The sequence below is a fragment of the Psammomys obesus genome, unplaced genomic scaffold (genome assembly GCF_907164565.1).
Source record: "Psammomys obesus unplaced genomic scaffold, mPsaObe1.curated_primary_1811, whole genome shotgun sequence".
Classification (NCBI taxonomy): domain Eukaryota; kingdom Metazoa; phylum Chordata; class Mammalia; order Rodentia; family Muridae; genus Psammomys; species Psammomys obesus.
The window spans coordinates 15615206-15687294 of record NW_026596039.1 but is presented as its reverse complement, the minus strand read 5'-3'; the positions used below and the strand labels follow the sequence as shown (position 1 = coordinate 15687294).

General features: G+C 43.7%; 1 protein-coding gene across 1 annotated transcript; it reads left to right on the top strand.

Annotated features, from left to right (window-relative positions):
* Positions 1–23015: 23015 nt before the first annotated feature.
* Positions 23016–43268, top strand: Tnfaip8l3 (TNF alpha induced protein 8 like 3). Its single transcript, XM_055622072.1, has 3 exons — positions 23016–23193; positions 40667–40735; positions 41281–43268. The coding sequence occupies exons 1-3, from the start codon at positions 23016–23018 to the stop codon at positions 41841–41843; spliced, it is 810 nt and encodes a 269-aa protein (XP_055478047.1). The 3' UTR covers positions 41844–43268.
* Positions 43269–72089: the final 28821 nt, after the last annotated feature.

Genomic DNA, 72089 nt, shown 5'->3' with positions numbered 1-72089 from the left:
GGGTTTCTGATACAACTTGGCTGATTATTGTGTGAACAACAGCTAGATGATTTACTGCTGGTGTTTTTACTTAGACATTTTTGGCTGTCAAAACTGGGAGGTTCCCCCGGAGTCTAGTAGCTAGAGACCAAAGATGCTTCCAAAATAGTCTACAGTGTACAGGACAGCCCCACAAGAAGAAGCTGTCTGTTCACAAAGCTATCATGCTATGGTTAAGAAACTTTGACTAAACATTTTATATATTCAGGCAACAGAGCCCCAAATATTCAGAATAAATTCAAGCTCCTGTTTAGCATAATAAGCATGCTTAACATTTTGCTTTATCTGCTAGTACCCGCCCCCTCCCAAAAAAATCAGGATAAAAAAATGCCAACCAGTGGCTTTGCTGTTCAGAAGTATTGAGCCTTGGCCATTTGGGGAGGGAAACCAGCTCACAAAGACGAGCCACGGATAAAGGATTTGGTTTGGCAGGACTTCAGGAACAGTATATGGTAGCGGAATAAATTCCTTTTGAATGAAGGCCAAGGCTTTCTGGTTTCCTAGTAACATCTTCCCATATTTGAATTTTCAGCATCTTGACACCTATTTTACAGCAAAGCGACAAAATAAATTTTAGGAAAAGACATTAGCAGAGTTCTTTGGAGAGGGAAAGAAACCTCGAGAAGATCTAGTCCGACACCTGTCCATCCTCCCGGTGTAGGGTGCCATACTCCACCATCATCTGATGCAGAGAGGCAGGCCACCATCACCAGAGTGCCAGCACATTTCCCCAAATACCGCTGACTTCATTTTCTGTTGGTCTGCTATTCCTAGGCACGGAGCCTGTCCCGAAGTGTGGTTAATATACCTGATGAGACCCCACTGGAGAAAACTAAGTTTTGTTTTTCCTTTGCCAACAAGTATCAGCTGGACAGATCTTGGTTAGGGGTGGGACTTCCTCCTCTCAGGGCTGGAACGCTGCAAGCCTTGTGCATGCTGCCACAGTCTCTGAGTTCATATGTGCGTTGGTCCTGCTGTGTCTGAAAGCCAGTTTCCTTGGAGTCATCCATCACCTCTGGCTCTTAGAATCTTTCCACTTCCTCTTCCACACAGAGCCCCAAGCTATGAGGGGAGGGCTAGGATGAGTATATCCCATTTAGGGCAGAGTGTTCCAAAGTCACTGCACATTGTGGGTCTAGGCTTGAATTCCAAGATATTGAAGCAAGAAGAACTTTCTCTGATGGTGGCTGAGTGTGGCACTGATCTATGGCTAGAGCAGCTTGCCACCGGCAATCATTTTATTGCTGTGTTCCTTTAAAAAAACAGTAGTATTTAGTTTTCTCTGTGGTGCATGGGCTATCCACTCTCAGGTTCTTGGCCACCCTGGCAGTTCCATGTCGTGGAGTGGGTCTTAAATCTAGTAGGAGGGGCTTGTCACTGTTGTGCCAGCATATCCTGCAGGCAGGTCACAGCTGTAGATCATATGGTCTGTAGCTGGGTTGGTAGTTGCCTCTCTCCTCTGGTAGCCTGCACAGTACCTTTTCCAGTACCATGAACGCTAGTCAGTAGGGCCAAAGGCTGAAGTTAGGCACCAGCTCAACTTCTCCATGTTCACCTAGATAGATAAATGCTGTCTTCAGCAACAGGTCCTGGCCATCAGTTTGTGGAGAGCAACCAAAAGCTTTGGCAGTAGCCTGAGATGTTTGAGGGTTTCCACAGAACCCCTCTGGCTAACAATCCAACAAGATGTAATCCCTTCCCGTCCCTGAAAGTTTCAGTTGGCAGGGTAAGCTGTCTAGTTGGAGCATTATCTCCCCATAATTTGGTGATTCCATTTAGACTTTTCATATCTGTATATATTTTAGGGATATTCTAGAGTAGCAGGCTTTCACATGGTCCTTCAAACAGCCCTTAAAGTTAGCTATTCATCCTTACATTCTCTCCCTCCATCCCTCTCCCCATTTAGCCCTCCACTCCAGTTTTCCGCTCATCTCTCCAGAACAACATATTCTATTTTCCCTTCCTTGGGAGATCCTCTCCTACCCTCTAGTCCATGGCTTCTTTGTAAAAAAAATCCTGGGTGTCCAAAGGTGTGTGGACTTATGTCTGAATCTTCAATTTGATTCCATTGATCAACGTGTCTGTTTTTATGCCAGTACCACACTGTTTTTATTACTATAGCTTTCTAGTAAAAGTTGAAATCAGGGATGGTGATACCTTCATCAGTTAGTTTATTGTTCAGGATTGTTTTAGCTATTCTTTTCTTCTGTTTCCATATGAAGCTTAAAATAGTCCTTTCCATTTCTGTGAAGAATTGTGTTGGAATTTTGATGAGGATTGCATTGGATCTGTAAATTGCTTTTGGTAGGATGGCCATTTTAACTAAATTAATCCTACCAAGCCATGAGCACAGAAGATCTTTTCCTCTCCTGCTATCTTCTTCAATTTCTCTCTGGTGTTTTAAAGTTTTTAATTATATAGGTGTGGTATCTTGTATATTTATTTTAATTCAATTCTAGAAAGTCTTTAATTTCTTTCTTAATTTCTACCTTGACCCATTGCTCATTCAGTAGTGAGCTGTTAAGTTTCTATGATTTTGTAAGCTTTCTGTTGTTGCTGAAACCCAGCTTTAATCTGTGAGGACACTGACAAAATAACAACAGGACGTTATTTCAATTTTCTTATATCTGTAGAGATTTGGTCTGTATTCAAATATGTGGTCAATTTTGGAGAAAGTTTCATTAGCTGCTGAAAGGAGAGTATATTTTGTGTGTGGGTGAAATATTTGGTAGATATTATTTGATTTACGACATTATTTAACTCCAGCATTTCTGTTCAGTTTTTTGTTTTGTTTAGTTTTGTTGTTTGTTTTCATGGATCACCCATCTATTGGCAAGGGTGGGGTGTTGAAGACACCACAATCATTGTATAAGGGTCAATGTAAGATTTTTGCTCTAGCAGTGTTTCTTTTATGAACTTGGGTGCCCTTGTATTTAATGCAGATATGTTAAGAATTGCAATATCCTTTTGGTAGATTTTTCCTTTGGTAATATGTAGTGTCCTTCTCTATCTCTTCTGGTTATTTTGGTTTGAAGTCTATTTTGTCAGGCATTAATGTGGCTTTGCCTGCTCATTTCTTGGATCCATTTACTTAGAATATCTTTCTTCATCTTTTCATCCTTAAGTACCATTTATCCTTGGTGGTAAAGTATGTCTTTTGTTTGATGTATCAGAAGGATGGATTCTGTTTTCTAAAGTTCAGTGGGTGACACCAAGGAATGGAGATGGCCTAGGAGAAAAGTCTGGTTCTTGACTATAGTCTTAAAAAGTTTTGCAAGAAAACTAATAGTCTAAAAATATTGGGAGTCACTCCAACATGTCCATATCAAAATAGCACAGACTAAGTGTCATAAAGACCAGAAGCTTATTTTCTGGAGGGCAGATTTCAAAATTAGGAAGCTAGAAGCCAGTTTGCTATTCAGGCACTCCTTGTGAGAATGGGTTGGGAAGGGGCGCCAGCTATTGTTTCTTTGGTAAGTGCATTAATCCAGTCACAAGAGGCCCACTCTCTCCAGGCACCATGGTGGTCCCTGCCACTTGGGAAGCCAAGGTGGGAGAGTCACTTGAGTTTAGGCCAACCTGAGCCACACAGAAAGCTATTACCTCAAAAACATCTCCCCAAACAAACAAACAAAACCACCAAACACAAAAACCAAACTATTCTAATACTCAGGGGCTAAAACTTTACGTATGAATTGGAAGGAGCATCTACAGACATTTAACCATAACACTATGGCCATAGATATGTCAGCATTTACTGTGAAATGGTGTCAGTCCCAGAATGTTTCCAAAATATCTGGAGTCTTTAACCAAATAGACAAATCACCCATACATGTGAAATTTTCCCTTTCTTTCCATCTTAATCTCACAGCTAAAATTCTAGGCAGAGATTATAAAGCAGATATAAATAGAATGAGAGCATCATTATATGTAATTTGGAAAGTGTTTCGCTGGCATACATCTGCAAGCACTTCAGGAACACTTTCAAGCTGTGTTTACATGATATTAAACATCTGGATGAAAACTGAAAAAAATAATCAATTTGGATTGAAAACAAAACAGAAGTACAGATTTCAGTGTCCCGGCCCCTGGGATTCTGCATGCAGAGTTGGTCCTCACAGCCCAGTAATGAGATAATGATGCAGAAGAAAGGGCCACGGAAATGGCCAAGGGGCAAAGGGGGCTTCTGTGGGAAGACAGACTTTAAAAAAGAGAACTCTTTATGCAAGCAAAGAAGGGATACGATCAGAGACTAATGGAGAACATGAGCCATAAAAATCCAAACTTCTGGAGCCAGGAGGTTTAAAGCTTGAAAGCAATGACTTCAATTCAACTGAAAATCCAGTAAATCCTTGTTATCAGGGAAAGGCTCTTTCAGGAAACTCAAGCTTCCAAATAGTCAATAAATTCTAGATAGTTAAAAGTTTCACCGTTTATTTTCACTCTTGCATGTAGAAAGCTTTTCCAAACATGGAACTTACTTCCGGGCCTCTTTTGGAATTCTCTGGGATATATTTTACTGTGTTTGCTGCTTTAGCTCAGTGTAGCGTATACTTGGACTTGGTGGGCCCTGGTAATGGACTCAGGGTGCTAATATATTTCCATTACCATCTCTACTTGTTAAGAGTTTTCTTTTCATTCTCTCACTCCTTGGCTTTGTTCTTGTAACTTGTGTAAGGATAGGCTCTGTCAGAAACAGACCCGGAAATAAAGAGCTGATAAGATGTTTTCTTGAGAGCTGTTCCCAGTATGTCCCAGTGGGCTGTCGTGAGCCAGAGAAGGGGAAGGCAATCCTCTCTGATCTACTAATTGGAGGCTGTTTAGCTTGAGGGCATCTGGAGCTCATTGCTCTCAACTTCTGTGAGGCTGTAGAGCTGGACCTCACTGGAGGAGGAACTCAGGCTTTTTCTCCCATCCTGGCCACTGTTCATTAAGTGTTCTTCTTTCACTTCTACTTTCAGAGGCCCGAAGTTCCCTTCAGTAAGAAGAAAGCCACCAAGGTGGCAGGAAATGAGAGATAGGCCATGTGGGCATGGGAAGGAATTATTAAACACAGCTCTGGTACCCTACTGCACCCTCTTGTTCTCATGCCCAACAGAGTTTGGGGGTAAAGAAAGAAAACTAGGCAATGAGTAAGAGCTTAAGAGATTTAGCAGTAATATTTTCGAATAGCTTGGGACCTTTTTTTCCTGATTTCCCTCTGGTTCTTGGCTATCGTTGCAATAAGTTCTGCGAAGAAACTAATTGTCTAAAAATATTAGGAGTCACTCCAAGAAAAGCCAATCATATTAATTTTTTTAACAAAGTGAAAGTACACAAAATGGTAGCTTATGTTAGGCAAATTCCCCAGAAATTTATAGTGACTTCTTTCTGTTATTTCAGGTAATTGGTAATGGCCATATATCAAAGTACCAGGGTATAGGTTGGCTTCAATTTCCAAGAAAGACACCCAAATGAGAGTGGTGAATATGAGGCAGAGCATAGCTCACTGCCTTACGTTGGCACAGACGGCTCTTTGTTTGTAGAGCCAGAGGGGAAACTTCAGATCAGAGGATATGTAAGGATCCTGGGCACAAAGCATTCTGGGTTACAAACAAGATTATCTTCTCTACTCCTCCTCCCTACTCCTTTAGTGGAAGGAAACTTGATCAGAACTGACTCAGGATCATGTGGAGACTGTGGTCCTCAGGACAGGCATCTGAAGAGGTCAGGGCGAGCCGGGCAGCCCTTGGGTTACACCCAGCTCATGAAAAGGTAGGAGAAGAAGCCTAGGCTCTAGTTTAGTATCCCTGGGCCAGAACGAGGCTGGTGAGAATGTGCCAGCATAGAGGGTGATGTCACAGCCTGACTGTGTTTGTGCCTGTGGTCCCGGTCGCTCAAGAGGCTGAGGTGGGAGAACCACTCGAATCCAGTTAGAGTAACACACAAGAATCTATCTGTTAAAGTCACAGTCAAGAGTTATGAAAGGTTGGGTAGAGGAAGGAAAAAGTTAAATTAGGAGACTCAGGGGAGAATTGGAGTTAGAATTTGATAGGACTTTGGATGCCAATACAGAAATGATACAAAAAATAATTAAACAAATATTATGAGCAGGAGTCTGGGAACTCAAAACCTTTGGTCATATTGAGGACTTTAGGAAGACACTTTGCTCAGAGCTGAAGCTGAAAGCCTGTATCACACAGGCCCTGGCTTTCACACAAGAGGAGAGGAAGGCTGTGCTCTTGGGTTCCAAAAGCTACCCCCTTTTTTCTGCCAGTAGTTTCCCTTCTTGCTAACTCTCGCTGAAACATCACTTGTATGAAAGGAAAAAGCAGGTGTCATGTACACCGGTTTTCTTAATAGAACCTTAATATTTGATCACTACATTTAATCAAATTTAGCAAGAGGAATTAAAGTATGAATTACAGGAATGTGGAAGAGGAACTGAGTTCCTGACTTTTCAACAATGATGTGCCTGAGACACAATCCACATTGGGGAAAGTAACATGATTTGGAAGGCAAGAAGAACACAAGCCAACTGGAACTCTGGTGTCAGTAAGCTTTGCCGTGGGGGAGGGCTAGCATGCTTGACAAGGTCACTTTGACTCAGATATTATAACAATGCGTCGCACTTTGGAAAAGCTTTAATAAATCCAACGACGTATAAATGACTACATAACACAAATTTGGCAGAGATCTAAAACCCAGCGAAGATTGATACTAACAGCCAAAGGAGAAAATTGCTGAAGCACTGAAAACTTCCATTCCATGGATGATATATATATATTTGAAGAGAGAGACTTAGTTGAAGAAGGCATCAGTTCCCCTGGGGCTAGAGTTACAGGAGGTTGTGAGTCACCAGAAAATGAATGCTGGGAACCAAGTTCAGACGCTCTGTAAGAGCAGTACATGCTCTTAACTACTCAGCCACCTCTCCAGCCCCAGATAACATGTCTTAATGAAAATAAATGTGATATTCTTAGCTAAAGAAAGATTCCCACATTCACTGTAGTGTTTGAGGTGTGAAGATGTTCATATCAGCAGCCAGGAAGCCAGACCATAACAGGAAGAGTACCAAAGGTCCTGCTAATAGGTTATGGTGTTAACTTATGCCCTTTCTCAGAATTATCAAAGGTTTATGGCAACCAGACATCAGACGCAGGGCTTAGAAGATTCCTCCAGTAGAATTGTCCATGGCTTCAACCAGACAAATTGGCTTTGAAGGATCAGTGACAGGACAATGCCAGGGGAGACTTGGGAAAGAGAATGCTAGCTAGACTGAAGAGAAGAATGAACAGTTGGAAAACCCAGAAAAGAGAGGAGGGAGAGGAGAGGAAGAGACAAAGAAGTTGAAAAGAGGTTTGGTTAACTCCTGCTTCTGGAAACAGGGCGGCAGCTGAGGGGAAATGAGGGGAAAGAGAAGTTTTAGAGAAAGAATATGCGCTATCAGCAGGAAGTAAACAGTAATTCGAGCAGGTAGAAGCCCCACAGAGGAGAGGATAGCAAGATAGTGCTTCTTTAACTAGGTCAGTGACCCGGTTCTAGCACGACCTACCTACCTGCCCCTCACTCCAGGCAAGGCACTCTATAATTTCAGACATGTTTCTCCCTGTCTATAATGGTGAGGTTAGGCTGAATGACCTTGAGCACCCTTTTTCCTACCCCTTCCCCCATATTCAACATAGACATTATGAAATCGGAGACTTGCATAAATGAAGCCTTCCAGATCAGAACACGTATTTAGCTTTCCTAAGGATAAAATTTTTGAAGAGAATAGAAGGTTCCACTCAACACTTGGCAAGCGACATTTGTTCTGTATAATAATTAGCAAGTAAGCATTATTTGTCATATAATTATAATAAAATTAAAAAGGGAAAATTTAGGGCATTCGGTTTTCCTTTCCACAGTTCTGAGGGATGATTAACATAAACCATGGGAGAATGGTGTTGAAGGCGTATCCAGGGGAAGGAGCCAATTTCAGAAGAAGAGCTCTGGTCTAGAAAACCTCAGGAATTCTGGGTTCGGCTCTCACCTGCCACTCCAAGCACTTGGACATGCAGTTTCTCCTGTGCTTCGACTGGTATGAAAGCTGGAGACCAAATTCAGATGCTGTGCAAGAGCAGAACATGCCCTTAACTACTAAGCCATCTCTCCAACCCCAGATAATACATCTTAATGGAAATAAACGTGATATTCTTAGCTATAAGAGGACTTTCCCACTTTGGTACTAGCATTTGAAGTGTGAACCCTAAAGTAATTCCAAAGGACTCCTAAAGATCTGGAACTCTAGCTGCCACAATATCTCTGCTATGCAGGAACCATTATTCTTATGTCTAGGTCCTAATGAAGTCAACTTAGAAAACCATTTTTTCTATTTTCAAAGAAGGTGAAATGTGTCAGGGAACTGGCTACACAGGCCATGGAGGAGTGAAGTCAAACAGGGCTAGTGAGTGACCTGAACACCAGTTGCAGCAGGGTCACCTTGCCACTCTGGGTTGGAAGAAGATGCCCTTATAGCAGCCCAGATGCTGTGGTCACCTGATGGAACATGGAGTCACAGAGGAGACACAGCTGCCACCAGAAAGCTGAGACTCAGGGATGAAGGACTGGGAACAACGTCCTTGATACTCATTGCCCTGCCCTCCCCTCCCCCGGTCTTCTGATAGCTAAAACAGAACTAAGCAAACAAAAACAAAACCTACAAAAGCAGAATACTGTATAGGCGACAAGGGGAAATTTTCAGAAGATTTGCTTTTGGTTACTGTGAGAAACACCATGACTAAAAGCAACTTGGGAGGAAAGGCTTTCTTCATCTTGTAGTCAAGGCTGTAACTTCAGCAGGCCAGAGACCTGAAGCATGGACCATGGTGGGACACTACTGGATCTCTCCCAGGATCAAACCCAGCTGCTGTTCTTACACAGCCCTTACCCTCTTTCCCCCTTTCCCCCTTGCCCCCTTGCCTCCTTGCCCTCTTTTCCCTTTTCCCCCTTGCCCCCTTGCCCCCTTGCTCCCTTGCCCACTTGCCCAGGGATGGTACACCCACAGTGGACTTGTTCTTCCTACATCAATCAGCAATCAAGAACATTCTCACAGATGCCCATGGGCCAATCCGATGGAGGCAAATCTTCCTTGTTCTCCAGTGCAAGCTGACAACAATGAGAGTACAACTAGTAGAATTACAAATGGGTTTTTTTTCCTCCCCCCATTTTCTAGACCCACAGTGCACTGCATTGGAAAGAAGAGGTGGGAATCATAAAACCGAATTTTTGCTAGAAATAAAAAAATGTGAGAAGCGCCTCTCTTCTTCCAAGGCTGCTTTCCAGCCCCTTGTTCTGTTAGTTCAACACTGAACCACCCTGAAGCAAGAGCACCTTTGCAGCCATGATGGCTCTGGTGGAAGCTGCCTTTACGCCTTGAGACAAGTCACTAATGTTGAGGTTGTCTTGGACCTTCCTCGTCGTCTGGGTCAAGGCCACCTCAGCCCAGAGAAAAGCACTTGAGTCTGGAGTCAGAGCCTTACAGACCACCTTCCCCAGAGCCCCCTCCCTTCTGCTGCTGTCAAGAGCTTGGCAGACACTCCCTCTCCATCCCCCAGGAGGAGACAAGCAATGAGTCACGCCCGGGCTCAGATGAAAGGAGTACTATTTCCTTAGCAGAAATGGATTTACTTTACTTTCTGCTTCTTGACACCTTACAGACAGGTTCCTTTTCCCAGCAGATAGGCAAATGTCCATAAAAAGTGAACAATTTTGTTGGCTGAAGTTAAGAAAGGGCCAATGAAAATTAGACAGTCCTGTGTCTTAGGAGCTGCCTGGCTTCGAAGACGTAGTGGAAACCCCGAGGAAGGTGGTTTGTAAGGCTCCGGCTCCAGATTCAAGGCCAAGGAGTGATGCCATTCTTCTAAAAACACACAAAGGCACTACTGAAATCTAGTTCCCCTTTCAGTTCCCAGACTTTTAAAGGAAAAAAGAAACGACAGGATGGATTTGTAAAGAGAGGGTTCCACCTTGGATTTCACTGCCTTCATGGGATCATGGTCACAAGATACTGTGTTAAGGGCTTCCTTCTCTAACACTGGTTTTGCCATCCGGAGGCACGGGATAATGTGCATTCTATTAACATTTCTCTTTAAACGCATATGCCAGCAATCAGTTCCCTTTGTCTTGTCCTATGACAACAGATTGCATTCCATAGGAAACTAGAATGGAGACATTATTTAGTTTGGCTCTCTCTCTTCCATTGTTTAATCGAACATACACTATTCCACTCTGCATCTGTCTCATTATGCAGAAAGACGGGGCTGGGAACAGCTGACTGAATAGGCATTGCCATGTGAAGACTTTTCAAGGCACTTTGATCAGGTTCTCTTTGTCTGCGGCCATGAACACTTACCTCTGAGCTCAGATAAGCTGGTTTTCAGGAGAGGTCCGGTGACCGGATAGGCACACATGTTGGCAATATGGATCCCAGGACTTTTCTGTTGATTTCAGCACAAGAAGGTTTCTGTTTGATTTTTGCTGTTAGACACTGATTCTAGCCACATAACGTTCACAAAACACCTGTCCATGACACACATACAGACGAACGAGTGGGAGCAAAAACAGACCTACCACGTGCAAGGAAACAAAGTCTAAGGCACAAAAAAACAACTCACATTCTTGTTGTTGAATTTAAACTTGGCATTTAAAGAAGCTCTGTGTGTGTGTGTGTGTGTGTGTGTGTGTGTGTGCGCGCGCGCGCGCACGTGTGTGAGCGAGAAAAAGAGAGATCTGTGGTGCTGGAGACTGAAATCAGAATCTTAGACATTTAAACATGCTGGGCAAGCGTCTATCACTAAGCTGCACTCATCCTGACCGCCTTTTAGCCCAGGGCACCACTCTGTCATGGGAAGTCGCGGCCGTTTTCCTCTGTGAAGTGGCTAGAGATAACTTTAAACATTTTTTTTACTCGATTATTTTTTGTGGTAGGGTCTCACCCCACAGGACAGTCTGACCTGGAACTTACTATGCAGCCCAGGCTGACTTTGAACTTGTGGCTGAAAGCCCTGTCTTAGGCTGCCAGTGCTGGGATTATGGGCATGAGCCATCAGCTCCAGCTCAGCAAACATTTTAAGTGACCCAGCCATTTCTTTTCTGACCATTAACTTGCACCCAATTTTGCAACCCCTTCTGCTTTTTATTTAAAAATAAAAATAGGGTTTCATGTTTATCTATTTTTTTCCTAAATGAGACCCATTAGACCAAAGAATTCATGCTTTTCCTTTCTTACCAACCATTAACATCGTACCAGCATTGGGCAGTTCCTTCCACACTTACTACGGCTCCTCTTCCATGGCGGACTGTGAAGGAGACTGAGAATTCCCTTAAATCCGACTTTCATCACCAGAGCCAATGACTTCGGGCTTCTGGGAAACTTTCCCCTAGAACATAAACTAGAGCTTTAATGATGCTCTGTGAGCTTCTTACTAGACGAAGTGGCTACCAGCTAGATGAGAAGCCAGAGCTTGCCTGGCTCACTGGGCCGGGGCAGTAAGTAGCAGCTGTCTACTCCAGACAACTTTGATTTCAGACCCCCTCACTGGACCTGAGACCCAAATATTGCCTTTGTAAACTGGGGGTAACGAGAGGTTGGATCTCTACAGTCACCAAATTTCAGCTATGTTTCCACTATTCTAAACACAATCGCAAATGGCTCAGTCGTTGATTCATCCCTGGGGCTTAGTTCTGACAAAATGAAAGCCCAGAGGGCATTCTGGGAATCTGGCACCTTTAGGTGGGCCTTCTCTCCCTGACTTCTTCTCCCTCAAGTCAATAGTTTGCAGTTGCTGTGGAAAGTTTATACTGGAGAGAATCAGGCTTGAGGTTCCGTGAATTTTAAAGCCTGCAACAGAGGAATACAAAGCCTGCAAGAGAGGAATACAATAAAGTCCATGAATACTCAGAAATAACAGCAACAGCTTTTCTGCGCGATGCTTCTCCTTCCTGGCTTGGTCCCTGGATTAGGTAATAAATTACTTTTTTAAAAAAGAAGAAAGTGAAAGTGAATGTTGAGAAAGTTCAGTACTTTGCATTCAGTCCCATAAAGGTGTGTGTGTGTGTGTGTGTGTGTGTGTGTGTGTGTGTGTGTGTGTGTTCTTCCCAGCTTCCAGGCCAAAGGAGGACATCAGGTGTCCATCATTATCTTACTCCCTCAGATAGGATCTCTCACTGAACCTGGAGCTAGGCTGGCAGCTAATCCTCCTGTGACTGGCCTCCGTGGGGGGGGGGGGGGGAGGAGGACGGAGCATGCAGGGCTTTTTAAATTCAGCCCCCATGCTCGAACACCAAGCGTTCTTATTCACTACGCCATCTCCTCAGAAGAGAAAACGGTTTTAAAATCAATTCATGCCTCTTGAGCTGGAGGCAAAACTTGGCTCAGCAGCTTGATTGGCAGGGCGGGTCCAGCCTTCCAGGCCAGTTCGGGCTGGGCGCTCACCCAGCTCTCAGAACCAGCTCCACAAGCCACGCCCACACCAAGAAGGGCTGCGAAGCGAGTTATCACTACCTGACTAGCTGTTTACTTCCTCACTAGGCACCAGGCCCTCCCTCCGCTCGTTCATCGCGAGCGAACCGGCTCTACACTTTCCATAACATCCCCGCCAGACTATGAGCTCGCTCCCTTTGCTCGGCGAGGAAACGGACGCACAGAGATCTCACTCACGGTGTCCGAGCGGTGAAGTTGAACACTAAAACGCGAGCAGCCTCACGACCCTACAGCCTCACAATAACCGCTCTTTAAAGTGGGCAGAGGTACTTGTTCACTGAACAATCTTGCAAACTTTGCCACACCCAAGAGGACCCGCGCCACCTCGCCAGGCTCCCGGTGCAGGGCTCCGGGTGTGCAGGAACCCGGGCTTCTTGATGCCAGCCGGGAGCTGTGGGGCACTGGACAGTCCTCCTTTCCCTCCCTCGCGCCCTCCCTCCCCGCTCCAGCCCCCGCCACCCCCCCCCCTTCCCCCCCCCCCCGGGCTCTCCCCTCGCCTGCAGGCGTTGGCGGGCGGCGGGAGGGCCACGGGAGCGGGCTTGGCCTCTTCGGAGCCGCCCCCTGGCCCCCGCGTCTGGCCACACGCTCGCTGCCCACTCCGCGCCGCCCGGGGCTCCAGACTCTTTGCAGCCCACACGGCGCGTGCGGCGGGGCGGGCAGCCGAGCCGGGACGCCGGCCCCAGCGCCCCGCAGCGGATGCGCGGGCGGAAGCCCACAGCATGGATTCAGATTCTGGAGAGCAGAGCGAGGGCGAGCCCGTGACTGCTGCAGGTAGCGCGGGGCAACCCGGCCGGGGGCGGGGGGTGGGGGGCTCACAAGGAGGGGAGGCCAGCGAGGGACCCCGGCAGCCCGAGCCCTCCACGCCAGACTGGGGACCGGCTCCGGGGGCGTCCTCCCAGCCCCCTGCACTTGCGTGCGTCGGAGGGACGGGAGGGGCATCTGTCCGTGGACCGCACGGTGGCGGGGTCTCCAGCGGGCGGCCGTGGGGAGCGCTGCAGGGCGGGGGCGGGGGCGGGGTGGGGGAGGGCTGGAGAAATCTGCGCCTTGTAGCTGTCTATGGAAACCGGCGCAACCCTCCTGGAGTAACTTTGCGTGTGCGGCCGGGGCCATCACTCTGGGGCGGCGAGGCCACGTTTCAGAGTCAGTGGGAAAACAGCAGGGCTCGCGGCTCGGCGTGCGTCTGAGGTTCCTGAGACTGCTGGGCAGGCCGGTGGGGCCCGAGCGCTAGCCCATCCCTGCCGCGAGGCCAGCGAGGAGGGCCCCAGGCGAGGGGTCCCAAAGTGACGCGCAGAACCCGCTTTCCCCTTTAAGAGTCGGTAGTTATGGAAGCGATAGGATGGGCGGATGCTGACTTAGGGGAGCATGAATGTGCTTCTCCGCCTCTCCCCAGTCCTGAGCGACCGGAGTAAGCTGTCCACACCCGGGAGTCTGTTTTCCTCCAGGCTCAGCCCACCTCCACCAGCCGGTTTGGCCCCCCCAGGCTTTGGCCTGGGGTCCAGGCTCCAGGATCACTCACTTTCTATCTGCAGCCACAGTTTTGCCGCACAGACCATGACCGCACGCTGGGACTCTCCTAGCACAGACCTGCACACAGCCAGGTCCTCAGGCTTCCCAAGGGCCAGCAGTGGGACCAGCCAGGGGAAGGTCTCATAGAGCAGGTACGGGGGCGGGGGGTAGGAAACGCGTGTTCAAGAATCAGGGTAGGACAGTCCAGCTGGGCGGGCTTCGTTGTTTGTTTTCACTTTTTAAGATTTCCACTCTGCAGAGCGTGATATGGGTTGAAGGGCTTGCCCACATTCCCAGCCATGGGCCCTGGGGCTCCTCTTCCTAGCAGCCCTCACTCCTCAGAGGGTGGGTGGTTTCATGAGGTAAGGTCGGCACAAGATAGCTGCTCAAGGGACTCCTGCCTGGTGCAGCGCGTGTGGATGCCGTTCATGAACATTACCCTTCTGCGCGCCTTGTATTTCCGTGACTGTAAGGCACCGAGATCCTGCTTCACAGGTGGCTTTCGGATCTTCTTTAGTCATATAATCCGATAGGTGAACTTAATAGGTGGCTGTGTGTATCTAAGTATTTTTCCAGAGCTTGGGGTAGACGGACACCAGACACTGACTGTTAGAAATCTCAGTAACGTTGCCACAATCCACCTACTTATTCCTCTGTGGGTGGAAGCAAGGGACTGGAGGGAGAGGAGATTCCTTCAAAAGGAGGGGGGAGCAGGAGGAGCTCCAGGGTTCTTAGTGTTTAGAGAAAAGAGGAGAGAAAGAGTGCATACACATCCTGGGGTGCCCGCCCCCCAAGCCTGCAATGTCACTGCCTGTCTGAGTGACTGACAGTCCGTGTGAGAAGGCGTCTGCACAGCGAACTGCACGCATTATCAGTCAGGTCAGATGCGCCGTGGAGAGGAGGGCAGCCAGCTCTGGCAAGCTGTCTCCATTTGTTTGCACCTCACTGTTTCCTGCAGTCGTTCTTCTCTCCTGTGTGCTCACGACTTGAACATTTATTTTAATGTCATGAGCCATTATGCTAAATGGCATCTAGTCTCACTCATTATTTTCAGTCTGGAAGTGTTTCCCCTTTGTGACAAAGCTTCAGAATTCGAGCTGTTTCTCCATCTTCCTTTGCTTGCATCCTGTCAAATGGAAACTGCTGTTGCAGATTCAGATACAATTTAAGTGACAAACGTTGGTCCATAGAAGCTGACTTTTGTCCTTTCAAGAAACCGGCATTCTTCTGTGGCCCTGTACCTTCCCCCGGTGGGTGAGTCTGTAACTGAGAAAGATAAGAGTTGATGCCCTGTCCAGGCACACAGGTGTAGGGAGTGGAGCCGTAAGGACTGCCATCTCATCTGCACAAAGATGCACTTTATCAGGTTAAGAAAATAAACTCTAGAACGAGAAAGACCTTAGTGCCAGGGGCAAGTAACTTCACTCCCCAACCTTAGCTCCGCCAGGATCGAGTGCCCAACACCTGGAGAGTGTTCTCAATCACTTCAGTAAATGGAAGCTGTTGTTTATCACCTGATTGGCTTATCTCTAAGAATCCTACTACATAATGGATCCTAGTGTTTTGTAGACTAAAAGTTGCAAGGTGTGTATTTAAAAGTCAATGTATTTGCCATGGTTACACTGAGTAGCTGATGAGATTTTTGAACCATCTCCTTTTCAGCTAAGTATGAACACTAGGCTAACATCTCTTCTCATCTTCACTCCCCTTTGAGCTCATCAAGATGGGGACATTGCAACGTTCTGCTTTCACCATCCTCTGCTTGGCTCTGGCAGAGCTGCGGAAGGCACGGGACACCTCAGCCAGTCTACCTGCTGATGTAAAGATGGCAGCTTCAACATGTCATGCTACTCCAAACGGAAAGGAGGGGCAGCCTCCTCTCAGTGCACCTCTCACACCATAAACCTCTTAGTACCATCCAGGCGGCAGGAGGCACTCATGTTCCTATTGAGCTTGCCCATGATGGTTGCCTGTTGGCAAGGAGTGACACAGTTTTCCATAGACTACTTGCTTTTTTGTGGCTTTAAGAGACTCTCCCAATGGTCTTCCGTTTTCTGTGGCATAGATCTCTCATTGAGTAACAAACACCCTGGGCTGGGGAGGAGAGGTTTGGGATGAGATTTGTAGAAATCCTGTTTCGGTTCTTTCCCCCCTCCTAGGAGGCACGGCATGATGTTTCTATATCATTCTGCTAACTGCATCTCTCCTGCCTTTCTGTCATTTTGTGGTTCCTCCTGTGACTAGGAAGGCAGCAGAGTTTATGGAACACTGGATTCACTCCAGAGACCCAACCTGGCAGTCTTCCATTTAGCAAATCTATCATCCATCTCTTGGAAATCCTAGGGCTTGTTATATTAATTCTAAAATGAATGAGAATCATTCCTAAGGAGCAACAGGGGATTAACATTAGAGAAATCAATTTTTTCCTCTCTGGCTTAGAAGACCTTCTTGAACCATTAACTCCCTGGCCCAGGAAAGTCAGGCAGACTGTACCTGAGGACATGAAGCAGAAAAACATTTCATGTGATGGAGTCTGTGTGTGAGATGGCTGCTTCTAGAGAAAAGAGCTGGGGAAATGATAGGCCCTGACGGCCTCTCTTCGGATCCTAAGCTTGGTCCAGCTAATAAGGACGAGGTGATACAGTAACTTCTCAAGAGGAGACAGACACTCCAGAAGCTAGATGGTTTGGGCAGACAGACAGGTGAACAGGAAGGCAGCTGGGAATGCTGGGAGTTCTCAGAAAATAAAGTCAGCATGGAATAGGCTAACGATAAGAAGGTCTTAAAAACTTGGGAAAGGGGAATCCCCTGATTGTTGGGCAGACTTGACCAACAAAAAGCCCACCAGAAATCACATCTTGCAGAGATGTGCAGAAATGCAGAGATTATTGAGACTCAGAGGCTCAGCTTTTGGGGTGCCACCACAGCACTGGGGAGGCTGGTGCATGGATGCAGGACAGCGCAAGGGCGCAAATGGGATTGCAGAGACAGCGGCAGAAGCTGGTTACAGGCTGCGCCAGAGCAGTGGAAGAAGGAAGGGAGACATGGAGCGCACTGAATTGGAATGAAGGAACAGCCGAGTGAAAGTGCCCTGGAGGCAGAAAAATACGGGGGGCTGAGTCCCAGGCCCCACTAATGTGCTTCAGAACCATGTCTCTGCCAGCATGTGACAGGATGTTTTGTTTAAAGGATCATCTTTGGATCTAAGGTAATCTGGTAAGCTCTTCAGGTTTGTTTTGTGTGTTTTAGGGGCCTGTTGACTACTCTTTGCTGACAGACTGACGGTGAGTGAACTGGCCATCTAAAGGCAGGAATGGCCTGACCGTGCTGTACCGTTTGGCTATTTGTCAAGTTCCTTTTCTTGTTCCTGTTTTTGAAGCTTGAACTGGTTTCTGTCCTGCTCACACAATGAGCTGTTGCTGTTTGAGGTCAGGAGCTTGTCTTGTGTTTCTTCATATCCTCAGATTCCATGGATGAAGTTCTTATAGACATATGAGCATCTGGAGGAACTTTCTGGGAACTTTACACTGAAGGCCAGGCCCGGAGCAGAAGCCTTACCCTATAGAGTAGAACTGGCAGTTGTCTTATGCTTCGTTTACCATGTTTGGCAATTCCAGCACTATATTGGCCTCTTAGAAATGATGAGGAACTGTGAAGAGAGATAACAGAGTCTGTCTGTTCTCCAGGGTGGACATTGCATGGGGGAAGCATGTTAGAGATATTAATAGCTATGATGCCTGAAGATTCTAGACCTCCCTTTCCTGGGATTACATCCCTGTCTGTCTCTTTTGTATTCTTCCTTAGCACTGGCCACAACAGTCTCTATTTGATGATTGTTTCTATACTGTGCTATTCTAGCTGTGAGCTCCCTAAAGGTTAGGACTGGCCCTTTTTCATCTGTATCATCCACCTCATCCCACCCATGTTCCTTAACCCCAGCGGCAGGTTGCTGGGTGAGTAGGTAGCTAGAGGCATGTATGCATGCATAGAGCCATGTATGCAGGCATGGGTAGATATGTTGATTCTCTAGGATGCAGACCCGGAGGCAGAGGTTGGCAAGAGGAGGGTTGGTTTGATTTTGTTTGTGTGTTTGTGTGTTTGTTTGTTTGTTTGTTTGAATTTCTCTTAGGACCAATCTCTGTAGAAGAGGCCAGGGAAGAGGAGAGAGGCAGCTCATGTTAGGTGGAAGAAACACTTGCTCCAAACTGAATCTGAAACTGGGCAACCCTAGCAGTGTGTAGTATAGGATTTGGAACATGGGGCGACACTGTTTGTTCTCATGGGAAGTTTCTGAAATAGTGTATATGAATATGAGCAGATAAAACCATTTTCTGCATTATTTTTCTTTTTGAGAATATATAGCACTTGCTTTTTCATTTGACAGCCAAATGAAATTATAGCCACATTCTCCATTAGCGTTTTCTCTAATGATTCACTCTCCTCCGCAGTCACCACAGCTTCCACTTTAATCCACATTTAAAACGCTAACTCACTTTCTCTTTTTTTCTGAGACAGGGTTGTGTGTGTGTGTGTGTGTGTGTGTGTGTGTGTGTGTGTGTGTAGCCCTGGCTGTTTAAATCTCTAGAAAGATACCTATAAATAATTTTGTTTAGTTTTTCCAGTTATTTGGCCTTTCATTTATATAAAATGACTGTGTAGGTGGATGTTTGGGGTGTATTCTATGTAAGTATGTAGGGGGAAAAAGCTGAGGGTATATCTCAGTGGCAGAGTCCTTGCCTGGCATGGATAAATACCTGGGTTTGATTCCTAACAGCGTAAAGAAGAAAAAAGAGAAAGGGGAGTAGAGAAGGAAAAGAAAAAAAAGAGAGAATTTAAAGAATAAACTTCATTTAACAACCTCTCCCTGGACAAAAAAAAAATAAAAAAAATAAAAATAAAAAATTAAGATGAATCCTTTCCATCCCATATATGTTGAGGCATAATAGTATGCTATTTTTGTTTTACATCAGAAATGTTCTTTTTGGTTAAATGCTTAGTGGCTTTCTTAGACATCATTGCTTGGAAATAAATTTGAACATGATCATGGAAAATCTACCCATGTACAGACTATAAAACTGGAAAGCTTGGCAGCACAGAGAGTGCAGGACACACCCTAATAGAAACCAGGATTTTGTAATTCCGTTCTCTGGGAAGAAAAGGAGACACGTTGGTAGTGTCCAATATTGCTCAAACTAGAGAAACCACAGAGACAGCCACTGGAAGCTAGATTCTGTTTCAAAAGTAAAACATGCTTTCTGTGAATTGTTCTAGCCCCCAAAGAAAGGATTTTTATAATGACACACTGCGTCCGGGGAGACCTCAGGCTTACTTTATTTCACACGATAGAGGCGCCCACTTTTCATGTGAGACAGGAAGTGCTATTACTGGTGAGCCCGTGTGTGTGTGTGTGTGTGTGTGTGTGTATTCTGTGTTCCCAACTTGGGGCCTGCAGTGCAGCTTGAAGGTTATAAAACAGAGAGTAGAATGGAGGAAGGCCGTAGAGGGCTGCTCTTCAGAGGTTCTTCTCTGCTGCCTTTGAATCCTGCGTTACCGGTTTCTACTGGGTAAAATTAAGAAAGGTGGTGAGGAAAACTGGAATTAGGGATTCTAGGGTAAACGAAACAAGGACTGGAAGTGGTAAAACAATGAGGAGACAGTAAAAAAAATGGTTTTTGCCACCCAAAGCCCAGCCTTAGAATGGTACTTAATTTTTTTAAAGGCCTTATAATGTCTTTGGGATGTGGTTGCTTATGCTTGTGGCATTTAATCTTATATTAACTGTCCTTCTGGGCTAAATACTAGGAATCGCCTAATTTTTTAGGCAACGAAATAGGGGCACAGAACTGTGCAGCTTAGGAGTGGAGATGAAGCCAGCCTAAGTCCCAAACCTTTCCTCTTGTACAGGTAGACCATGCATTAGATGGACACGAGGTTGCTTTGCATAAAGAACCCTGACAACTGTCCCACCCCAATGAGGACATTGTTTCTCCACAGGCTTTGCTGTAAATTATAGACACACTCTGCATTAGTAGTCACAAGTGGGCAAGAATAAGTCCAAGTGGGCTACAGAGTCTACGGGTGAAGGCAGTCTCTACCGTTTGGTTTCTGTAGCTGTAACATAGTGCCCAAACGGTGTTATTTATAAAGAAAAGGAGCTTATTTAGGCTCATGGGTTCAACTTGAATATTGGAATGGAGCATAATCTATTCAAACCAAAGCACACAGGTAGAAAGAAAGAAGCCACACGAAGTCACCACTAGGGAGAAATGTCCCCGGAAGGACCCAGCAGCTGAGGACATCTTTAGAGTTATGAGGGCTATTGAGAGGGGAGCTAGACACTGTTAAGGGGAATTAAGGGAGGTTTCAATGACAGAATATTCTCTTTCAGAGTAACCTAGGTTGGGTCCTGATTTGTTTTCACACCAGATTTTAGAATCATCTTCTAAAAGCATCTTGTAGATGCTTCAGAGGACAGCAACTACTTGAACTGGTTGGGGGAAGAAAACTCGAAACCCAGATGACAGCACAGTGAAAAGAGTTTGGAATTCACAGATAGCCTAGGTTTGGGCTTCTATATTTAGTTACTGCTTTGTAGTAACATTATTTGGGGGGCTGATAGGAATGCGAGCTCATGGGAGAACATGTGAAGACAGAGCTAAGAGGAACATTGGACAGGACCTTAAAGGCAGATAGGCTTTTCCCAGGAAAATAGTTATCCCGAGGCAATCCTGAAAAGACCCAAGGCAGCTTTGTTTGGAAAGTGTGTTTATATGAGAGCAAGAGGCCCTGTTCTTCAGTGTTTACTCAAGGATGTAAACAAACAAACAACAACAAAACCCATGTGGCTAAGCAGGGTGAGAACCGCAATTGTCTAGACCCAGCGGCTCCCACGCTCTTTTCTAAAAACACATGTAACTGTGTTGTTGTTTTAAACAAGGGGCTGTAGCTCTCCTAGGGTCCTAGAGGAAGACATGAGTTTATTTGGCGTACACTTCACCATTGAGGGAGCCAAGGCAGACACTGAAGGCAGGAGCTGGAGGCACTAACTGAATCAGAGACCTTGAAGGAAGACCATTTTCTGGCTTTTCCCTTGCTTCCTCAGCTACCTCTCTTATACAGCTCAGGCCTGCCAGGGGCGGCCTCACCCAGAGCGGGTCGGGCTTTCCTACATCAATTAGCCATCAAGAGAATGCCTCCCAGACATACCCGCAGACCAATCTGATGGAGGCTCCTCTTCAGCTGAGATTCCCTCCTCCCAAGTATGCTCAGGTTTGTGCCTATTTGGCAAAATCTAGCCAGTGCAGCTTACTCCTTTTTGGCTTTAGCATACAAACACTTCACCTTAAACCATAACCTTTCTTTTTCTGTTTGTCTCCAAAGTCCCACATTCATAGCATAACATAAAGCATGGTATAACTTTCCGTGTTTAAATAGATGTTGAGCGCCTACTTTGCATATTAAGAATGCAGAAGAGCATGCCATGCATAAATCTGAATATAGCCAAAGAAAAAGTTAAGTTTTTTTCTACAGGGTTTCACCCTTTTCTCAAATGTTACAATTCGGCCTTCAGCCCTCAGCCTTCATACACAGGAGAGTTTTGCTCTAATCACAGGGTCTTGTATTCTCTATGGAGCTAATTTATACCATGAATAAAGTAGCAAAGCACCCACAGCCTTTTCTTTCCTTTTCATCCTTTCTTTTAAGTGTTAGCTAAGTTCTCACTTAGATTCATAACCCAACTACTTCCTAGTTTTTAAGTCCTGTATTCATAAGTGTCATTGTTATATGGTGGTGTTTCCTAAACCTTCCCTGATTTGATATTTCATTTACTGAATTTGTATAAACAATTGTACAAAACTACAACAATGAACTTTTAGATATACTATATTTTGTTAGAAGTTATGTTTCTATAAAATATCTCAAGTCTTTTAACTGCAAGGTCCTATGAAATTAAAAAAAAAAATAGTTAAGTACTCTCTTACTCCAAGTGGGAGGAACTAGTCCATTAAAACAATTGCCTTTATGCAAACCCAAGGTCCAGCAGTGTATCTCCAAATTCTTGTAGCTCCAGTCTGGCATCTGGGACTCTCAGGATCTGGGCCCCACAGGCCTTAGGCAGCTTCATGTCTCCAGCTCTCCCACCTGACACACACACACAGCTTATCCTCTAGGCTCAGGTTGGCTGTGTGCACACCTCCTTGGCAGGCTTTCCTCAGTCCTAGCATGTCCGGTATCTTGGGGGCTTCACCAATGACCTTTCACCAGTGACTCTGATCCTGCCCACTGACGGACTTCAGCTGCCCTCTGTGGCCCCTTCGTGCCTTCAAAGCCAGTACCCCATGGGAGACTGTTCCACGTTACTTGTCAAGTTCTGCTGCTAGCTTGCTATGAGTCTCTGGTTCACTACCGGGCCACAGCTATGTGTGCTTGCTCCGAGAAAGTAGTCTCCAGAAGATTTTGCCCTAACAATGCTGCTATCATGTTAATGACAGATCATTTTTCAGCCCAGCTAACCAGCCTTGATTGTCTCAGTAAAGCAAAGGTTTCGCTTCAGTGCCACTGGTCTCTCGTTAATCAGTCCGATTCTTCAGTACCAGCTGACAAGAAACCACAGATTTTCAATTCACAGTATCATAGGAACGGACATGATCGTCTTTGCTTCGCTCTCATACCTCACAACCCAGGCCTTCCTTATCTGCACTGCTCTCTGCATTCTCTCCTGGCTTCCCACGACAGCTCATCAAACTCTGAGGACTTCTAGCCAAAGTTTCAAATACTTCCACAGTGCCCTCCATTCCCCACACCAATTTCTGTTCTAGTTGGCTTGCTGTCGCTGTGACCAACACCATGATTAAAAGAAACTCGTGGAAGAGAGGGTTTGCTGTAGTAGTCTAGGTTATATTTCATCGCTGAGGGAGCCCAGGCAGGAACTAGAGGCAAGAGCTTGAAGCAGAAACCATGCAGGAATATGGCGTGCTGGTTTGCTTCCAAGCGCTTGTTCAGCTACCTTTCCTGTAAAGCCCATGCCCACGTGTCCAGGGATGGCACTGTGCACAGTGGGAAGGGCCCTTCTGCATCAATTAGCAATCAAGAAAGTTCTCGACAGACTTGCCCACAGGCCAGTCTAATGGGGGACTTCTTCAGCGGTGACTCCTGAAAAGCTAACCCCTCACCTCCCTTTCCTCTCTTGAGTTTCCCATTCTGGGCATACTTGCTGGGAGACTGGCCACCACAGCTCACAGCTACACTTTGCTGACCATCTCCTTCTCCTTCCCCCGAGTCAGGCTCATTCCCATCTCTCAGCTATTGGAGCCCTCCATGTAACCCTCGGACTGTTACTTCTTTATTTCTTGAGGAGTACTTGGTAGCTGTCACTAACACCCGGTGACACAGTTGTCATGAAGGTTAATTTGCTTTGAGCTTTAGTAGCTGTAAGCATCAAGAAAAAGAAATTATCGGCCCCTAGTTCTCCAGTTATGTCTTACCTTTCTTGAGATTGATTTTTTTAATTTAAATTATTAAATTTATTGCAGGGTAACTGAGAAATGAGTTCCCTGTGGTAAGCCTCTTTATCTTTAGGATTGAACTTCATAATTTACTGATTCATCTCATCGAGGCCACGGGCAGAGCTAACTTAATGCAAAGCCGACTTTTAGAGGGCCCGGAGTAGTATGTGGTGAAAATTAAGCCTCGATTGCTTTAATTCTTTGACTAAATCTTCTGTAGTCCTGGTACTCCTATATCCTTCCTAATTGTTACTATTGTATTCCTAGTAATATCCTTTTCCTTCCTGTGTCCCGCAAGATATACTGGTTGGCTTTGCTCTTCTGGCAAAACCTTCCCCTTTAAGAGACACTACTCATTCTTACAGCACAAAGCTAAAATTTTATTGTTTACAATAAACAAACAATACCAGGATGGTTACATTATTCCAATCACAAATTGTGCCGCACACTTTTTACTATTTTTGAACTGATGACCCCAAAGGAAGAAAATGGGAGAAAAAAACCCAACCCAAATAAACAATGAATAATATTCAGTCAAACAATCATTGAGTGACTGCGCACATGATTACACATGAAATACATGACAATTACACGCTGAACACGTGATGATCACACACAGTGCAACATGATTCGGCTCTTAAGAAAAATCAGTCTGAAGAATATTTAATGATATAGAGAAGATTGACATTCCAGCCCTTCTCAAAGAACGTTTAATGATCTTGGTCTCAGTTTCGTTGTGTGTTCACAGGTGTGTATCCACACATGCATGTTTACATACCTAGAGACACAACCGTTTGTGAAATGTGGGGGATACAGCACATCACAGTCACATACGTAAACACTTAAATAGTTTTTTCAAGTGCACAAACAAACCATTACGTGTGATTACATTTATCAGTAACTCGTTCTGCTAGGTATCCTTCCTGTAGCTCTCTCTTCGTTAAGTGCATAGAACTTTTGACAGGAAATGTTCGTGAAAAGCAACAACCAGGAGCTGGGGGCGGTGGTGCTCAGTGACATACTTCTGCTTAGCATGTGTAAAGCCCTGGGTTTGATCTCGGGGACGATACGCTAAAATCAAAATCCAAATGTGACCCACCCTGCTCTTTCATGGGTCTTCCTCCCGACTTTCTGACAGTCTTGTACCAGTTTTCTCCCGAGTTGTCCTTGGACCCTGACGTCTTCCACTTTCTCCTCTCCCTCTCAAGCCTTGGCTGGGAGCCTCTCCATGGCTGCTGGTTAGAGTGAACCCACGCATGCCCTGAGCCCTCTTCCCCACACTGTTGCCTGGCCGGGCACTGGATCTTGATAGGACCTGCTGGGTGAGCCTGCGGGCTCCACTCTTTTGGCTTTCTTGAAGCACAACCTTGCACTTTTTTGCTGTCCATCAATGTGGACACCCGGCATCCCTGACTCTCATTCCCCCTCCCGGACTCTCATTCCCCCTCCCCAACATGACTCTTTCCCTGTCCTCGACTTTGAGCCTAATTAAAACTGACTTTCATCTTAACTTCTGGTTTATATGTTTTGCTTTTGTATTTTATTAGTTTTTAAATAAGTGTGTGGCGGGGGAAGAGCATTTAAAATTTTGGTATCACAAGATCACATTAGCTTATAGGCTTGTCACCTCCACCGTTAATTCGTTGTTCTAAAACAAATTCAGCATTGAGGAGCAGTGTGAGGGTGAGTGTAATCTACAGAAATAGTACCCGTTTCTGAAGCAGTTAGATGGAATATGATTGAGGGGTTTCTTGTGCCTCTCAAAGCTTGAAAATAAGAGGCACGTGTTGGGCCTGGCATATCAAGTTGCAGTAAGACGAGGCGCATCCTCTCCTATTGAGGCTAGACTAGGCAGGCAACGGAGGGGGGCGGGGGAGACGACTCCTGCTTTTGCTGTTAGGAGTCCCACATGAAGACCAAGTTACACCACTGTAACGTGTGTAGAGGGCCTCGGGCAGTCCCTGCAGGCTCCCTGGTTGGTGGGTCCGTCTCTGTGAGCCCCTAGGGGCCCAGGTTGATTCCGTAGGTTTTCTCGTGGTGACCTTGCTCCCTCTGCTTCCTGCACTTCCTTCTCAGGATTCTTTAAGCTCTGCCTAATGTTTGGCTGTGGTCTCTGCATCTGTTTCCATCAGTTGCTGGGTGAAGGCTGTCTGATGATGACTATGCTGGGCTCCTGTCTGCAAATACAGCACAATATCACTAGCGGTGTCAGGGGTGGGCTCCTCTCATGGCCCAGGCCTCAAACTGGGCCAGTCACTGGTTACCCTCTCCCTCAATTTCTGCTCTGTCTTTACCTCTGCACATCTTGTAGGCAGGACACATTGTAGGTCAAAGGTTTGTACCCTCAATGGTAGAAAGGGTCTCTTCCTACTTTCCAGGATGGCTGGCTTTCAGCTTTCGATCCCCCCCGTCTCAGACTCCAGAATCTTTGGATTATTATAGTTGTTCTGTCTCCCTTTTCCCTACAGCATCTGTGCTCCTCCAGTTCTCTTGACCCTGGGTCCCTTCACAGCCCCACAAGCCTTCCAGAAGAACTAGAACAGTAGAAACTTCAAGTACAGTGGCCCAGTATTAGAGACTGGTTCTGAAGTCACAATTCTAACCTACCAGAGAGTAAAAGCAGGACTGTAGCAATGTAGTAGTTTTTAAAAAACACGATGTTGAAAGCTAGATGGCAATGTTCGTTATTTCTTTGCATGCTTGAGGTAAACTAATTTTGATGGAGTTCTGTACCCACTTAAACCCTCCATCAAATGTGAAGGTAGAATAAAGTCCTTGTTAGACATGCTTGATCCCAGAAACAAAGAAACTTTCCGTGACTCCTTTCTTGGGGAGATACCAGAACTTAGGGATCAGCCAACTGTGTCCTTAGGCCCCAATGTAACTTCTACCTTTTTGTGTCTATACATTTAAATGGTTACAGTTTAAATGTTTGTATAAAATAGCTACATATGTTTTATATTCTGCCTTTTGGCACTTTATTCTCCAGCTTTTTAAGGTGTTTGTTGATATCTACCCTGGACAAAGTGCCTACAGAGGTTTGAAAAGAGTATGTCTCCTACAGGCTGATGTGTTGAATGTTTGGTCCTGAGCTAGTAGCACTATTCTGTGTGTGTGGGGGGGGGGGGGGGGTTCTGGAAATGTTATGAGGTAAGGCCTGGGTACATGAAATAAATCACCAAGGGTAGGTCCTTAGGTTTATCTTGTTCTGCCCTTTCTTTTCTCTTTGCTTCCTGTCTTCCCTTAAAAGAACAGCCTGTTTCTTTTCCCTGTGCCTGTTCCTGCTGCCATGATGTCCTTCCCAAGTTCAGGGGCTAAGCAACTGTGAACTAATCTTCTGAGCGGAAATAAACCCTTCCTTCCTTATGTTGATCCTGTCAGGTATTTTGTCACAGAGATGAAAAAAAAAAGTAACAAAACCGCACTCTGCTGGATTAGGACGTAAATTTAAGAAAGAGAAGCCATGAAACCAAGAACTAAGACACAGAGCAAGGAGAAGAGGTGGAGGAGGAGAGAGATGTCAGGAGCCGAGGGAAATGGGCTCAGACCTTAGCAGAGGACACAAGGTTCCCAGCGGGTATTCAAGAGAATAGTAGAAGTGCTGAAGATGTGTTCCACCTACTGAGAAGGACTTTGTATCTCTTTGTATGCTTAGGAATTCGGGGAGGTTTGTAGCTGTAGATAAGATAGGAAATTAACCAAAAGATAGACGAGCTGTGTTGACTCCTTGGGAAAATGAGCTGACTAAGAAAGGAAATGTAGTCATAGAACATCCTGAATAAGCTGAGTGCTATTTAAATCATAATAATCTAACTGCCAAGTGTGATCTAAGCAAGTATTGACAGAGAACAAAATTAGAAGGTAGACGGAAAAACAAATAGGGAAGACAATGAAATTTCCACCTTCTGTACTGTGAGGGTGAGAGCAAATAAAACTAAGAATTAAAAGTATAAGCGTATAATTTAAATAGTGGAGGCCGCTAGCCGCTAGCCATGGAAACAGCTGAAACTGCTTGAAGTGGTTTGTCTCTAAGGAGCCAGCATCAGAGATGGCTCAGGAGACGTTCCATTTTACCGTAAGTTTTATAGATTAGTTTGATTTGGAAGTGATATACTTACATTACTTTGAAATTAAAAAAAAAAAAAAGCACACACAATTAGCCTAGCTTGTCGTCCTAGAGAGTAGAATGACAGCCACAACGCCCAGAGGAGGAAGGACTGAAGCATCCCACGTGTACGAAGTTCCAGGTTATCACTGGTGTTCTTCATATGAATTCTAATCCGGGTCAGAACTGAGAGACAGTCATGCAGTGGTGGTTTTCTATATTACAAGTCCAGGCTGTGGCTGTTGGGTGCGTGAAGCATGATTTCTGGTCTCAAGGAGTTTAGGTTGGTGGGAGATAAAGTTGTTCATCTAGACGACGGATGACTGACGACAATTAATGCCTCAAAGATAGGAAGAGCGTTCGTTTCTCTCAGGAGCCTGCAGTTCTTCAAGTGGAGCCCTCGAGGCTGAGGAGGAACGGGGTGGAGAAGGGGTTACGGTGTCCTAGCGCAGGGGGCAGATGGAGCCGAGCCATACAGGGGGCTTTGGTATCAGAGGTCATGGTATGGTTGAGACCAGAGTGTAGTGCCAGGTCAAGATCTTGTAGACGGACAGAGTGGACAGAAGACAGACAATCAGCTCAGAGTCCCGGGTGAGCCGTGCCCGGGAATCTGCATACATATGTAAAGAAAGCTTGGAGAGCTGGGGTGAGGAAAGCAGAGAGCCCCGCCCCCAAGCTCAAGAGAGGCTCCAAGCTGCTGGAGGACAGGCCAGACAGGGGCTGAGATGCCCATGTTGGGGTGCCCCTGGCATCCCTTGCCCTGGACTGCGCAATGGCAGATCTGCCCAGGAAAACCTGTTAACAAAACCGCCCTCCCATGATCTCAGACACCCCCTCACGGATGACTAAAAGCCTACGTGATTGGCTAACAAATATATGAGAATATATATATATTAGCCGTTAGAGAAATGCAAATCGAAACTCCAACGAGAATTTGATCAGCCAGCACACCCTGCACACAGGTGCTAAACTATCACACTGACTGCCATCAAATGTGCAAATGATAAAAAACAATTAAAAATTGGCTATAACAATTAAATTGTGTTTGGCAATTTTATTTATTTTATTTTTTTAAATAATTTTTGTGGCACTGGCAACAGCGGTTCCCATCGAGTTGGGAGTGAAAACAAGTCCTCCTCCTCCGTGGGTATCCTCCTGTGCCAGCCATTCACTCTTTGTTTGTTTGTTTGTTTGAGGTTGGAGTTTGTTAAATGTTAACGGAAGCTGATACAGGGAGGGGTTTTAGGAGAGATCCTGCCAACCGCGAGTGCTGGGCTTGGCGGACCCTGATCTGCTGCAGGAGTCAAGAGCTCCAGAAAATAAACAGGAGAAGGCCTTCTGAGGTGGGGGACACAGAAGGGGATGCTGCAGGCTCTGAGGTAAATGTCCCAGAGGTTATAAAGGAGGAGGCGGCAGGAAAGGGGGCCGGGGCCGGACAGCATGAGTCAGCCTTCGAGGGAAGGGTGGCCGTAGCGACCCACTCCACAAGTAACATTCGTATTTGGTATGTGGCCAGCGGTGGGGTTTGCGCATGGAAAATTCAATTTCTCATCTATTAAACTGAGAACACAAAGCACTGTGGTCTGCGTCCCTTTTTAGCAGGCTGAGAAACCAGGAGGGTGAGGAGAGTGTCACCTGGGGGAGGGAGGTTGAGGCCAGCTCTCCTTCATCCCTTGCCACTGTTCCCCCATCTGTGGGGGGGTCACCCCAACACCACCCCTGGCACTGTGACTTCACAGGATAGTTGTTCTTCCGTGGGAGCCTACCTGGTTACTCAGGTGCACTGTCGTTTCACTGGTTCTATTCTCTGTTACTTTAGAGTATACAAATTTTATTCTGGGCCATTTGCTGTGCTGGAGACAAATGGAGGGAGGGTTTCTTTTAGAAAGGCAGCCTCGAAGAAAGGAGAGCTTCCGAGAAACTTCCAGGAAGACAGGCCTCTGCCACCACAGAAATGTGAATGGGTCCGTCCGGAGGATCACAACCCCAGACTTGTTAAGATGATTATTTAATCTTCCACCCCCCAGTATCCATAAGCCTGATGTTAACTGTGGTGACCCTGAATATTCCAATGGGACTCGACTCCAGTGCTAATTTTATTACAGCATATACATGAGGGATCTCATGAGCAGAGTATTACAAGCGTCCCTTTTCTGCTGTTCCATATTCAGTGTTTGACTGAAACAAAATTCATATTTCCTTTAAAAAAATGGTAGGACGTTAATTAAGACACACAAACCCACAGCAGGGAACATGGAATCTGGGGTAAACCAAATCTGTGTTCCCGGGACCATCTCACTCAAAATGGCTCTAGAATAAAATCATGCTCCCTTTAAGACAAGAGCTGTGTCTTTTGTGTCTACAGTTATGGTGCCACACCTGGGACTTGAGAACGGTCCACTTTTCGCTGGAAGAACCCACTTAATGGAAGCCAAGAATGTGCATGGAGCCATTAGTCCAGACCATCTCCTCAAGAGCATTGTTGGAAGGTCTTTACAGGGCTCAGGGCCTCCCTTGGTTTGGTTGAAGGGCCATCTTGTTGATTCAGAACTCTGACTTTCAAGGATTCTACTCTGGTAGATCCTTTTTTCATCCTTTTCCAATGCATTTGGTTTACCAAACCTACTTACAAAAGCATTTGTTTGCTTTTGAAACATTTTGGTGTAGGCATTTGGTTTAGTTTGGTTTAGTTGTTTGCTTACTTTGGGTCTCAAAAGGCACTTTTATCAGTATTCTATTCACTTTTGAAACTTTGAAGCCATTTTGATGTTTGTGTTGTTTGTCTTGATTTTCATTGTCTTTGAAGTGTTTTGGTTTATTATCCTTCAGCTTTTGTCTCTTGACATTCTTCCTCACATGCATAATTCTGCCTCTATTTTTTTTTTCTGACTCTGCTAAGCTTTTAGCTTAGGAATTTTATGACACCTGATGATTAAAGTCTCCAAAGAGAAGTGGCTCTTGTCTCCTTCGACCCAAAGGTGTGGAGTGTCAGGGGGAACACACCATGAAACGCCACAGACTCAGGGAAACACAGCAAACACCCCATTCCTGGGTCAGAAGGAACTTGACAGGCTTGCCCTGGAGGACGTCTGTATCCCCCAATGTCTTGAGCCTCTCAGGTTTGCGTAAACATTCAGGATAATCCTGAGACCTAGAGAGAAGGAAGCTCTAGGGTAAAAGCTGAGAAAGTCAGTTCCAAAAGCAGCACATAAAACTGACTCAAACACATTCCTCAGCTAGCAAACACAGATAATTTTTCAGGAGAAAGGAAGATATCACACACACACACACACACACACACACACACACACACACACACGGTTTTCAAAAAAGAGGACATTTTTGAAGATAGACTGCCATCGGGATACTCTAGCTGGACTTTTTACGTGTTGAAACAAAAACCACAGCTCTCATCTTAAAGGGAATAATAGACAGTATGTTCTGGAGCTAGTATGAGTGACCTTTGGCCTAGGAACACAGATTTAGGTTCCCCAAATTCTATGTTTCAATGTGGAAGCAGTTTCACAGGGTTTTACAGAACAATCAAGGCAAATGTGAAAACCATTGGTGAGTACACCAGAGAGGTGTGTACAAGTTGCCGGAGGGAGCTATTTTATAGGTGCAGGATGCTACGGGCTGATGTTCTCAGCTCTTGGATTGGTGGAAACTAGTGTTCTGCTAAGTTAACTAAGATAAAATTGGTAATTTGTTATATAAAGAAAGGAACTCTTTTAAAAATATGTGTGTAAGGCTGGGGAGATGGCTCAGAGGTTAAGAGCACTGGCTGCTCTTCCAGAGGTCATGAGTTCAAATCCCAGCAACCACATGGTGGCTCACAACTATCTAAGATGAGATCCGATGCCCTCTTCTGGCAAGCAGGTGTACATGCAGACTAAACACTGTATACATTAATAAATAAATCTTTAAAATAACTAGTGCATTAAATGAGACACTAAAACAAACAAATTAAAAGTTTTTGAGATGCTGTTGAAACTAAGGATAAATTCTAAAGTTACTTCCCACTCCTCTTTCCCTGACCTTGCTTATCTTACAGTTTTCCTTGAGCAGCTTTTGTGCTCACAGTTAATTGCCTTTATTATACAAACCAGCCCTAAAATTCCTTTCAGGCTTAAAGCCAAAAATCTCAGTTTGGTCTACACTAAGGTCCCCACAGCTTAGGAGAATTCCTCAAGCTGTTAAAGATAATCGAATGAAACTAGGTCTGTGTCCCCTCAACAGTATTTCTGGGGAGTTCTGCTGAGACCCGTCTTCAAGCCTTTAAGTGAGTTCCCCCGTGTTGGCCGACCGGTGGGTCTTGTTAAATGTGAGTTCTGTGTTCCTTTGCTTCTGCTTTGCTAACAAGAAGCTCACCGAGTGTCTGAGAGCCACTGACCCCAAAACTGGGCGTGCCCTGAGCCCATCCACACGCCACTCCCGGGCCATATGTTGTAACGCATGACTGTTCTGAGGAGCAGCTTCCCGAAACCAAAGAACTGGGGGAGGGGGAGGTGAACTGTATCTTTAATGTGGAAACTCTCGTCGATTAAATCTGACCATTTGGTCAGATCTTCTTTATCCTCTGATCATGTTTACAAAGCATTTGCACATTTTACTTATCAAATATCCCTTGATATAACTTCCAGTTCACTTATATATTATGTGTGTGAGAGAGAAAGAGAGCCGGGTTGGGGGCTTGTGTGAGTCAGAACACATGTGCAGAGGTCAGAGAACAACTTCCTAGTGCTCCCTTCCCCATGGCTTCTGGGGGATGGAACTTGGGCCATTAGCGTGCACAGCTATCTGGTCAACCCTTTGTTACAGTTACTAAATGGCAGTTAATGGCTGCATTCTTCCATATTTATCTCCAAGTGACTTGGCTTGCCAAGTTCTGTTATTAGTTCTAATAGTTTTTTAGGCATTTGAACAAATGATGTGAAAGTTCGTATAGGAGAGGAAAAGAATAAACAGGACAGTTTATAAGCAGAATGAGTACTTAACCACTGTGCTAGCAATGAGGATGTGGTATTGTTATCAAAATATACCAACAGACTAAAGAATACACTAAAAAATTCAGAAATACATCTATTAAATGTGGAACCTTGATATAAAAACAAGGAGGCCAGACAGGTCAGTAGCAAAAGGGATGTACTGTTTGGCCAAAAGAACAAAATGAGGTTTTTAAAAATCAAGGGACTTGTTGGGCAATGTATGTTAAAAGTTTAAATCTTCTGTATACCGTGAGAGAAAGGTAAAGCTACTGGCTGAGAGCAATGCATCTTAAAACAAAATAGCAGTATTGTACCGTTCAGATGGACAAAAAAAAAAAAAAAATTTTAAAATGGCCTATTGATGAGGAAGCCTAACACCAGGAACTCACTACTGCTGGGAGTGAAAATTAGTGCAGTCTCCTTGGAGACCAACCGGCAGCACTTGCAGCAGGACCTGGCGTGCATGTTCTAGATGTAGAACCTGGCAGACCGCGCCGTGTGCGCAGGAAGCATGATCAATTTACGTGTCCAGCAACAGAAAACATGCAGGTACGTTCATGCCACGTAAATCTTGAAAGCACGGTGCCGAAGGGTTTCTAAAGGGTTTATGCTACACCTTTTATGGAAGAGTTTACAATCGCTCATCTATAAAAATGAGAGATCAGACGAACACTTCAGCCTCTGGAGTCAATTAGATTCAAGGGCAGAGAAGCAGGGGAGAAGTTGAAAACAGGGACTATCACCTCCCTCTGTCTTGGAAGGCCAAGTATTAAGACCCATTTTGGGGCTGGCCGTTCGGCCTGCCAGGCAGAGCATCTGCCTCCCAAACTGATGGCCTGAGTCAAATCCCCAGAACCCGTATGGAGGTGGGACAGAGCAGAGCCTACACAAGTTGCCCTCTGACCTCCAGATGCGGGCTTTGGAACATGCACACATCACATGTATACAATACAACACATTTTTAAAATAGTTGTAAAGAATTGGTCTGGGTATTACCCATATAAGCATCACATTTTCTTCCTTTATCTCTATGCTTGAAATGCTTTGTCGGTTTAAAGATTTGTTATAGTGTGTGTGTGTGTGTGTGTGTGTGTGTGTGTGTGTGTGTGTGCGCGCGCGCGCAAATATGTGCATGCCTGTATGAGAGAACACATGTGCCCATGGAGGTCAGGAGAAGGTGTCTGGTCTGTTGGAGCTGGAGTTACGGGTGTTTTGAGTACGTGGTGAGAGAGTGGGGACCTGAACCCTGGTAAGCTCTCTTAACCGCTGGACCATCTCTCCCGCCCCAGTTTTTTGTTTGTTTTTTTTTTTTTTATATATAATAATTCTTTTGAGAAAGATAAAACCAATCAATCTTCATTTTCAAGTGGCCAGTAATTTAAAAACCATTTAAACTAATTGGTTTATCTTTCATGCATGAAAGCTTGGTGTGTATTGAAATAGTGTGTGTTTAGTTCGGGGGAAGCCCAGGATGATGGGGAGTGCGGAGTGCAAAGCCCAGCTCCGTCATTTCCTGCAACAGTGGACTTAGAAAGGTAACCTCACTTTCTCTTTCCTTGGTTTCCTTGAGTGTAAAATGCTGCTGCTCCTGTGTGCATTGTGGACTTGCTGTCGGAATATGATCGGTTATAGGCATAAAGTTCTTCAGTGAGCAAGACTAACCCCTAAGGAGACCCATTGGCTATTATAGTTGATGATAACCTACCACTTAAAGGGATAGCAGTTACTAGAAGCAAGGATGGAGCTTGACCAGGCTTTGTTTAAAGTAATCATTTAAGTAGCTGCTGGCCTTACTGATGGATGCTCCTCTGCGGTATAAAAATCTTTCTCGGATCATCAGAATTAACATTCAAGTTGGAAATGACTCAGTCTCTAGTGACTTCATAAATAGCTGCTTCAAATAGTTCTGGTAAAGGGAAGTGATCAGCTACGGATTTACTTCTCAGAGCTAGCTATAAAATCAACAAGGAAAAAACCCACATAATTCTGTTAAAACAGACAATTCTGTTCAAACACAAAAACTATATTCATCCTCAACTTCTGGTAAATGTAGTAATATTCTATCTTAAAGTTGTATTTTGTGTGTGTGTGTTAAATGACATGTATTAACTTTCCTAGCTAGATGCAGATTTAAATTGGGGCCCATTTAATGTCTCACATAACAAAGAAATCCCCATTATTAAGGAGCTTTTTTAGTTACTGTTCTATTTCTGTGAACCATGACCAAAAGCAACTTATAAAAGAAAGCGTTTAACTGGAGTCTGGCTTACAGTTCCAGTGGTTAGTCCATGGCAGATAGTATTGTCAGGCCCTGGGGCAGAAGCTGAGAGCTTGTATCTTATCCACAGACAGCAGGGGTTGGGGAGGAGAAGAGGGAAAGGGGAGGGGAGGGAAGGGAAGGGGAAGAGGGGAGAAGAGTGCAGAGGGGAGGGGAAGAGAAGGGAGAAGAGAGGAGAGATTTTTACCACCTTTGCCCTATTGCCAGCGTTCCAACTTCCAGCTGGCACTCAGGAGCCCCTGCATTTCAGCTGTAGCTCATCTGGGAAGCTTGTGGGTAGAGTCCGGCTTTGCCTACGGTAGCTACTTGGTCCTGGAAGTTTGTCAATTAACCCAAAAACAGGAGTGGGAATTCGGGTGTTGGGGAGATGAAGCATGAGGGAATGTCCTACCTTTGTTAAACACTCAGGGTGCCTAGGAAGCACAAACAAAAGCCACAGCAGCCAAAGCAGGAACACAGATGCAGATTGCTACTGACCCCGACTCCAAACAACTGCACCGGGAAACCAGTATTTTATGACTGTCCACATGAAGACCAAAGTTTTTCATCCTGTTTTCCGAAGGGGTTGTTCTGACCAATACCTGTCATTTTAGGTGAAATGAAGAGATCTTGCCAGGGACAGCTGTGCGAGCTTTTAGTTTATCATCTCTTTTCTTACCCACCCCAGCCAGCACCCAGCCTACACAGAGCAATCTGTAGTTCAACCCACGATTCTACACCTGAGGTGGAGTGGACCACGTATTCAATCCTCACAGTTCTGCAAGGGAAGGCTTGAGTGCTCCGGCTCGTGGATTAAGAAGAGTGTTAGCAGCTCACTCAGAGATGTGTGGCTGGTGACCAGCACAGCTCCAGGACCCAAGTCCACAAGGCTCTGGACAGAGCCTCCATCCCTTGCCTTTGTGCAGCCTCCTTCGGAGAACGGCGGTGCTTCCTGTGGCTGTTTGAATGAAAAGGGGTCCTATAGGCTCATATATTTGGATGCTTGATCACAGTTGGTGGAACCGTTCTGGAGAAGGACTGGGGGTGTGGCTTTATTAAAGAGGTGTCACTGGCTTTGAGGTTTCAAAACCCCATGCTATTCTCTCTCCTCAACCTCTCCCCTCCTCTCCTCAAACCCACAGCAGTCCTCCTCCCTCTGCCTGCTGGCGATAAAATTACTGATGTGTTCCATCATGCCTGGCTTCATGGCTAACTTCTTATCAGACCACGTTAGATCTGGAACCTTGAAAATGTGTCTGTGGAGGAGCTCTTGCCAAGAGAAAAACAGTCATCGACTCTGCCATCTCTTAGACCACTCATATGTGCTTGCATCCTAAGAGCATAGTCCTCAGCCTTTGGTTTTGCGTCTCGCAGAAAGACACTTTTTTAATTCACTGTGGAAGGAAGTTGAAGTTTAGGGTTGTTTGTGAGCCTGTCCTGCTCAAAACACCTCGAAGTCCCCTCTTCCCTGGACTGAAAATGCAAGTGTCTGGAAGCCAAAACCATGAACTCTTGTGAGTTCCTCTGCCTGAGTCCTACCTTCTCCATGGCCATCATCTTGCCACCCACTCTCCTTGTACACTTGATTCCCTGCCTTGACAGATGGTCTCACCAAACAGCATGCATTGTTTCCATCTGGATACCATGTCCACTTTTAACTTCTACTTAACATTTTGCAGTCAATTCTCTTCCTGGCTGTCATCTTGAACTGTCAATAGAAACGAACTGATGCTGTTTGCTTGCTGTTACAAAACAAATCTCTGTTGCATAATTTTAATATGTCTCCCTGCATTTAATATGCAAGTTTTCCCCTCACTGTTTAGAGAAGTGACAAAGGTAGAGACTTAGAGTCCTCTGAGGAAAAGGAAGGCAGAATAGCTGTGCTCTGGCCCTTCCACCCTCAAATTCTGGTGACGCACAAGAGCACTTTCCTGGGCTCTGGTGACAGCTCAGTGCCTGGTGTCTTTTATAATCAATAATTTGCTTCGTCTCTCCCGAAGTTTATTACCTCATTCTCACTAGGCTCCTCTATCTATTTCCTGCCCACTCACCAAGCTTGGTAAGACTTTCCTGCTGTTTGTCACTATTGGCATGACATTTCACCATCTGGGAGAGCTTTGCATTTTCTAGAAAGATGGAAGCATAACTTGTGCTCTGAGTGAACAGTGCTTTTAAAGCAGTTGCTCCGTGAGGCCCGGGACCTTTTCCATGCATTGAAGTGTCCGCTTAGGGCATCTTTGGTGTTCTCTCTCTCTAGACTTTTCATTCCCACTGTCAGACTATAGTCAGAAATCCTGAGGCATCCTAAATTAGCCCTTACCCTTCATGGCTAGATAATGGGGCTTTTGTTCAGAGATAATTAAGAAAATTATCTCTATCCAGAAACACTTTCCTAAGGCTTGTATATAGGAATGAAAAATAAAGTTGTACCAATACCTATTTTGGATAGTTTGGCATTCATCACAGCCACAGTGAAGCTTACTTTTCTAATCAGCTTACCCCTGACCTTGGGTCTCAAAACTTAACTCTTGTTCTTCCTTCTAACCTTCAGTCTCTTCCTGGTATATTACCAACATGGTTCCTCTATAGGATGCTAATACACAAGTACAAATAGAAAAAGCCCAGGATCTTCATGCATAAAGCATTTTTGAACAGGACTGCATCCTACAGGGAGGCCCACACTCCCTTAAATCATTAGCAACAGTGTGTATCCTCTCTCAGACAGAACTCTGGGAGTTGTAAAAATGTTCTGTTCATCAGATTGCCTCTATTTTACTTCTATTAACCCTTTCCACGGTGACCTGTAAAGCACACCACAGGGTGTGCCATGCATACTTATATGCACATACATGTTTGCGTGTGAGCCTAGTAAGTTTCTAGCTGGGTGATAAACAAAACCATGGCTCACCTCTTCTCCGGGACGTCTTAAAGCCTTGACAATATCTGAAGTGGTGAATCATCAAGAGCAAAAATACATAGTCATCTCAAACTCATTAAAGTTACTGCAGGGCCTTCTTTTCTGGGCATCTGACAGGATGGATTGTATAAGGCATTTCTGTTGGGGCACATCCATAATCGCTTAGAACGCAAAAGTCTGTGCTCATGTGGCAGTCTACTTGGTGATGCGGTTTTCTGCTTTTTTTTTGTTGTTGTTGTTGTTTGTTTGGTTTTTTTTTTGTTGTTGTTGTTCATACTCTTGAGTTCTAAGAGTAGAAGTTTGTAAATCCTGTTTATTTGCAGAAAAAAAAAATTATTCAAGAGAGATGGCCAGAAGCATTAGAGAAAACACCTAGGAGCTTGGTATCATGGTGAAAATAAGTAAGTGCAAGACCTCATTCTGCCCACCCAAATCAACTTACTGCTGCCATCACAATTCACCATAAATGCAGAGGCCTACAATGCTGAGTTTGTCTCTGTGTTTCTGGAACTCAGAAGTCTGAAGTCTATTTATAGGGGTTTCAGAACATGGAGGGAAGAACACTTCATCCCAAGTTTTCAGTTTCCACAGGCCACCGATGCCTAGGCTCCTGTCCTCATCCCCCATCTGCAAAGCCAGCAGACATGTCACCCACTCCCCAGCCTTCTCAAACCACTCTCTCTTTTGCTCCCTTCTCCCCCATCCTTCCCTTACAACGACACATCATTCCATGGGCCTGGGGATAAAACAACAGAATCCCTCTATTTCAAGACCTCTAACAACATCTGTTTTGTCATGTAAGATAGCATCTGGTCCAAGCTCTGGTACGTGGACAACATGGTGGGACTAGGCATTTTTCTGCCATTCATCTCTTTTTTCTCTTGGAATTGATAGAATACCTCAATGTATTTATTAAGCCTCACAGAAGACAATCCATTTCATTTTGTGCAATATCCAGTGTTCTTCAAAAATCAGGGGACTCTTTCTTTATCTTCACAAGGCACATAATTTTTGCCTAAAAAACTATTTATTTTATTTTAAATTGTCTGTCTGTCTGTCATCTGTCTGTATGTGTATATATGCATACCAGTAAAGGTGCCCACAAGGACCAGAAGACAGAGTTATGGACAGTTGTGAGCTGCCTGCTTTGGGTCCTGGAAACTGAACTCTGCAAGAGCAGTCCTACTGTGCTGTTGACTGCTGAGCCATCTCTAAGCCTGATTTTTTTCATCTTATTTTGAAGCTTCTCAACAGCCTAGGATGGCCTCAAACTTGTACTCCTCCTCTTTAGTGCAAGAATGCATCACCTCCCCAGCTCAAAGACAGTTTTGAAGGAACAGACTTCCAGATACAAATTCCCTTTCTGATTTCTATACATCCTCTCTGTGCAGACTTTATACAAATTCATTTGCCTGGGAAGACATGAGGCCAAGGCATGGTGATCTTCCTTCTTTCGGATGTTCAATCATGGTATTTCCTCTTAGGGAGAACTTTAACGGAATTTGTAGCTCTGGGATGGAGAACCTTCCCAGACAAACAGCCAGTCTGAAACTCACATTGATGATATGTCTTTTAATCAAAGTACCTTAACCCACTAATCTATATGTCATTTAGAGATGTGTTTCTAATAAAACTTTATTTTTAAAAGATCAATAAGTGTTCATCCCAGGCTAGACTTGGTATGAGCACCGTGTCTGCTAGGAGAAAATTATCAATCCTTGGAGATTTATTGTCACCGGAATCTTCCTTAAATTTCAATTACTTCAACACTTTGGTTGTGGATAATTATGTTGGGTTAATCGAGTGCTTTCAAGCATTAAGAACCTATGTGAAATTAAAGCTGTGTGGGTGAGCCAAATATGTTGATCCATTCTTATAAGCCCAGCACCAAGGAGGTAAAAGAGGGAATATTGCAAGATCAAAGCCAGCCTGGGCTGCATGGACCAGCTTAGAGTTTACAGAGTATTTCAACAAATCCAGGATGGGCTTATGTGGACGTTGTTGGAGGGTTCAAAAACACACATATGCTCGTCTTTATTCACACAGTGGGTACATATGCTCTCTTTATTCACACAGTGGGTAGGAACAAAACATGTTGACTGTGGTTTCCCTAAGCTTATTCAGTGTGCTGGTCATATAAAGCGGGTTTGATTTCTCATCTGTTGGTAGTTCTGTTTTCCACACAGTACCATCCTATGTCCTCAAGAACATTGGTGAGCTGAGCTTAGTGGTACACAGAGTCCCAACTCCTGGAAGGCAGAGGCAGGAGGATCTTGAGTTCAAGTCTAGCTTATACTACATAGGAAGTTCCAGACCAACCTGGGATACATAGTAAGACCTTGTGTCTTTGTGATTATTATTATTATTATTATTTTGGTCTTGTGCTATGGACCATGCCAGACCTTTGTGCTTGCTAAGGAATGCTCTCCCACTAAGCTGAATCCCCACCCCCTGTGAGACACTTGTCTCAAAAATGAAAATAAACAAGTAAATAAAGAACAAGCAAGTAAGCACTGGTTAGGTAACATTTCCTAAGAGAGTTCTTTTGACTTTCCCCAAGTTCCTGACATCTATTGTGTAAGTTGTTGTACATTCAGGGAATGACAAGCACTGCACAACAGCTGCCTGGCATCTGCAATGTGCCACACTTTCCGAGATCTTGAAAGCGAAAACAATATTTCTTAGACTCAATAAAACATGGAGCCTGCGACTCAGTTAAAAGAAATGCTTTCATGATCAGCTGTCCATATGTCCCTGGAAATGAAATTGACTGCATCCTGGTCACTATCCTGGTCACTATTCTCTCTTGTATAAGTGGCAAAACTGAGTCGTTTCCCCGGTGCCAGCAGCTACAGGGAAATCTCTGGTGAGCAGTGAAGTCGGACAGGCCTCACGTGTGGAGCCGGTCCGAAATGGTAAGATCTGGTCTGGAGGAGAGGGAGACAGTCCCACAGGGGGAGGAGCACGGGTGCCATTCAGAAAGGTCTAGGACAAACAGGTGTATGTGTCGGGGGCAGGGCAGCTGGTGGCTTGGAGGTTGTTCATGTCTGCTTCCCCATAAAGTGTCTTTCTCTATGCCACCAGGAACAGCAGTGAGGGCTGGTGAGACCGATTCGGTTATTATGAAGGTGTTTGCCACCAAACCTGATAAACTGAATCTTGGGGACACACAGGGGAGAAGGAGAGAGCTGACTCCCACAAACACTCCTGTGACCACCACACACATGTACGCATCATAACTGATAGAGAGAGATGCAGACACGCATAAATGCAATTTAAGGTTAATAAAAACGTGCTGAGCAGGGCACAGTGACATCACACGCCCGTCATCTAAGCACTTGGGAATTAGGCAGTTGTAGATACAGATGTGAGTTTTTGGTCTAAGGATCTACGTTCAACCTAATGCGTTTTCCTTTAAAAGATGAAACGGTTCTCATATTTCTGCGTTTCTTTTCCGCAGGTCCTAATGTGTTCAGTTCAAAGAGTCTTGCCCTTCAAGCCCAGAAGAAGATCCTGAGCAAGATAGCCAGCAAAACTGTGGCCAACATGCTGATTGACGACACCAGCAATGAGATCTTTGATGAGCTGTACAAAGTCACGGAAGAACACACACATAGCAAGAAGGAGGCCCACAAGATCATGAAAGATTTGATCAAGGTGGCAATCAAAATCGGTATTCTCTACCGGAACAAGCAGTTCAGCCCAGAGGAGGTTATAGTGGTGGAGAAACTCCGGAAGAAACTGAACCAGACCGCCATGACCATGGTCAGCTTCTACGAAGTCGAGTACACCTTTGACACAAATGTGCTCTCTAAGCTTCTGCATGAGTGCAAGGACCTGGTACATGAACTGGTGCGGCGACACTTGACACCCAGAACCCACGGACGCATAAACCATGTCTTCAACTACTTCGCTGATGTGGAATTCCTTTCCACGCTCTATGGCCCTCATGGGAACTGCAGGCCCAATCTCAAGAGGATTTGTGAAGGAATCAACAAGTTGTTAGATGACAAGATCCTCTGAAAAGCTTCTAGACTTTGCTGCTTCGAAGTTCGACTCTCCAACCTTGTCCAGTAGTAATCAAGCAGCAACCCTCGTTCAAGGCATTCTTGTTCTGTTTTCATCCTTCTGATGCCGATTCTAACCCAGACTTAGGTGTGTTTGCTCCCTGAGCACAGACACGAGGTCTCAAGTCTAAAGAACCGTCAACCGTTGTAAGCAAGGAGACTGCTTTGCTCAGTACCCTAAGCTCGGTTCATCTCAAAGTGGAAGGTGTCCCGGATTAGGATACAGAAGGCGTGGACCTGGATATCAGCTCTGCCGCTGTCACTAGGTCCTCTGTGTTCTGGGACCATGACACTTCCTGACTGTCTCACACAGGTGTGGTGAGGATGGAACATGATAACTCACATTCACAGTTTTGTCAAAAGGAGACCAGCACATAACAATAGATGTGACCAATGGGTTTGTTTGTTGTCTGTTGTCATGGCATATTCAATAATCACAGTACCAGAGAAGCTGGGGTGTGAGAATGATGATTTGGGGTTGAGGGGTGATAGTCTGGACTGTAGAGTGAGGTTGAAACAAACCTGGCCTGTACAGAAAACTGAGGAAATGAAGAAAGAAAGAAAGAAAGAAAGAAAGAAAGAAAGAAAGAAAGAAAGAAAAAGAAAGAAGGAAGGAAGGAAGGAAGGAAGGAAGGAAAGAAAGAAAGAAAGAAAAGAAAAGGGAGGGAAAAGAAGAAATGGAAGAAAATAAAGAGTTCCTTCCCTCCCTTAAGAGAAACGAGTCAAGGTGGTGGCGTTCTCTTCCTTCTGCACGTGGAATAGGGCCACCTGCTCGAGGCTGGGCTATTTCCTGGTTCTCTCCGGTTTCGTCTCCAGCCACATCTGTCCACAGCCTGCACTGACTCTCCTTCTCACTTGTCTCCTCCTTTCATTTCATCTTACACAGGAAAGTTTTAGTTTGGGTGAAGAGTCTTTAATTCCCCTTAATGAGACGATAAATTCTGTTTTGTAGGGTGTGGGGGCTCTGCCCTTAAGTTTTATTTATAATTGATCTGTAATAATTTTAAGCATCTGTTGTGGTATAAGGCTTCAGTGGGTGTACATATTGTATTATCAAATCGGTGTAATTAGCATATCTATCACAAATATTTATTTTTTTCTGGTAGGAATATTTAGAATCTCCACTCTAGCTATTTAGTAATATGTAGCAAATTATTATTAGCTATAACTACCCTATTATGAGACAGAACAGTATAATTTTCCTGTGTAATTGTAACTATTAACCCCTGCCCATCCCTTTTCCTCTCCACTTATCACTCTGTAAGAACTGATGTTCTACCTTTTATCTCATAGATACCAATTTTTGAAATATTTTGTGTTTGTGAATTACAGTGTTTGTTCAATGTCTGTCTTATTTCAGTTAACATAAAGTTTTGTCGTTTCATCCATATTGCTGCAAATGTCAGAATTTTTTTTACAATAAAAAAACCATTCCATTCTGTTCAAATGTCACTCTTTCTTCTGTTGCTCATCTGTTGATGGGTACTTTGAGTCTGTGTCTTGGCTATTGCAAACATTGCTGTAATAAACATGGGAGTTCCTGTACCTGTTTCGACGAGATTATTTCCTTTATTTTGCATGTATAGCCAGTAATGTAGCTGCTGGGTTAGGTGGTAGTTTCATCCTCTACTTCATAAGGAACGTCCATTCTGTTTTCTTCAGTGGCTGTCTTGCTTTGTATCTGCAGCAACACTATATAAAATTTCCATTTCCTTCACACTCCTATCAACAGGTGTCATCCTTTGTCTTTTTGATACTATCATTGTATCTTCAGAGAAGAAAAAGCTCACTGTGATTTTGATGTGTATTTTCCTCATAATTAATGGTTTTAATCACTTTTACCAATATTTTGGCTATCAGTATGCCTCTTTTTTGAAAACTTTCTCTTTTAAAACTTGGATAGTGTTTTAACTTGGTGTTGTGCTCATTGACTATGTTAATAGTAATATGTTATTAGATAAATGAACAGAGCTATCTGTGCTGTGGACGGCAAAGCCAGAGAAGTAGAGCTGCCCAGGCCAAGATGTGAGTCAACTCCAGATGTAGGGCTCTGAGCTACAGTATTTAATTTCCACTGTTAAAACTGGTTTTGCTTTGATTTTGTTCTGACTGTGCCTGATTCTTCACTCTTGGAATAAGAAATATGTACCTCACTTGTGATTTTAAAGGAGCCCAAACTTTGGGATTTTAAAGAGACTTTGGGTATTTTAAAGAGACTGAACTTTTAAACACTGTGGGACTTCAAAAGTTATACCATGTCTTATTTTGACATTGATATTACCCTGAGACCTTGGGATAAACAAAAAAGGAAAGCTTATGGATTGTTAATAGTGTTCTAGTATGTCAATGTTTAATATGAGAAGGGGTCCGTTGTCTTGGATGAATATTTGTCAACTTGACATAAGCTAGACTTTTCCGGGAATAGGAATATCTATTGGAAAAATGCATATACCAGGTTGTAGACAAATCTCTAGGGCATTTTCTTGATCTATAATTGATGTGAAAGGGTCTAGTTCACTGGAAATGGTGCACTCTGGGTGGACATTCCAAGGTTTATAAGGAATCATGCTGAGCAAGCCATGGGGACTAAGCAGCATTTATCTATGGCCTTGACTTTAGTTCCTGCCTCCAGGCTCCTACTCTGAGTTTGTGCACTTCATTCCCTTCATAAAAGACGTTAGTCTGTGAGGAGAAACACTTTCCTTCTCAAGTTGCTTTTGGTCAAGATGTTTTATCACACCAGTAGAAAGCAAACCAAGAAATGGGAGATGGAGTCCTTCGGGTATATCCTGAGCATAACTTGAAATCTGGGGTGGAGATGCCTCCAGCCATCCTTTTACTGGTTAGGATTCTGGCTATCATGTAACACGGGAGGCTTTTTCTATAGAGAATTGCGTTTGAATTTTGGTAGGAATTGCATTAAATCCATAGATTGCCTTTTGTAGGATGGCTGTTTTTATAGTATTAATCCTGCCAATCCATGAGCATGGGAGCTCTTTCCATGTCCTGGTATAATCGTCAATGTTTTTTGTTTTTTGTTTTTTCAGTGTCTTAAAGTTTTTACTGCACAAGTCTTTTACTTCCTTAGTTATATTTATTTCATGATTTGTAAAGGCTGTTGTAAACGTAACTGTTCTGTTGGCTTCTTTCCTGGTATGTTTGTCATTTGTCTATTTTTAGTGTTATAGTTGAATCTTCTGCTTTTCTTAATGTGTTGATCAGGTGTGGGGTATTTCTTGTGTGCTCTTTAGGGTGTTTTATGTAGAAAATCATATTATCTGAAAATAAGGATACTTTGCCTCTTTCTTTGTATCCTCTTTACTGCCTTCACTTGTCTTATTGAGCTAGGTAAGACTTCCAGCACTTTATTAAATAGGGGGAAGGGGTCCATGCTTGGTTTGTTCCCAATTTTAAAGGAAATGCTTTGAGTTTCTCCTTGGTCCCTTTCTTCTTCCTCCCTTTGTAATTCTTCAGTAACACTAAGATTAAACAAAATTAAGTAGAGCCTGTTAACTTTGACTTAATTTGTTTTTCGGCTTAGCTGTAATTTGCAAAGAAAGTTGAGAACAGCAAGTTCACCTACTGCAAGTTAGTTTAAATAAACCTCAGAACACCACGAATTCACTGCAAAAACAGGTACCAACTGCAAAAACAGAGATCCATGGTTAGAATCACTTTAAAAGAACACATTAGAAAAGGTCCCAAGGACTTGAAGTGCTGACCAGCTGGGAAGGAACTTTGCTTTTTTCTACTGCTGGTGTCTTTGGTTGCCCAGAAGAAACTCTGTGAAACTAAGAGTAAATCTGTGAGCACAGGCATCGATGCCAACTGACTGGTGCTGGAGACACTCAAAGGCCATGGTAAAGCTGGTCCATAAATATTAGAACAAATACAAACTAGCTTCAGCTGCTGCCGCTGCTGCCGTGTTGCTATGGTGATAGGGGAGCAAACAACAGAAGTGGAATATTTCCTCCCACAACTCCCTAACTGCACACCCCCTAACCTCAGAGACCAACAGGAAACCTGGCAATGCAGACACAGGACTCTGGAGTTCCAGCCCCAGTATCACAACAGATACTGAAGAGTGGATTTGGAACTCAAAACTGAGTGACATAGGTATGTAGGTATATAGAGTCACTTAATGTAATAAATAAATGAAAGATGATGGTGGATCATTAACTAACATAAATAAACTTAAAGGTTGAGCTACATGTGTTGTGTTCTTAGTTATTCTGTATGTTATCAGTAACTACATAGTATCAAGAAATTCCCCCTTTAGGAGATAGAAAGACCTGGAGGGGACAGGAGCTCCATAAGAAGAGCAACAGAACCAAAAAATCTGGGCACCAGGGGTCTTTTCTGAGACTGATACTCCAACCAAGGACCATACATGGAGATAACCTAGAACCTCTGCACAGATGTAGCCCATGACAGCTCAGTGTCCAAGTGGATTACCTAGTAAGGGGAACAGGAGCTGTCTCTGACATGAATTCAGTGGCTGGCTCTTTGATCACCTCCCCTTGAGCGGGGAGCAGCCTTACCAGGCCACAGAGGAAGACAATGCAGCCAATCCTGATGGGGGCTACAGCTGGGATAAAAAGTGAATAAATTGTAATAAATAAAAATTATATATATAAAAAGAAATTTCTCCTTTAGATGTTGGTCTTTAATTGTATATATTAATAGATTAGGTTACACATTTTTAATGATAGTGCTACATTTGTAAATAATTCCAACACAATTTTTGCTTCTTTGAAGCAAACGAATAAAAAAATGAAAGTAAATAAGAATTTGATTGAATGAAAGTAGATAGATTGTGGATTTTTAAAGAGCTGCCATGTTGCAAGTCTCCAACATAGTCACAAACCACCTCAGGACTCACTAGGGAAAAAAACACCTTACAGGATTCAAAATTTTCAAATTTATGAACATAATTTAATTTTTTTCCTGTAAAATATCCAGGAAAGAAGTATTACAGGAAGATAAAAACAACTGAAAAAATGAAGGAGACTAAGTACATTTCCCATCACACATCACTGATCATATGGAAAAGGAAAATAAACAAAGCATATTTTGTTCACTGCCACAGACATCACTGACACACACACCACAAACACACACACATATAACACAGACATCCTCTAACACATACGTGCACACACAACACACATGCACACATACATAACACAGCAGTCCATTAACACACACATATATACTCACACAACAACACAGATGGCCACTAACACACACCCCACACACATATGTAAACATGTACACACAGACACATGACACACACATACACGAGCACAAATACTCACATAGAGACACACAAACAAACACAGACACACAGAGACACTCCCACACTTGAACAAGGACTTTGTAGAGAGAAGATAATGATTTGTATCTAATAGAGATGTCCTTTGTTGTAATTTAATCAGTGCATTTACCATTAAATAAAAAGGCTGTCGAGAAATAAAAAACTTAATTATTCTTACTTATAAGATACGTTACTTCAGAAATGTTAAAAATAACAAACAAACACATCAAGACCTCTTGCCTAGGAGTCTGTGAGGTCAAGTATGAAATAAGACCACAAACTAGGTATCTGGGCTAGTGGTGACACTTGATTTCAAGGAGGAAAATAATGCCTTGAGATTACAAATTCCAACTCCTCAGGTACAGGGGTTTAAAAAAGATTCTTACGTTTTTTTTCTCCATCTTGTGAAACAATAAACTGGAAGTACATGTACAGCAGTTTCACAGACTGATGCACAGGGTGGGCTTGGGCAGGGGCCGGGAAACGGAAAATGCAGCCTGCCCTACCCCATCAAACTACAAGGGCTGTCACCGTGTGGGGCCCCTTGAACCAACCGCGCAGACCGATGACCCTCAGCGACCCAAGTACAGCATCAATCACCTCCTTCTTCCTCATGTCTTAAACTAAGCTCCAACATGGCCCCCCAAACCCACCCCTACTGGCACAGGCACGGTCCGCCTTATTTTAGGAGAAAGACAACCAGACCCTGTGGAGACTACAGAGTTACCTAGGGGTAACAGATTAGGATTATGAGGGGGGAATTAAAGTTCTGACTCAGTTACCCCAAATTTGGTTTGATGTTATACAGTGTTAAACAAACAAACAAAAAGTGCTCATGGCCTATCCTCGATAACCTTTTTTATGCCATCTACCTGCACCTTGCTTCCAATGGAGAGTTCTTCTTGGGCTGGGGTATGAAAACAACCCTGCTGTGTGTCAGGCATCTGTTGAGGCAATGAAGCTTATGCACGACAAAAACCCTAAGGCTCGTATCATTACCTCTCGAATCATTACTGCTTGGATGCTATTCTAATGAGCCACCCTGACTTCTGAATTGGCAGCTCTCTCTGCTCACCTCAAAAACAGCTTTTAGGTGGTCAATGGGCTTCAAATTACTCCAGGAAAATAAAATAATTCCAAAGAACCTCTAGTCCGATATCTAGGTATAATTATAGAGGGATATACTCTGTGCCCTCAAGATCTAGAAATTTGCTGGGATTGTCTCAATGCTGTTAGTGATTCTAAAAACCGCTAGGGGGGGGGGGTAATAATTAGCTCAGACTCTCACTTAAGCCTATTGCCCAGAAACTTCCTACGCTTCTCCAAACTGTAGAAAAGATCTCCACTCTGCTTCCCCACGCCTTCTCCTGTCTGGCTTGAGCATGACTTTAGCTGAAGCGGAGGCGGCAGTGACCCCTACTGGGCTACTCTGACAACCGCAGGTCATTTTTGAAGTGGTTGTATGTGGGACATTCTATGTCCAGGGTTCTAAACCCTTGCTGTGATTCGGTGGCAACATTAATCTCAAGGGGGTGCAAATGTGATACAGAAATGCTAAGGAAAGAGACAGAAATAATTATCATCCCACATTCAGGAGGTCCAAGGCATGAGCTCTGCCAACAGCCCACTGCCTGGCGATGCTCTTTGGCTGGTTACCCTGCCCAGCTTGATGCTCAGGATCCACCCATTCAGGATGTTACAGCTGGATACCTACTCGTGGGTTTATTCTTACCAAGGTGAGGCAGTCTCAGCCCCCTACTTGGGCTAAACTGTCTTTACGGGTACCTCTAACAGTGACACGGCTGCCTACGGCCCCTCCTTGGGTTCTGAAGTACAATGCATTCTATACCTCAGCTCAGAACTCTGCGGTCTGCATGATTTTAGAGATGTTTCCTTTCCCCTTTCAATATTTACGGGACAGCTCCTATGTGATAGGGGTAATGCAGCTCTTCGAGATAGCCAGTATTGGTTGCACCCCAGATCAAGCGTTGTCCCATTGCCAGGCAGTGGGGGTGGTGGGCGCACGCCTTTAATCCCAGCGCGCAGGGGCAAGAGGCAGGCGGATCTCTGTGAGTTAGAGGCCAGTCTGCTCTACAGAGCGAGTTTCAGGGCAGTCAGGGCTACCGAGAAACTCTGCCTCGAAAAACCAGCCCCCTGAAAGAGGGGTGGGGGAGAAAAGAAGAAAGAGTTATACCATCTTTCCCATTGGACCCAGGGACTCATGTGTTGCCACCTGAGCCCTCACCAGGTTGCCGTATTCAGTCCCATTCAAGTCTCCCCAGGCCATTGTCTGAAGGGAATGACCAAGCCAATGCGTGATGCGCGGCTGCTGTGCGCCTCGGCAGTCTGTCTTCAGAAGAGCCCAGGAGAGTCGTGATCTGGACCATCAGAACAACTCCTCTCTGTGAAAGGAATTTGCTATTTCCCGAGAACAAGCTGCTAGGCAGAGAGCTAAGCGATGCGCCCACTGTGTTCCTTTTCAGCCCGTCATGCATGACAGCACCAACCCCAGAGGGCGACTTCCCAGTGCTCTTCGGCAGACAGATGTTACTCACGGGGGAGTACGGTTTGTGCCTGTTTCTACTGATACTTACTCTCATTTTGTTCACGCCTCCGCCCACGTAGAGGAGGCTGTAAAAGGTATCCTTGCTCATTACCTTGCTCCATCTGCTGTGATGGGCCACCACAGCACCTAAAGACAGACAACGCCACTTCTGCTGCTGCATTCCAAACCGTTCGTGCCCAGCGTAAACTAGCACACAACATGGGCATTCTTGAGCAGATGTGAAAAGGACCTGAGCATAATGTGGTGGATCCCAAGAGACATGAGTTGGAGCTGCTTACACCCCTGCGGCAGAAAATCCAGGGAAAAAAGTTCTTTTCATAGCCATCTCAACATGTAAAATTAAAAATAGCCCAGTCGTCTGTTGTGAGGCTTATTCTGAAGGCAAGGGACAATGCTTATAAACTATTTTAGTTTTTCCTAGCTCTGCCATTTCATTACCACACAAATCTATATGTTGTGATCTGCAACTGACAAGGCTACGCTGAAAATGGAAGACATCTGTGGTGTAAGGATGCTCTTGAGGGTACAGATGGCGGAGAGGCAGTGTTTACAGGTGTATAGTCGGCGCTGAATTGGGTAAGATGGCAATAAGGAGATCACCGAATTCATACACAGAGCAACTTCGGCCATTTCATTGCTGGGCTGGGCTGACACGATACCTGTACCTGGACACAAATCAGTGGGAATGGCTCCCAGACAAAGCACTCAGGAAAGGCACATATACTAAACAGTGTTCACCGTAGGCTGTCAACAATAATTCTAGCACTGTGGGGCACACAGTTGAGGCAGCAAAGTTCTAATTACAGATTGAAAAAGACTCCTGTAGGAAAGTGAGCGTTTAGCTGATCACAAATGTATTGTATTGGCCTCTGGGTATGAAACTTAATGTCTTGGTTTACAAGCACAAGCACCTACCATTGTCTTTATTGCGTCTTCATGAATCAATCACCCATGTTTATTGTGGTGAGACATTCTGACAGGTGAGACTCGTGGCCTTCTGGGACTCTTTCTCGGACAGACGTGTATTAGGGGATTAGCTTGGTGTAGCATTGGGGGTACAGTCAGTGTTAGATCCATGTACGGTTGTGCTTTAGAACAGTACATGTAGAGTTAGAGTTTTGACGAGGGTGTGGTTAAGCTTAGGGTTAATCCATGGATAGTTTTAGTTTTAGTCCTGGGCTTAGGGTTAGAGCTAGGTTTAGTATTAGTGCTTGTATGGGTGGCATTACCAGGGTAAGGATTATGGAGAGGGTTCCATTAGAGATTGGTACAAAGTTAGTATAAGATTTACATAATGTTAGTACTAGGGTTAAGTTCAGGTTTAAATCTAGTTTTAGGGTTCTGGCTGGAGGTATGGTTACAATCTGGATTAGGTGATATTAGGGTAATATTTGAGCTAGGGTTGATTTTACTTGAGAACTAAGGTTTGGATTAATAGTGAAGTTAGCTATATGGTTAAAGGTAGTGTTAGATTTAGGTTAGGGCTATGGTTAGAAGTTAGGGCTGAGTTAAAAATTAGGGCTACATTTAGGGTTAGTTTAGTGTTAAGTTTGGGGTTTGAGCCAATGCACAGGTTAGGGACATAGCCTGATTAGTGTTATGGTTAAGGTTAGGGAACAGTTGGGGTCAGGATTAGGTTATGGCTGTGGTGACCATTAGATTTGTGTAGTGTTAGGGTTTTGTCGTATCAGTGTTTGCAGTCCTGATGAGTGTTGGCTTGGGATAAAGTAGACGTGGGGTTAGGACTAACGTTAGATCTGAATTCACAAACAGAGCTTTGTGAGAGTCATGTTTAGGTTTGGAGTAACAGTTAGGATCCGAGCACGGGTTGGGCTTAGGACTTGGGCTAGGGAAGAGCATTAAGGTAAGGGATATGGTCAGTGTCAGAAAATGGTTTTTTTTGTGTGTGGGGGGGGGAGGGGGTTGGACCTAGTTTTAGTGTTGTGGGTTGTTGAAGTTAGGGTTTGGACAGGGTCTAATGGGGTTATTGTAGGGTTGGGGTTATCATTAGTTACTGTTGAAGTTATACTAGGGTAGGCTTAGGGTTAGGATCAGGGTTAATTTTAAGCCTTAGTGTTAGAAACAGTTATAGGTTGATTTCTAAGACTAATGTTCAAGGTAGGTTTGAGCTAGAGGAGAGGAGACATTGTCATTATATATAATGTTAGACTTAGTTGCAGGCTTCGCTTTAAGGTTAGGCTGTGGTTTGTCATTAGCATCAATATTAGTCCTGCATTTATGGTTAGAATCAGGTTTAGGTTTTTGGCTTGAGTTTGGGTTGTTGCTATGCCAGGTCAGGTTTAGTGTTAAATGTTCATGTTAGGGTTATGTAGGGTTAGATTGTAGTTATGGTTAGTGGTCCTTCCAGGGTTAGTGTTGGAGAGAGAATGCTGTTATATTTATATCTAATTTAATATTAAAGTTAGAGGTAAGGTGAAGGCTATTGTACTTGGGTTAGGGTTAGGGCTAGGGAAAGTTTTAGGTTTTTATTAATTTTATTAATTTTATTTCTAAAATTAATGTTAGAGTGAGAAGTGGGGTTAAGATTAGGTTTAGGGGCACCATTGCTGGTGTCTCTAAGGTTCATGTTTTATGCAGGTTATGGTTAATTTAGGGTTAGATCTGTTGCTGTTAAATCTGGAGGTCGACATAGAGCTAGGTTAAGTTGGTGGTCAGGATTTGTGGTATCTCCAGGGTTGGTTTTAAGGATATCAGTCGGTTAGAGCTTGGTATAGCATTAGAGTAATAGCTGCAGTTAGTTTTAAGTATTAGGTTAAGTTCAGACCTACTTTTAGGAGTCAGACTAAAGTAGGGCTTAAGTTTTATTTAAGACTAATATACTTAGGGCTAATGTTTGAGCTAGCGTGAAGGGTGAGAGCTAGAGTTTGGGTCAGTATTCAAGTTAGGTAAAGGGTTAGATCTAGTGTTGGGTTTCAGGTTAAGGTTAGGGTTAGTGCTCGGGTTAGAGGTAGGATTAGGGCTGGCTTTGAAATTGAGGTTAGGGATAGAGTCAGATGTAGGGCTGAACTAGTTTTAGAATTAGGGCTATATTTAGGGACAGCGCTAGGCTTAAGTCTATGGTAATAACCTATGCTTATATTAGGTGAAGAGCTCTATTTCGTCTTGGCATTATGGTTGTGGATAGAATTAGGGCTAGGAGATCTAGATTTGGGTAAGGTGTTTTGGTAGGGTTTGATTAAGATTAGTGCTGAGGGTAGGGCTAGGACTGTACAGTTAGTTGTAGGCTTAGGGTAAGTTTAGCACTATGTCAGGATTAGGGTTAGAGTTTAGGGTATAAATATAGCTATGTGAGGGTTAAGTTCAGGACTGGGCATATGATTAGGGTCAGAGCTATTGCCAGGACTCTGGGAAGGGATAGAGATTTTTAAGCATTATTATAGGGGAAAGAGTGTTAGAAATTGGTTCATGGTTCATTTTCAATCAAGCGTCGATGTCCCAGCTGGATGTAGGGTAGGGTAGGTCTTCTTAGGGTTACTTTAAGCTTAAGCTAGGGTAGAGTTTACAGTTAGGATTGTGCCTGGCATTGGCGTTGGGATTAGACACAATTTCAGGTTTATCTCTAAGTTGAATGTTAGAGATGATGGTAGGATTAGGGGCAGAGTTAGGCCTGGATGCAGTGTAAGCTTAGGGGTTTTCTTGGGTTTGAGGTAGAGCTTAAGTTAGGGATATAGCTAATATTGCTCATGGAGCCATGGTTAGGTTTCTAGGCAGGCTTAGATTAAAACTCACTATAGTGTAAGTGTGAGAATTAAAGTTACTTTTAATACTGAGCTTACATATAGTTTTAGACTTAGTTTTAGTGTTCTGTGGCTGAAATCAGGGTTACAGTTTTGTTAGGGTGATAGACATATTTAGTGTTAACATTTGAGCTAGTGTTAAAGGCAAAAGCTAGGATTTAGGTTAGTGTTCAAGTTAGCTGTAGGGTTAGAGCAAGTGTTAGGTTAGGGTTAGGGCTCAGGTTAGGTCTAAGGTAAGAATTAGGACTATTTTTAGGTTTAGTTTTAGTGTTTAGTTTGGAGCCAGTGTTGTAGTTAATGTACTGTTAGGGTTAAAATTAGGGTTACTTTTAGGGTTATTTTTCTGATTAAGACTAGGATTAGCATCTGTATAGGGTTATATGTAGAACTTTGCTTAGTATTACAGTTAATGTTATAAGTGGGTAGGGCTAGTTTGGGCTTATGCTCATGGTTAGTTTTATGGTTAGTTTTGTCATTAGTGCTAGACTTAAGACTAAAATTACTCTGTGGTTTTAGTCATTGTTCGTTCTAGGCTTAGGATATGGCTAGAGCTAGGTTTGATTTGGAGTTCCATCTAAACTTGCAAGTAGAGCTCTCTGAGGATTAAATTTAGAGCTGATGTTATAGTAAGAGCTAGGCTTAGGCTTAAGGCCTATGGTGGAGATCTTGGTGTGGCATTAGAATAAGGAGTACAGTTGGTGTTAGAAATAGGCTTACAGGTAGTTTTAGAATTAGTTTAAGTCTTCATGCTCAATGCAGGTTAGGATTAGAGTTTTGGACTATGATAGGATTATGCCTATTTTATGCTGAAGGTTAACGTTAGGGTGAGGATTGGGATTAAATAGGGTTATGGTTATTTAGAGTAAAGGTTATGGCTGAGATTAATTTAAGTTTGGAAAGAGTTGTAGCTTTGTTTTGTATTACAGTTTAAGATTATGACTAGAGTTAGCTTTGGCTTTGGTTATGGTTATGGTTAATTTTAGGTTTGGGGTGAATAAGGTTATGAGTTGTGATACAGCTAAGATTGTCATTATGGTGAGGTGTAGGCTTAGCATAAAGTTAGAACAAGGGTTAGTATTAGGTTAGATCTATATTTTCAAATGTAGCTGTGTCTTCCCTGTGTGCTCCATCTCCCAGCCCACAGCTCTGCCTGTATTCCCAGAGGACTGCTGTCATCAGAGACCACCAGGTGAGACCCCTCCCCCAAATTCTCTGCTTGCTGTGTCCACTACCAGTGGTGAGCCCCACCCTGTCTTCTATGCACTCCATTCCTGGTCTGCAGCTCTGTCTTTATCCCCAGAGGCCTGCTGCTATCAGAGATCACCGGATGAGACCCGTCCCCAATCCCCTGCCCTCTGGTCCCCCTAAAACATTCCTAACAAAGGTAAAATGCACCTGCTCTCCAGCATTCCATTTTCTGGCCCACAATTCAGCCTTCATTACTGGAGGCCTGATAGAGCCTTTAGAAGGAAATTAATAAATCTCTTAAAGAAATACAGGAAAATAAAATCAAACATGTGAAGGAAATGAATAAAACTGTTAAAGACCTGAAAACAGAAATCAAAGCAAAAAAGAAAACACAAACTGAGGGAATCCTGGATATGGAAAACCAAGGTAAAAGAACAAACACTGCAGATCCAAGCATCACCAACAGAATATAAGAGATGGAAGAGAGAATCTCAGGCATAGAAGATACAATTGAAAAAAACTGATACGTCAGTCAATGAAAACATCAAATCTAAAATGTTTCTAACACAAAATACCCAGGAAATCGGGGACACCATGAAAAGACCAAAGCTAAGAATAATAGAAATAGAAGAAGCAGAAGATTCCCAACTCAAAGGCCTAGAAAATATTTTCAACAAAACCATAGAAGAAAAATTCCCTAACCTAAAGAAGCTAATGCCTATATATGTACAAAAAGCTTACAGAACACCAAATACATTTGACCAAAAAAGAAAATCCTACCACATAATAACCAAAACACTAAATATAAAGAACAAAGAAAGAATATTAAAAGTCATAAGTGAAAAAAGCCAAGTAACATATAAAAGCAGACCTAATAGAATTATGTCAGTCTTCTCAACAGAGACTTTAAAAGCCAGAGAGACTAGGCAGATGTCCTGCAGTCTCTGCAGGGAGTAGGTGAGTTTCACCTCTGTTAGGAGTATTTTAGGGGGACCATGGGCAGGGAATTTGGGGCAGGTCTCACCTGGAAGTTCCTGATGGCAGCAGGTCCCTGGAGATGGAGGTAGAGCTGTGGACCAGGAATAGAGTTCACAGAAGACAGGGTAGGGCTCAACGCTGGTAGGGGACAGGACAAGCATGGAATTGGGGGGTGGCTATCACCTGGCCAAGATAGCTTAGTATCCATGGGAGGTCTCCCCTTCTTTGAGAAGAAAGAAAGGGAGCATATAGGGAAGAGAGTGGAGGTGAAAGGGATGGACTGGGAGGAAAAGAGGGAAGGAAAGTTCCAACTGTGTAAATTAGTTACTTAATTAAGAAAAACACATATTACTTTTAGTTTAAATGTATATGTATATTATGTATAGGTATATATGTGTGTGTTTGGGAGAGAGTTGGGGTTATGAGCTAGAGTTAAGCTATACTCATGTTATGTATAGAAGTTGAAGTAGAATTTGGGAAGAAGTATAGTTACTGTTAGATATTGGTTTCTGATTGGTTTTAGACCTAATTTTAGTGTGTGGGCTGGATTTAGGATTAGGGTCAAGTTTAATGCTGTGGTCTGATTGTGGTTATTTTAGGGTCAGGATTAGGTTAGTGTTAAAGAGTTATGGTTAAGATTATTATGGTTATGACCAATGTTAATGTTAGGGATAGAGACAGTTTTAGGTTTATTTATGCTATTAATATTAAAGTTAAAGATAGAGTTAGGGTTATGATTAGTAACCGGGTTAGTACCAGGTTATTTCTAAGATTAGTATTAGAGTTAGCACTAGTGTTAGGGTTAATGTTTGCACTAGGTTTGTCATTAGGTTTAGTGTCTAGTCCTACATAGGGTTAGATCTATGTTTAGGTTTAGCGTTAGGATTGGTGGCAGATTCGGGGTTACAATTATGGATAGAGTTAGAGTTAAGCAGGATTAAACAGGATAGGGTCAGACATAGTTCTAAGTTTAATGTTACAGTTAGATATAAATATGGTTAGTGTTATGGATACTGATGGTCTTAGATTAATTTTAAAGTTAAGGGTATGGTTAGGGTCAGGTGGCACAGCCATGTCCACTGAAAACAGTGAAAGTCATGAAGCCAGCACAGCTGTTTGACACAGTTATAGCAAAGCTGAACTGAATGCTGTGATCACTGTCATTCTGTCTCTCACTTTTGGTCTCTATGTGTTGCATTCTTGCTTACTTTCTGCATTATGATTCATTTTATGTCTCTAATAAGAAAATTAAGACTGGCTGTTTTTAGGAAAGTCCTAAACTTACTATTCCTTCCTCTGTTAGGGAAATAACTTTATCTGGCACTACTTGGAAGTTTTTCTTATCCTCTAGATATTGTTATAAGTATAAAGATACTAGGAATTTCTTTATGAGGTCATGACTCCAGGAATCTTCTTGAGGTATCCGCCCCTAAGCAAACTCAAACAGTGTAATTGAAAGAAGGTAAACCTAGAGATAGTTGACAAACTTCAGCTGGCCAGAAGAATTGATAACAGATCGAAGGCCTGTTTTTACAATACACTTCAGAGCTCTGAAAATGTAGTTTAAAGATAGGGAGCTATACAGGATATGCCCTTGGAGGAATACAAACTAGTTTTAAACACTAGTTTTAAACTAGTTTAAAATAACATTTTCTACTAAGTAGTATAGATGATAAAAGAATAAGTAAAATTAGTTAGGTATTAGTATTTGCTGTTCATAAAAAAAAGACAGGTTCAGATATTTTCTGTCTGGAGAGCTTTAAAGCTGCAAACACTGCCAGTCTATATCAGCTTTGCAGAGACATTCTTTAGATTATTTGAATTGGAGTTATGGGGATGTAAGAAAATTGAAATCTGTTCTATCTGTACTTTGTAATTGTGACTGAACTTGTAACCCTGGGCATGTAATGAAAAATCAAACACGTCTGGAGGCAAAATGATATAATCTGTACCTCTTGGAAAATCATGAGTCTGTCCTTGTTCTGTGAAGTCTGTGTACATAAAGAAGCAACCTGATTGCTAGTCAGTCAGAACTGCAAGATTCCCCTGACCACCATGTCTGAATCACTCCTCCCTCACCAATTTCTTGTCTCCTCTCAGGGACCTGACAACTGCTGGGGCTGGCCCCTGGCAGTTAGGACTTGTGCTAAGAATAGTACAAGTGTCTATTTAATGGTAGTGTTAGAGGAGTTAGAGGTTGGCTTAGGTCATGGTCATGGCAAGGTTTGCTGCTAGGATTGGTTTTAGTCCTGAGTCTAGGGTTAGAGCAAAGTTTATCTTTAGGTTTGGACTGGTGGTAGAGCCAGGGTTAGTATTATGGGTAGAATTAAATTAAACCTTGGTGTAAAGTTACTGTAAGCGCTACCTTTAGTGTTAGAATGAGTGTTTAGGTTAGTTTAGACCTATTTTTAGGGATTGAACTAAATGAAGGCTAGAATTTTGTTTAGGACCATTTGTATATCTGGGGCTACTTTTGACCTTGTTTTATGGTGCCATCTAGAGTTTGGTTGAAGTTATGTCTAGGATTTGAGATAGTGCTGGGTTCACGGTTGGGACTAGGGTTAGATGTAGGGTTACGCCTACAGTTAGAGTTGGAGTTACATTTGTGGTTAGTTTTATTGGTTCTAGTGTTTGGGTTGGTGTATAGCCTTGTTTAATGTTAGGGCAAAGAGTATGGCTAAGGTTAGAGTTAGCATTAGAGTTGGACAGGGTTAGGATTAGATTTAGGTTTAGGGTAGGGCTAGAGTAGCACTGTGGCTCAGGTTCAGGTTAGGGGTAATAGTAGTTTTGGGTTTTTATCTAAGATTAGTGACAGAATCAGGTAAGAGACAGAATTTGTGTTATTTCTAAGGTTTCTGTTAGTATTTGAGATAGGCTTTAAATTAAAATTAGAGCTATTGTCCTTAGAGTCAGGTAGTCTTGGGTTTAGGGTTAGAGTTAGGTTAGAGCTTGGTTGTACTTTACATACGTTAGTGTTAGAGCTAGGGTTCAGATTAGTTTTAGACCTTTGTTAAAGTTCATGCTAGAGTTAGGTTTTGCATTTTTTAGAAGTAGCGATATGTTTAGGGCTAGTATTTGAAGTAGGGTTAAGTTTGAGATGAAAGCTAGGATTTGGCTTACTATTCAAGTTAGGTCTAAAGTTAGAGCCAGGGTTAGAATTAAAGCTAGGGTTTTGTAGCCAGTGTTTGTTACTTTGTGGGTTCCTTACTCTCTTCCAACTTTCTCCAGCCTTATTCCACCCTTCCAACCCCCAACACTAGATAGGAGAGAAAGAAGAATAGACAGGAAAGGGGCATCCTTATCACTGGACTACCTCCTGCCAATTAGGGGGTGTCGAGATCCTTGGGGCAAGTTTGATCTTTGCTGTCAGGATACTCAGTTTCTTCTTCTCATCTCTTTGTTCCCAGCCACTTGACAAACCACAACAACAGCAACCAGCAACCAGTAACAGTAACAGCAGCAGCAGCAGCAGCAGCAGCAGCAGCAGCCACCGCTGCCGCCACAGCCCCTCTGGGGCTTCAGAATTTATATACCCTCTCAAGAGTCTCCAGAATTCCAAATGTCATGTGCTTGCAGAAACTATCTGAAACTGGCAAAATCATGCTCCTGCTACAGCATGAACAAATCATAGTCAGCTGCTGTGGACAGTCTGAAGCAGCCCCATAATCCCACACCTGGGGTTAAAACAAAAATATGTTCATATAACATTTCTGTGTTAGGGTTAAGCTTTGTCTTAGAACTATTGTCATGCTTGGGATTCAGGCTTGGCATAGAGTTTGTTCAAACATTAGAGTCATGGTACAATAATTGTTAGAAATTGGTTGTGGTTAGCTTTGGGCCTACTTTCATGTTTGGGTAGAGGCAGGATTAAGTTTGAATTTTTGCTAGGATCTAATTATCGTTATTGTAGGTTCAGGTTAGGATGAATTACTGATTGTCATGGCTTGTATTAGGATTTTGGCTATGATTAGGTGTATAGCTGGTTTGGGATTATGATTGTTGGCAGAGTCATGGTTATTAATGTGGATATGGTTAGCTTTGAGCTTGGTAGAAAGTTAATGAAAGAGTTCTTTTTAGTGTTAGAAATAGGGCTTAGTTTTAGGGTTGGTGCTAGAGGCAGAGTAAACATTTCTTTTAGGGCTAGAGATATCTTTAGGGCTAATGTTTGTGTTAGGAGTAGGTTTATGGGTAGGGTTGGTGTTAGGAGTAAGCTTTGTGTTAAGGTTATACCTACATCTGTCATTAGGCTTAGTATGGTCCTGTGGTTAGCCTAGTGCTTGGATTAGGTTTAGGGTTATTACTGGTTAGACAGAGTTAAAGTTAGGATTGGGGTTAGTGTAAGGGTTACAGTTAGGGCTAGTGACATTTTTAGGTCTAAATCTAAGATTAATGTTAGAGTTAAAGGTAGGCTTAGGTTAATGTTGTGCCTGCAATAGTTTTAGGACTAGGCATGGCGTTAGGGGTATATTTAGTGTTAGAGGTAGGTTAGGGTTATGGCTAAGGACAATATTGGTGTTATTTTTAAGGTTAGAGTTAGTTAGGCATACAGTTAGAGTTTGGGCTCAGGTTGTAGTTAAAGTTAGTTGTAGGCTTAAGGTCAGATTAAAGCTAGAATTAGGTTATGAGCTGGAAGTAAACTTACAAATAGAGCTATGTAAAGTTATAGTAAGATTTGGAATAAGGGTTAGTTTCAGAGCTGGGGCTAGAAATAATGCTTGGGGCAGCATTAGGCTAGGGCTACAGCTACTATTAGAAATTGTATTGTGGTTAGTTTTAGACCTAGTTTTTTTTGTTGGTCATAGATTTCAGCTTAGGTTTTGGGTGCTGGTTAATGAAGGGTTTGGGTGAAGGTTAAGGTTAGTCAGGATTAAGATTAAGGTTAATGTTAGGGCTAGTGATACTTTTTGTTACTTCTAAGATTATTGTTAGAATTAAAGGTAGGGTTTTGGCTGTGATTAGGGCTAAGGAGAGTGTTGGTCTTATTTCTAAGGTTAGTTTTCTAGTTAGGCTTAGCGCTAAAGGCTAGATTTGTCCTTAGTGTTTGTGCTGGTCCTGGAGTTACAGAATGTTGTCAGCTGCTACCTAGGAGCTAGTACTGAACCTACTAGGTCCTCTGGAGAGCAGCTAGTACTTATTCTTAAGTCCTGATCCATCTCTTTAGACCCATGAAACTGAATTATTTTACAAAGTCATTCCACAACATGAGTTTTTCAGCATAAAAGTGTTTGATCCTCTGAATTTGTTCTTAGGTATTATATAAAATAAAACGCCAGCCACCATTTTTTTCTACATTGTTATTGGTGATGTTGAATATTTAATATAAGAAACACTTGCTACACTGGGTGTGGTAGCCTGTGCCTTTAATCGAAGCACTTGTGTGGCACATGCTAGGAGACCGGTTAGTTCAAAGCCAGCCTGGTCTTCATAGCAAACTCAAGGTAAGACGTCCTTACATAGAATCCTGCCCCAAAAAACAAAACAAACAACAAAACCAAAAATCTTCCCATTTCTGTTACTGACTGGAGATGACCTCAGTCTGTCTGGACACCTGTGTCACTACCACAGTCTTTGGCACGCTGTGGTCTTGGATGGTGATGTGGATCCGTGCAGATTTAATTCTACAGAAACAGAACCTGACCCACTCTTCTGAGCCTCTCTTCTCCGTTATGGATCTCACTGTGATTCTTCTGCTTTGTGTCAAGAAGCCAGTGACAGTCTTTACATTTTTATTTTATGTGGCTGGGGGTGGAAGCCGTGTGAGCATTGGCTCGTTGATTTGCTTGCTTATTTAGTGGGGAGTTAGGCAGCAGGTATGTCTCCGTGGGTATGGAGAGGTCAGGCGACAAACTATCAGGTGGCTCTCTCCTTTAATACCTGTTATTTCAGCTCCAATGGATCCAACACACTCTTCTACTCTTCCAGGTCTGGGTTAGCCTCCAGGGTGACAATTAAATCTGGAGAATAAAAGACAGTTTTATACTTGTGGAACCAGAAGACAAGACAGTTAGTAAAGGTAAATGTGAATCAGCTTTTAAACACAGTTTAGATGTGGTGGTTTAGCAGGAAATCAAGAGAATCTGCCATAGGTTCTCCATAATTAAGGATGTTGGGTCACCTTACAGCCTTTGTTTTCTTTAAAACTACCTACCAAATTAACTGTATTCTCTGTGACTTAAAATGGTGGTTTGATTTTTATGGGTAACTTTGAGCTTACGTTTTTTAATTAAATGAAAATTAATGCGTGCCAAGTGTAGTGTTGCCTTTAATCCTGTTGGGATTCAGACTGGGGACAAGCAGAAGACAAGCAGCTACCCACAGGTGCTCCTGTCCAGCTTCACAAACTGCTTCCCCTGGGCCTTCACATCCCTCGCTCCAGATGGCACTGAAGAGCTTGGACAGCAGCCTGTTCGTCCCAGACCTGGCCAACATTCCAGCTTTTGGATTCCCAATAATGACACCCCAATGTCTGCAGGAAGAAGTCATAGATGCTTATGTCACCCCTTGTTCATTTATTAACAATAAAAGGCTTGGACCAAAGTAGACCTGGTGTGGAGAGCTGCTTGTTTGTTAGGCTGCTTTGTTATTGCGTTCTCAGCAAAAAACATGCTTTCACCCTGGCCTTCACCTGGAGGGAGACAAGGGTAGGCAGGATGTTTTGCCAAGTTCACTTCCTTTTGTTTGTGTGAGGATCACACAGACCGGTGGTCGAGGTAAACAAGTTTGATTTCTCAATGAGCCCCTTCATTGTATTGAGGCGTTTTACTCTGACTATAAAAAGGAACTGTGGAATAAACCAGGTGCAACAGTTTCCACTGGCAGCCCTCTGAACCCATCTCCTGTGTAGAGTTTTTGTTTGTTTGTTATTTTAATTTTCTTTCAATCCTTACTCCCCACTCAAGAACTATTGGACTCTCCCGGTGGACTTCCGCAACCTGGCCTCCAGGTTCTCCCAGCATCCCTCAGTCCCTACCTGAACTTTCCATGCAGGGGCTGGACTTCCTCTCACCTAAAGGCTGTTCACTATATAATCCAGACATTTTGGTTCTCTCTCTTCTTTCTCCTCTCTGTGTGCGCACACTTATTCTCTCTTCCTCCATCCCTGCTTTTCTGTCTCCTTTTGCATGGCAACATTGGCCCTATTCCTTGGGACCAGTGAACCCACCTGAGAGCAGTCCCCAATAAACCCTCCTTTATACTTTAATTTGGCTTGAATCGGCTCATTTCGTGAGTGGAGAATGCCTATCAAATACTAGCGCTAGGGAGGCAGAGGCATGTGAATCTTCCGAGCTGCACTATACATTGAAGTCATTTCAAAAATAAAAACCAAATTAAACCAAATGCATGTTTGGGGTCTCTAAATCATGACTGAGCATAAAGCACTGGTCAGATCCTCTCTCCCTGGAAGACATTCTATTACTAGCATCAGTGAAGATCCTAACACAGCCACAGATAAAAGCAATGCAGATCCAGGCATCTGCACTGAAGATATCACAGGAATCCACGACAATTGTGATGTTCTTATTTTATAGAACATTTTAATTATATTCTTGAAAAGCAGTTAATTGAAGCAAAGGTGATAATGTTTGGGCCATTTTTTACGTGTTGTATAAAAAAATAACACGTCGAAGCAGGCAAGATAGTTTTGTGGATAAAGGTGCACACACACAGCCCCTCTAAATAAATTAATGAATAAATATATAAATAATCAACAAGTAAATAAATTTTGTAGGTATGAGGGGGGAAAACACAGGATGGTGTCCTGGAGCGCTTCTTCCAGGATGAAACCCACCAATCAGAATGAAGTAAAATTGTTTTCCTTCAAAGTCAGCACCAATGCCAAATATCAGGCACATACTGTGTTTCTTAAGGTTTCACATTGTTATCTTTGAGGGCAGGGTAACAAGTGGTGCTCTGTAGAGCAGGCTTGCCTAAAAATTACAGAAGGGATATAGTATAGAGAAACATTAAGGACCCAGAGAACCAACAAAAGAAAAGAAAAGAAGGAAAGAAAGCAATTGAGGAAGGCAACAAGGGCTTGCTGTGCTCCTTGCCATGTTAAAGGGAGCTTGTGCCATCTAGTGTCCCTTGTATGTAATAACTATAAATTATGTTTCCGCTTGCTGGTTCAATGCTTAGCAGGAATAGGGATCCCTCACTTATAGAAATGAACGCTTAATGCAGAAACAGGCAAGCAAAAACCTGAAAGGATCACTGTATGCAGAGGCAGCAGAGGGTAGCAACGAGGCCAGGGTGGTGGCAAAAAGCAACAAGAGGATTTATTCGACATGACCACATTGGAGAGAGGGCCAAGAGATCCTGTCAGCACCCCCCAACTCCCAATAATAATGTAAAGGTTTAAGAAATAACAATACTTGATGATTAGCAAGTTATAATAATAATACATTTTAAATACTTTTGAGAGGCTGAGTCCTCTCATGGCGGTGCAAAGGAAGAAGTCCCGGGCCAGGCAGTGAGACACTGTGTCTGATGTCCTGAAGATAACGGGGCAGGACAATCAGGAGGGCTTGCTGGCTTCCAGATAAAATTAAACTACATCAAGTAGTTTAAAAGCGAAGTAAAATAATCTTAAGCAGAGAGTTTTCTCAAAAAAAGCTGAGTTTGGAAGGCAGCATGGATGCCTCTCAATCCCCTCCACAGCCCCAACATGAAGCAAAGTCTAACTGAAAGGCAAGAGATCTGCCTAATTAAGAAGCTGTGTCCAGCTGTGGTCCCACCCATCATGTTTCTCCCTCGCCATCCCTGGCACAAGGTCAAGGTGCCATGAATGGATGATGACCTCAGACTTCTGATCCTTCTGAATCTGCCTCTCAGCTTCTGGTACAGCAGGCAGGTGCCACTATGTCCTTCTCTTTTCTCATTCAAGAATGAGATAGTAGAACTACATGCCATTTATCTGTATACCAGCAACCATGAAGCTAATAGATCATGGTTGGTTATGGAGACCTACCACACAATTTAAGTAGTTTCAAGGCCTGGGTTATGAGAAAGACCTCTTGGAAAAGCGTCGCTAGGGTTTAATGGTCAAAAAGGACACAGACAGGCATATAAAAACAGGCACATAGGCACAAACACCAAAAGAAGAAAGGAAAAGAAAACACAGGCTATACCTATCATAATCATAACCACCACACTTCCATAACTACCACACACAAGATGGTGACACCCTGCTCCTGAGGACATCAGGCACATTAGTGGCAGGGGTAGAGAAATATACTTTGAAGTGATGTAAAATTTTCTCCCTTCCATCTGGCTCTATGCTCACGAGACCTTGAAAAGTGAGATTCTAGAAGCTCTCTCCGGTTACAGCTTTCTCTTTTTGGTTATGCCGGGAATCCCCTTCTCTAGGCTGGGCACTTGATAGAGGCAAGGGTCAGAGGAAATGACAGCAAGAACATACACCATTCTATACACTGCAGTGAGAGCACAGATGTTTTCTCCAGTCAGAGAAGGAAAGGCGGATTGCTCTCTACTGACATGAACCCTCACCATCAGTCCAGAAGGAGCAGCCAGGCACCCGAGGGGCAGATAATAATTACTTGTTAGAAATACTGATAATTGATGACTACTGCCACTGCTGCCATGTGGCATGGGTGGACAGAGGACATACAGAGGTCTGGGTACCACCAAGATGAGCAAGTATGTGGTGGAGAGATGGGAGAGAAAGAGAAACCGAATGGTGTGTGCACAATGAGGAGAGGCGGAACTGGAGAAGGGAGGGTGGTGAGGAACAGCCTGGTGTGAATAGCCTGCGCTGCCACCTGAGGCCACGGTGAAGTCCTGGCCACTGAGGACCACGTCTGAGTCAGGGGTCCCACAGCAGCTGGTCTCTGTGTTGATGTCCATGGCTCATGATACATGGAAGGCCATGGGGATGTCCCTGGTCTGGGCTCCCACCTCGGGCCGTATTGGTGTCCAAGGGCTGTGCAAAGCTGGCTCTGCCCCTCACTGGATGCAACACTCAGAAAAGTGGAAGCCTGCCCTCTGCCTGGGCACCGTGGGTGAGCTGGCCCTGGTGATGTGGGCACAGCAGAGCCTGCCGAGGGCATGAGAGTAGGAAAGCTGGCTCTGCCCCTAGCCAGGGCAGTCCTGGAGAGCTGGTGGGAGAGTTGGCGGTCTGGCCAGCTCAGCTACCACCCAGGCCTAAATCCAGGGCTTTGAATTGGCCCACTCCAACATCTACCCCACCTATGAACTACTGGAGTGCATGAAAGGGCTGGTCCTTTGGAACCAAAGCTGCAGGATCTGGAGATCCTGGGCAATAAAGGACATCCAAAAGGAGTCCTGGTGAGGATCCAGGATTGATGATGTAGCAGAACAGAGGCCTCGAGTCAGACCAACGGCTCGTTGCCATGAACATTTGCAAATAAAGCTGTTTGGGCAAAAGGGTATACTGTGTGACACATTGTGACATACTGTAGCTTCCATGGTGAGGTGATCTCGTTGTTTGCTCTGTAGGGGAGGGGCAAGGACAATGGTCAGATACGGAAGGAGCAGGGTTGGATTTCGTGATGTGGAATTCACAAAGAAGTAATTAAAAGGTTGTTTAAATAAACAGTGATAATTATACTAACAATAAGTTGAGAATGATCATGAGGTATGGTGGCTCACTCCTTTTGTAACTTGTTATGGGGATGGTTGCTTTGCCTGCGCTTAGGTCTGAGCACTACGTGGGTGCCTGGAGCCCTCACAGGACTTAAATGGACACCAGGTCCCTTACAGGTGGACATTAAACAACTAATTCATTGCTGCATAATGTACAGGTCAGGAATGTGTGCCCACATCACCAGGCAGAGGGCAGGCTTCCACTTTTCTGAGTGTTGCATCCAGTGAGGGGCAGAGCCAGCTTTGCACAGCCCTTGGACATCAATATGGCCTGAGGTGGGAGCCCAGACCAGGGACACCCCCATGGCCTGTTTGTTAAAAAATTTACAATACAGAAATGGAAGGAGAGCTTTCAAACTCCTTGTATAAAGCTTTTTATTAGCCAGTTTTGGACTAATAAAAAGCAAGTAAAGACACAGCAATGGAATGGAGGGAGGGAGAAAGGAAGGAAGGTAAGAAGAGAGGAAGGAGCGTTGCCCTTTCTCCACAACCTCTCCAGCATGTGTTGTCACTTGAGTTTTTTATCTTAGTCATTCTGATGGATGAGCTGGTGGGAATGCAAACTTGTACAACCACTTTGGAAATCAATCTGGCACTTTCTCAGAAAGTTAAGAATAGTGATTCCTCAAGATCCAGCTATCCCCCTGTAGACATATATCCAAAAGATGCTCAAGTACACAACAAGGACATTTGCTCAACCATGTTTGTAGCAGAACCTGGAAACAGCCCAGATGTCCCTCAGTTGAGGAATGGATACAGAAATTGTGGTACTTTTGCACAATGGAATACTACTCAGTAATCAAAAACGAGGAAATCATGAAATTTGCAGGCAAATGGTGGGACCTAGAAACTATCATCCTGAGCGAGGTATCCCAAAAGCAGAAAGACACACATGGTATATACTCACTTATATAGACCTATAAGATAGGATAAACATGCTAAAATCTATACACCTAAAGAAGATAAACAAGAAAGAGTAAGATGATCAATCCTCAGTTAGAAAGACAAAAGAGATAGACATTGGATGTAGGAGAAAACAAGAAACAGGACAGGAGCCTACCACAGAGGGCCTATGAAAGACTCTCCCTAGTAGTGTATCAAAGCAGATATTAAGACTCATAACCAAACCTTTAGCAGAGTGCAGGGAATCATAAGAAAGAAGGGGGAGTTAATATGACCTGGAGAGGACAGGAGCTCCACACGGACCAAATATCTCTGGACACAGGGGTCTTTTCTGAGACTGACACTCCACTAAGGATCATGTATGGATATAACCTAGAACCTCTGCTCGGATGTAGCCCATGGTAGCTCAGTATCCAAGTGAGTACCCTAATAAGGGGAACAGGGACTGTTCCTGACATGAAGTCAATGGAGGGCTCTTTGACCTCTCCCCACCCCCAAGGGAGGAGCCGCCCTGCTAGGCCACAGAGAAGGACATTGCAGCCAGTCCTGAAGATACCTGATAAACCAGAATCAGACGGGGGGGGGGGGGGGAGGACCTCCCCTAACAGTGGACTTGGAAAGGGGCAGGGAGGAGATAAGGGAGGGAGGGTGGGATTGGGAGGGAAAGAGGGAGTAGGATACAGCAGGGATACAAAGTTAACAAACTGTAACTAATATTAAAAAATAAAAAATAAACATTTATTTAAAAAGAGAGAGAGGAAGGGAGGGAAGGAGAGAGAGCAGGGAGTGGGCAGAAGGAGTGTGTCCTGGTGATAACAGACTCAAAATGCTCAGTAAAATACTTGAAAACCAAATACAGACATCAATAAAAACGATTATCCACCATGTCTGGGTCGGCTTTATCCCAGAGATGCAAGGATGGCTCATCACGCTCAAATCACTAAATATAATGAACCACATAAATGGTGTGAAAGACAAAACCAACCTGACCATCTCCATAAATGCAGGGGGAAAAAAACCTTCCATGAAATCCTGCATGTCTTTTCATTAAAAGTCAGAGAGAGAAAGAAGGTCTAGAGGGACCTCTTTCTACATATTAAAAGCTGTCAATGAGAAACCTAAGCCCAACGAAATGGAGAAAGGCTTGAAGCAATCTCACTGAAGTCAGGAATGAGACAGGATTGCCTGCGATCCCCACTCCTTTCAAAGCACTAGAGGGCGCAGGAAGACAAGAGAAAGAAAGTAAGGGACACAACTAGGAAAGGAAGAAAGCACACTTCCCTGTTCGTGGATGGTGTGGTTTTCTCTGTAAGAGCTTCTGAACGTGCAGCCAGAGGACTTCTAGAAATGAAACACCATGTCAGCAGGTGGAAAAACTCCAGAGCCTGACTACGTGCCGATAACAAACACAGCAAGATAGTGAACACACTTTCTTTTGCAAGAACCTGAAAGAAAGTTGACTATCTAGGAATAAATGTAACTCAGGAGGTGAAAGACCTCTACAAAGAAAACGTGAAATTCCTGAAGAGAGCAAGGAACAGATAATAGGAAATGGAAAGGTAGACCCCACTCTTGGATTGGTAGAATTAATAGCATGAACATGACAATTCTATCTGAAGGCATAATTAGATTCAGTGCAATACCAATCAAAAGCCCCACCTCATTCTTTACGAAATAGAAAGAAAGAAAAACTGATCTAAAATTTATATAGAACCAAAGAAGACCCCAGTTAGCCAAAACAATCCTGATACTATTCCAGAGTTCAAATTATAGCACAGAGCCTTCATCATTAAAGCAGTATGTGACTGGCACAAAAACAGAGAGATGGCCTGGTGGAAGCATATCCAAGAGCATAACATGAGTATGTGTCAATATTTCATCTACTATTTGATAAACATGCACTCAAGGAAAAAAACAACTTCATTTTCTACAATGGTGTCGGGAAGTAGAAGAATGAAGCTGGATTCATATTAATCACCAGGCACAAAAAATAATTCTAAATGGATCAAAGACATGAATGTGAAAAGTGAGACAATGGAACTGCTAGAAGAAAACATAGGCAACACCCATAGGGTATAAGAATTCAAAACAAAACTGAAGAGGCTTCATCTGCCCGGGGCTACAAGTCAAATATTTACAAACGAAGCATCATAAAACAAAAAGCTTCTGTACGACTGAAAAGATGATAGATCAAAAGATCACATTCTTCTTTTTAAAGATTAATTTCTTTTGTGTGTATGGTCTGTGTACACGTTTGCAGTTCCCGCGGAGGCCAGAGGAGGGCATTGGATCCTCTGGAACTGCAGTTACAGATAACTGTAGGATGCCACTGAGGGTCTGGAAACAGACTCTAGTCCTCTGGAAGAGCAGCTCCTGCTCTTAACCCCCGAGCCATCTCTCCAGCCCCGTAAAACCGAGTGTTTTCAAAAGCATGCAACATCCTCAGTTTTCCACATGTAATTGTTTGATCTTCTGAAGTTTATTCCTGTGTCTGTTAAAAAGTAAGATGCAACCCACCTTGTTTTTTCTAGATGGTTATTGGCTGACGCCACTGTATAATATAAGAAACTCTTATGGGGTGGGCACAGTGGAATGCGCCTTCAGCACACAGGAGGCACGGGCTGGATATTGGTGAGCCAGTCAAAGCCAGTCTGGCCCACATAGTGAATTCCAGGCCAGTTATGGTGACCCAGACCCTGCCTCAAAGAGCAAAACCAGCCAGGCACGGCAGCCCACGCCTGTAATGCCAGCACTCGGGGAGACAGAGGCAGGCAGGTCTCTGTGAGCTCGAGGCCAGCCTGGTCTACAAAGTGAGTCCAGAACAGCCAGGGCTACACAAAGAAATCCTGTCTCGAAAAAACAAAACCAACCAACCAAACAACCAAACAAAAAATCAAAACAGAGCACACTTGATTGTGTCTCTTACTGACTGGAGATGCCGCTGGTCTGCCGTAGACACTTCTGCCAATACCACAGCCTTCGACACAGTGTGGGCTGCACTGTGAAGAGGGCCCTGCCGATTTAGATCTGTAGAAACAACCTGACCCGCCCTTCCTAGCCTCTCTGCTCAGCCTGGCTCTCACTGTGATTCTTCTGACTGTGTGGTATGTGGCTGGGAGTGGGAGCACGTGTGTGATGATTTTGATTGTTTAGTCGGGGGTGGGTGGCATGTAGGTCACAGTGAGAGTGGAGAGGTCAGAGGACAAGCTGTGTTAGCTGACCCTCTGCTTCACTCTCTGTATTTCCAGCTCACCTCAATCCAACCCAATCTTCTGGCTCTCTCTGTTTCTATCTCCGCCTGTCTCACTCTCTGTCTCCCTGTCTCTGTCTCTTTTACGCACACATACACACAGTTAATTTTCTAAAACAATTCACATATGTATGTATACATATGTGTATGTGCTTGCATAAAACTGTATTCACATGTACATGTGCATATCTGTATTCATATGTGACTGTGTGCATGGCTATATTGCATCTGTCCATATGTGTATGTGTCTCATATAGGCATGTGCGTGTTCATATATGCATGTGAATGTTTTGTGTTCATATCTATAGTTCTGCATACACATATGGCAATTCATGCATACATCTGTGTATGTGTGCATTCATATATATGTATTTGAAATCATATAATCATTTCTATGTTCATATTTTCATGTATATGTTTGTTTTCACATGTTCGTGTATGTTTTTATGTTTTATGTTTGGGTGTATGTGCATTTGTGTGCATATGTACATGGGAATGTCTGTGTTAATTTGTACATGTGTGTTTATATGTGCATGTTGTATGTGTGTGTTCATATGTGTATGTGTGTGTCACATATATCTGAGTGTTAATATGTTCAGGTATGTCTTAGTTAGGATTTTATTGCTGTGAAGAGACACCATGACCTTGGCAACCCTTATAAAGAAAAACATTTAACTGGCGTTAGCTTACACTTTCAGAGGTTCAGTCCAGTACTGTCATGGAGAGAAGCATCGTGGCAGACATGGTGCTGGAGAAGGAGCTGAGAGTTCTACATCTTGATCTGCAAGCAGCAGCAGGAGACTGTGCCACAATGGGCATAACTTGGGCGTGTGACACCTCAAAGCCTGCCTCCACAGTGACACCCACTCCAACAAGGCCACACCCACTCCAACAAGGCCACACCCACTCCAACAAGGCCACACCTTCTCCAACAACAAGGCCACACCTCCTAATAGTGCTGTTCCCTATGGGCCAATGTGTCTCATAGGCACATAAGTCTGTAAGAGCCATTTTTATTCAAACCACCACAAGGTACAAGTGTGATTTCATATGTGCATTCCCATGTGTGTGTTTGTATTCCCATTTGTGTGTTCATATGTGAATGTCTGTATTCATATGTATATACATATGTAGTCATATGTGCATAACTATGTTTATATGTGTGTCATATGTTCTTGTGTATGTCATATGTACAGCATTCAAACACATTCATATGTACTTACGTGTGTGTTCACATATGAAGGCTTCCCATCAGACAGCCTGGAATCTGGCCTCTTCCATCATTACCAGATTGGCAGTCTTGACCTCTCTCTACGTCTGTTCCTCATCTAGCTGTAAAATGAGGATAATAGCCTTACCTTAGGGCTGTTATGAAGATAAAAGTAGATAATATGGATGGAATGTTTTGAATAAGGCCTGCCATAAAATAATACTCTATAAATGTTAGATGCACTTCTTTAAATGCTTCACCTTAGGGCTCTAAGGCTCTTCTCTCACCTCTGTCGACTAACTCATGCTCCCTCACAAACAAACCGTCTCAGTCCCTTGTAGCTCTACACACCCCCCACAGCCTAACAGACATTAATGGTACGAGACGACAAGCATTTGGAGACAGTTGA

Excerpts from the sequence above, each read along its gene's own strand:
- Tnfaip8l3 (XM_055622072.1), top strand. The coding sequence starts at position 23,016 with ATGGCGTGCTGGTTTGCTTCCAAGCGCTTGTTCAGCTACCTTTCCTGT. Across the intron at positions 23,194-40,666 it reads AATGGGGGACTTCTTCAGCG|CAGCTACAGGGAAATCTCTG; the intron begins GTGACTCCTGAA and ends CCCCGGTGCCAG. Across the intron at positions 40,736-41,280 it reads TGTGGAGCCGGTCCGAAATG|GTCCTAATGTGTTCAGTTCA; the intron begins GTAAGATCTGGT and ends TCTTTTCCGCAG.